This window comes from Choloepus didactylus, chromosome 3 (assembly GCF_015220235.1).
Source record: "Choloepus didactylus isolate mChoDid1 chromosome 3, mChoDid1.pri, whole genome shotgun sequence".
NCBI classification, from domain to species: Eukaryota; Metazoa; Chordata; class Mammalia; order Pilosa; family Megalonychidae; genus Choloepus; species Choloepus didactylus.
Genome location: NC_051309.1, coordinates 94,773,257 through 94,845,345, shown reverse-complemented (window position 1 = coordinate 94,845,345; position 72,089 = coordinate 94,773,257). Strand labels below are relative to the sequence as shown.

Below are 72,089 nucleotides of genomic sequence, written 5' to 3'. Positions count from 1 at the left end.
ATTAACATCCCCCATTCAACCATCTTTAAAGCAGGCTGGGAATGCCCCTGCATGGCCTGGCAGCCCAGGGCTTCCCTGGAGGCCAGTGTGCACTTGCGACATGGCACAACCTTCCCTCAGCAGAGGTCCTGGAAGAGCACAGCTGAGAAGTGTGGCCCACTCAGAAATCCCAGGGACCCTACACCACAAACCTGGGGAGGTTTGACTATTAAAGCTGCCCTGCCTCCCTAACCACCCAGACACATGCCCTGCATTCAGGGTGGACAGCACTAACAACACACCCAAACTTAGTGAACCAATTGAACCCCAGAAGAATCAGATCCCCACACACCACAAAGACAAAGTTGGGGAGAACTGACTTGAGGGGAATATGTGACTCGTGGACGCTATCTGTTGGTTAGTTAGAGAAAGTGTACACCACCAAGCTGTAGATCTGACAAACTAGAGATTGGTATTTTTTATATCCTGAAAGAGACCTATAAGTAAAGCAAATGCCAAGAGGCCAAAAACAACAGAAAATCTTAAAGCATATGATAAAACCAGATGATATGGAGAACACAAACCCAAACACCCAAATCAAAAGATCAGAAGAGACACAGTACTTGGAGCAATTCATCAAAGAACTACAGACAAACAACCAGAGCATGGCACAGGATATAAAGGACATGAAGAAGACCCTAGAAGAGCATAAAGAAGAAATTGCAAGAGTAAATAAAAAAATAGAAGATCTTATGGAAATAAAAGAAACTGTTGGCCAAATTAAAGACTCTGGATACTCATAATACAAGATTAGAGGAAGATGAACAAAGACTCAGTGTACTCGAGGACCAAAGAATGGAAAATGAAAGAACAAAAGAAAGAATGGGGAAAAAATTGAAATAATTGAAATGGATCCCAGGGATATGATAAATAAAATAAAATGCCCAAATTTATGACTCATTGGTGTCCCAGAAGGGGAAGAGAAGGGTAAAGGTCTAGAAAGAGTATTCAAAGAAATTGTTGGGGAAAACTTCCCAAATCTTCTACACAATATAAATACACAAAGCATAAATGCCCAGCGAACTACAACTAGAATAAATCCAAATAAACCTACTCCAAGACATTCTGATCAGACTATCAAACAATGAAGAGAAGGGGCAAGTTCTGAAAGCAGCAAGAGAAAAGCAATTCACCACATACAAAGGAAACAACGTAAGACTAAGTAGTGACTACTCAGTGGCCATCATGGAGGTGAGAAGGCAGTGGCATGATATATTTAAAATTCTGAGAGAGAAAAATTTCCAACCAAGAATACTTTATCCAGCAAAGCTCTCCTTCAAATTTGAGGGAGAGCTTAAATTTTTCACAGACAAATGCTGAGAGATTTTGCTAATAAAAGACTTGCCTTACTTGAGATACTAAAGAGAGCCCTACTGACAGAGAAACAAAGAAAGGAAAGAGAGATAGAGAGAAATTTAACAGACATATACAGAACATTACATCCCAAACCACCAGGACACACATTCTTCTCTAGTGATCACGGATCTTTCTCCAGAATAGACCATAAGCTGGGACATAAAACAAGCCTCAATAAATTAAAAGAAGAAAAAAATTGAATTTATTCAAAGCACATTCCCTGACCACAATGGAATACAAATAGAAGTCAATAACCGTCAGAGACTTAGAAAATTCACAAACAACTGGAGGGTAAAAATGAGGAGGAGATGAAAACATTCCCAGATAATCAAAAGCTGAGGGACTTCATCACCAGTAGATCAGTCCTATGAGAAAGGCTAAAGGGAATTGAGCAGGCGGAAAGGAAGGGACAGTAAACAATTGACTGAAACCACAAGAAGAAATAAAGATTTCCAGTAAAGATCACTAGGTAAATATAAATACCAATACTACTGTATTTTTGTTTTGTAACTCCACTATTTACTTCCTACAGGATCTAAAATACATAAACGGTAATGATAAATCAGTGGTTTTGAACTCAATGTAAATATGTAATTTTTGACAAGAACTACATAAAGGTGGGGGAATGGAGGAGATAGGAACATGGTTTATGTGTCCTATTGAAGTTAATTTGGTATCAAAGAAAAACAAGATTGTTATAGATTTAAGAGGCTTAATTTAAGCCCCACAGTAAACACAAAGAAAGCATCAGAGAATATGACCATAGAGATGAAAAGTAGAGTATGGGTTACAAGAAGTGGTGGAAGGGGCAATGGGGAGTTAAGAAATGAGTGTAGGGTTTCTGTTTGGGGCAAAGGGAAATTTCTAGTAATGGATGGTGGGAAGGTGATAGCATTGCAACATTCTAAATGTGATTAATCCCACTAATGGAATGCTAGGGAATGGTTGGAATGGGAAGATTTAGGCTGTATATATGTTTCCACAAATGAAAAAAAAAAAAGAGAAAAAGACAGTCTAAATAGATAATGACAATTAAATGCCAAGATGATCCTGGATGGAATCTGAGGATGGAGGAGAGGAGGCTCAAAGGGACACAGCTGGGACATAAGGAAAAAAAAAAGGAAATATAGAATATAAGCTTTGTATCAATGTTTTATTTCTTGAACTTCTTAGCTGCACTTAATGTGATTGCATAAAAGAATGTTCTTGTTCATGGGAATTGTATATGTGAATTATAGTGTTTTTCAAGGATGTGTGTAGCTTGCTCTCATATGTTCAGAAGACAGAGCGATAGATGATGGATGATAGGGAGGGAGGGAGGGAAAGAAAGAAATGGTGGTGTGACAGGATGTTCAAGTTGGTGGACCGGGATATTGGGGGAGGGGGATTGGGGTATGCTGGGGTTCTGTGTATGGGTTTTGTATTGTTTTTGCAACTGTTCCTGTAAGTTTGAATTTATTTAAAAAAAAAATAAAAAAAAAAAGAAATATCCAGCACTACTTCAAAGTTTTAGATTACCTGTTTGGTAGATAGTACTAATTGGAAATTCATGGTCAGCATGATGTGGTACCCTCTGCTCTGCCATACTGCTGTTTCAAAGCAGCAAATATATGCAAAGCAGTCCTGGAGACAAAATGAGAATATTCAAGCACAAGTCACTTCATAAAAATCAAACTTGCTTGTTTTGAAAATTTTACTTATACATGTAATTCTGAGGAACCTGGAGTATTCACATCAGGGATTTTTGTTTTAATAAAATACAATTACTTTATTGATTTCTTACAATCAAATAGTGTCAACTAGCATTATTTCCACTAATGCATCATTAAAAACAGAAGGATATTTCCTTGGTATTTTCAGATGTTGTGTTATATAATAAAAAAGTTAGAACTTGAAATGCACCCTGATTAATTATATAAACTGATAATTTTTTAAAAAAGCATTAAGTAAGAATTTGGTTCCTCTCTTCATAAAATGGAAATTTATTTCTCCTGATAGTCTTGAGGTCATCATTATGTTAGGAGTAGGGCAAAGTGTGGCACATGTAGTGTGCCTCACACACCTTTCTTATTTTATTTTATTCTTTTTAATTTTATTTTTAAATAAATTCAAACTAAAAGTGTAACCAGAAATATAGCAGTTATATATAGGAGTTAGGATAGAGGCCAACTCCAATCACTTGGCAATCCATGAAAAAAGACAAAATATTTCTTTTCCACCCAGATTTCTTCTTCAGGCTACAGAAGACACTAATTACAGGAAAATGGAACAGAGGAATCTCTTTCAAAGCATGTCAATACTTGCTCATACAGGTATACAAAGTTCATTTGTAATAAAAACAGTAGGTACACATGATGAATCTGGTGCAACATGTGTTTACTGCATTTTCCAGTAGATATGTCCACTTTCACTCTGGAGTAGCATTCTAGTTTGCTAATGCTGCCAGAATGGAAAATACCAGAAATGGACTGGCTTTTAAAAAGGGGGTTTCTTTGGTTACACAGTTACAGTCTTAAGGCCATAAAGTGCCTAAGGTAACACATCAACAATCGGGTACGTTCACTGGAGGATGGCCAATGGGTCTGGAAAACCTCTGTTAGCTGGGAAGGCATGTGGCTGGTGTCTGCTCCAAGTTCGGGTTTCAAAATGGCTTTCTCCCAGGATGCTCCTCCCTAGGCTACAGTTCCTCAAAAAAATGTCACTCTCAGTTGCTCTTGGGGTATCTGTCCTCTCTTAGCTTCTCTGGAGCAAGAGTCTGCTTTCAATAGCTGTCTTCAAACTCTCTCATCTGCAGCTACTCTCTCAGATTCTGTGCATACTTCAAAGTGTCCCTCTTGGCTGTAGCAAGCTCGCTCCTTCTGTCTGAGCTTATATAATGCTCCAGTAAACTAATCAAGGCCCAGGCTGAATGGGCGGGGCCACACCGCCATGGAAATGATCCAATGAAAGATCTCGCCCACAGTTGAGTGATCACATCTCCATGGAAAGATCCAATCAAAAGTCTCCAACCCAATCAACATCAATATGTTTCCTGCCCACATGAGACTGCATCAAAGATAATGGTGTTTTGGGGGACATAATACATCCAAACCAGCACAGTGGCCATTTGGGAAGTCTAGTTGGAGCTTGCATAAGAGAAACCTCCAGGATAGCCTCTCGATTCTATTTTGGATCTCTCAGCCACTGTGACCTCAGCTTGTTACTTTTCTCTTCCCCCCCTCCCCCCGCCCCTTTTGGTCGTGTAGGCATTTTCAATCCCTTGCTGCCAGGGCCTGGCTCATTCATGGGCATCATGTCCCACGTCACCAGGGAGAGTCATTCCCCTGGGAGTCATGTCTCTTGTGGAGGGGAGGTTAATGAATTTATTTGCTGAGTTGGGATTAGAGAGAGAAAGTCCACATCTGCACAATGGAAGAGGTTCCCTGGAGCTGCCTCTTAGGCATAATTATAGGAGGGCTCAGCCTGCCATTTACAACCCTAAGTTTCACAAGAGCAAGCCTCAAGTTGAGGGCTTGATGTATTAAGTAGTGGGTCCCTAAATTACCTTAATGTATATTCTATCCCAAACTAAATGTTCAGTTTCTTACATTATCTTCACTTAGTTGTACAATCCTCATCACTTTCAACTTTAAACAATTATAATACAACCCAGAGCTCTTATCAGCTGCTAATTATTCATCCTTAGTATTAGTGTAGTGTTGTCACCCTCATTATCATATCTGAACATATTAGATTATCATTCTCCCTTCATTAGCTTCTATCTCTAGGTCCCCTATATTCTACCTTATAAGACACTTATTTTACATTTTTCATGGAGTTCACATTAGTGGTAGCATATAATATTTTTCCTTTTGTGTCTGGCTTATTTCACTCAGCATTTTGTCTTCAAGGTTCATCCATGTTGTCATGTTTCATGACCTCATTCCTTCTTACTGCTGTATAGTATTCCATGGTATGTATATACCACATTTTGTTTATCCACTGATCTGTTGAAGGACATTTGCATTGTTTCCATCTCTTGGCAATTTTGATCACTGCTGAATTCAGCATGGCCCATCCCTGGATGTTTTGAGGCTGGAGAATGGGTGACTTCATTAGAGAATGTTTCAATATTAACACTTAATCCCCTCTCCCTCCACTGCCCATGTCAAGAATAAGGAGGAAGGTGATGTATGGGGGAAAGTCAGCTACTGGAGCTGTTGTTAAAGCCAAGCCTACCACCTTTTCTTATCATCTTCAAGCAGTTGGTTGAATCACTTTCATGCAAGATTTTCATGCTTTTACTCAATAGTAACTAAATAATAATGTCAAAATATAACCTCAATATGTTGTAAACGATGCTGCCAATACTAAAGGCACTTTCAGGACCCTACTTTTGAGTCTTTCTTTAGATCAGCCCCACATTCTTTTGGTAGATCCTCAGAGGAAACCAATTTTTTGTCTTTTTGGTTGCCGACTTATGCTTCTTTCAATATGACTAGATGGATAAATTTAGCCACAGGGGTCTCTGTGATTTATTGGTTTAAACTTTGAAAGATATGTTACTGAGGATTTTGTACCTAATATGTAATATCCAGCAGAACATTGGATTAAAATAATCATATTGTATTGGTCAGACATGAGTCATTGTGGGTACTTGGAATAAAATAGGTACGTCAAAGAGACCGCAAAGGAAAAATACTGAAGTTGAATTTGCAGTCTTTTGGAGGATACATGCTTTGGGACTGGATGTTTCAAGCAGAGAACATAATTATGTTTCACTATGTGAGTTCTCTAAATTGACAAAGTATTTAAAAAATGCCTTATGAATTGTGAGGTAGAAAATAGTTTTTTTCCTCAAATCCATTAACAGTTTTTTTTTTCCTTTGGTCTTTTTTGTTGCTTAGTAGAGATCAATATTAGAATTGTTAATTGTAGTTAATTGCTTCTGCCCTTCTCCACAGGCAAGTCTGAATCCATGGAGACTTGGCTGTTACAGTTATAATTGCAATCAGACAGTCTATGGAGCCACTGTTACTAAAAACTTGAAAACTTGGGGATGGAAGCAAGGAGACAGCAATGCTGGGAACCAGGAAAAAAAGACTTTGAATCCTAGATTGGTCATGCTACTGTCGTGGTGGAAGGAAGTAAAAGTTCTCAGACTAAAGAAGGTCTGAATCAAAGTGAGCGTCAGCAGGATTGTTAGTGGATACATACGTTGTAGGACATTGGTTTAAATTTTTTTCATTGATTTATAAAAATTTATGAATGCTGTTTTCCATGATGTTATCAGAGGTGGGCTATGAAGGGATTACCCTGGGACTGTTATGTCAATGTATGAGGCACTGTCTTATGGATGTCAGGCATTCCATATTTTTCTATTCTGCCTGTTCTTTCTGCCTGCACCCAATTTTTTGAACGTTTTAAAACCTCAAGAAAAGTTGAAAAATGATACATTTTGCCGCATTAGTTCTTTCTGTCTGTATATCTTTTTTTCTGAAACATTGGAAGTAAATTATAAACATCATGACACTTTACCTCTAAATACTTCATTATACATCTCTTAAGAATAAGAGCATTTGCTTTCATAAGCGTAAGGCAATGATCACATCTAAAAAAATTAACAGCTCTATAACGTCACCTAATCCACTGAAATAGCCACAATTGTTCCCTAAATATCTTTTATAGCTTTATGGTTTTTTTTTTTTTTTTCAATCTAGGAGTCAGTCAAGTTTCATAGTTTGCACTTTGCTATGCCCCTTTAGGCTTTTAATCTAGAATAATATCCCCTCCTCCCTTTTGCTCTCATGACATTCACTTTTTTGTAGGATTGCCAGATTTAGCAGCAAATGCAGGATGCCCAGTTAAATTTGAATTTCAGATAGACAACAAATAATTTTTAAGTATAATACATCCCATGCAAAATTTAGGATATACTTTTACTAAAAGATGATTTGTCATTAATTTGGAATTCAAATTTAACTGAGTGTTCTGTATTTTAATTGGAACCAAACATTTTGGAAAGTTCATACCAGTTTATTTTAGAATACTTCAAATTTTATATTTATTTGTTTTCTGATGATTTGATTATTCAAATCATTTTTTATAAAAATTATTTTATAGGTGACATTGCATTCTTCTTATTGCATACCTAGTAGTTCAACAATTAGTGAAGATAATTTTGATTACTGGATGAAGATGTTGACCACCAAATCTTTCTAGTTAAAAGCAGCTTCTTCTCTTTGGACTTTAGTAAGTAATTTGTGGAGTGATATTCTGAGACTGGGCACATATCCTCTTCCCAATAACCTTTTGTGCCATGACTTTAACATTGATTATGTTAATCATTAATGATCATTTCATGAACCAATTATTACATTGTGACTTGCAAAATGATAATTTCATAATTTTATTGTTTCTTTTACATTTATTATTAGCCGGCATTTATCTGTAAAGAAGAGCTTTCCTTCTTTTATACTCTCTTTTAACACCACTGTGTACTAATGGAATTTTAAAAAATCAATTTGCTACAATCTGTTTCTGCCATTATTCTTTTATTGCCTAGTTTTAACCAATGGTAGCCCCTTTGAGTCAGCTCTTTCGTCCCTTGGATATGACCCCATTTTGTCCTTGAGTTCACACTTGCATTCTATCATAAACAATGTCCCAGGCTCATTTTGTACTCTTCTTGTCCAAGAACAGGAATCAGCTATTTTTCCAAAAAGCCTGTGCCAGTTATCAATTTACTGCCTCTCTGCTTCAAATCCATTATCTTTGCCCTTGGAGTTGGATCCTGAAGCCAGCTGGCACATAGCAAGCTTTGTCAGTAGAGGGCACTGGAGGGACACTCAGGAGGAAGGGGCTTCTCCTGGTCTCCTTGTGCGTCCTCTCTTCTTGCTTCTGTGGTGTAGTTACCAGTGATTTATTTGCAGAACATCCAGTGGCACTAACTCTCCAGCAAGTTTTGCTGACACCCCGGTGGGCAGCTTCTTGCTCTACAATCCTGTCCCACAGCTTCCTGCTTGCCAACCTTGGTCTGCTGGCACCCCCACAGGAAATTTCCTGCTTGCCAGCTTCAGCCCACCAGCTGTGGAGCAGCTCTGGCCAAGGACAATGAAGCAAACTTCCCTGCCATGCCCTGGGTTGCAGCTACACCCACTCCAGTGAAGTCTGAATCTCAGCTTTGGGGAGAATATCTCCTGCTACTAGTTAATAATTCTTTATATTTAGTTTTCCCCATTTAAATTACTGGTGTGGTTTTAGTCTTTTGACTGAATCCAGACTGATAGAGAAGTGGTACAGGGAACAGTCTGAGGACATAGACCTTCAGTGATAGGATTTCAGGACTATTTGGTCATGCCCTTGGATTTGAGTACAGTGCTAAGCCTCTTGCCAATGGGAGATGACAAGCTGGTAATCCATGGCATGTAGCAACATCAGAATGAATCAATCACCTACCACTTGTGGTTGATTGTCATCAATGCCAAATTAAGCAAGTATATTGGGAGCCCAAGGGCCATTGCACTTGACCATGATGACTACAAGGATTGTGATATGGAACTGAGTCTCCTGAGTACACTGGAGTGCTTACTGAAAGAAAACATCTCTCTCTTTCTCTCTTTCTCTCTCTGTGGCTACAGGGAAAATTTAACTTTTAGATTAAAAATTCTGTAATAAAAAACATGGAAAGAACAGGGGGAAATATTTGTCAAATATAATTTCCTCAATTCCAAGATGCAGTTTCCTTTCCAGCCCCCCCGCCCCAAACCCTGTGATTTGTATCACAATTGAGGAAATAGATATTAGAGAAAAGAGCTTGGAATCTTAAACATATAAAGAGGTCTTACAAACCCAATAAAAATGGGCACAGGACATTTATAGGGAATTCACTCGTCAAAAGGTCAAGAAACACAAATTAAAACAAACTGCCATTTTTCATGATTAATGAAATGAGTTTGCACATCAATACCTAAATCTAATCACTGAAGATGGAACAACAAGATATGCTTGAGACAGCACAGGATTGAGAAGTTTTCCCATGTCCTCCTCACAAAGATCCAGCATCATCGCTGACCTGAAAAGAATGCATCATGCAGCCATTACGTAGTTTTGATCCCTACCCCCTTTCCTTTACCTATAAAAACCCTAACACACATCCTCACTTTGAACTGGTTTGGGGAAGATTTCCCCCAGTTCCTTGCTGTGCACTTGCAATGAAATCACCTTCTTACTGAGAGACATGTTTCTCCTTTGCGGCACTGGATCAGGTGGGCCCTTCTATTGGAAAAATCCATGCTTCTGGTATCAGAAGCACCCACTCTGGTACCCTTGACCTGTGAAGCCCACTTCCAATCCCAAGGAAATCACCACGGATACATGCCAAAGTTGAACATGCATTGTCCACAGTGGTGTCAACCACAAATAAAATGGTAGACATACAGGAGATTGGTATCTGATCATAAGGTATAAATTTCTGAACAAAACATAACCATGATTCTGCAAAATAACTATCTATACAGAATATATTTTATTTCAGAATTATTTTACAGAATCGAGGTTGTTTTTCATTAGAAAGAAAGAGACTAAGAAAATACACCCAAATATCATCAGCAGCTATCTCCAGAGAATGGGATAAAGGGAATTTTTATGTTTCTTCCTTAGAAATTTCTTCATTTTATAAATGCTTCACAAGAATTTTCTACTTAGGGGTAGATACGCATTAACTTAAAAGTAAAATTCTGCAGCTTCAGCCCACCAGCTGAAGGCAGCTTGCTTTCTGGTGCAAGTTTCACAGCAAACTTGAGCTGCAGTAGAATCTTTCCATGTTTCTGGGCTGCCAGAGAGGGGGTGTCCTGATGGTAAGGAGAGGAGGGGTTGCCAAGACTTCCTGGCCTATCAGTGGGCCCTCAGGGAGCTTCTCCTCAAACCCTTTGGGGAGTGAGTCTTCCTCATCACCCACATTTCAGATGCCTCATGGCATGCTGGGCTGAGCTCACAGAACACTGGATGCTCAGATCCCTTCCTAGTACAGAGCAAGGAGATCTGGGGGCAGATGGGGAGGGTCTGCCACATGGGGAAGCTTGTTCCCAGTAAGCACCTACTGCTCACAGGCCCAGAGCCACCTCGTTCTGGGTGAGTCCAGGTTCCTGCGGGCCATTCCCCTGCCCCGAGGGCTCCTGCAGTGCTGTACTGCTTAGCCAGGGCACAGGGAGCTTAGGCACACTTGGTGCCAACATCCGCCACCACCAGCCCACCTGGCCTGGCTCATTTACAAACGCCACAAGCCCCTGTGACTCCCTACCTCCCACACGCATCACCGTGGAGGGGCTGTGGGATTCTTCTATCCTTGTGTCCCCCACCCTACCCCTGGGGAGCTGAACTCAAAATGGTTTGTCACTTCTGTTTCTCTCCCCTTTCAGACAAGTCTGGTCTTCTTGGCCAGTCTTAAAAACAAAGAAATGAAGGAAGAACAACAACAAAACATTCCAAGTCAATATTTGGAAAAACAGGTGAGTGTGAAGAAGACAACAAAACCCATGCTCAGCAGGCCCCCACTGGTGTATTTGGAGCCTATGTGTGTGCACCTCCAGGGTGGCTTAGTTGGGTTTGGAAACATTGTGCGTCCTGGCTCATCTTTGCTCCTTCTCCCCCTTGGGCTTGGGATGGAGATGGGCTCTGGACTCAGCCCGTCACAGCATCCTTCCCTCAGGCCACATGACCACTGCCATCAACCACAGGGAGACCCTCCTGGGCCACACCCCCAGGCTTCCATACAGGGTGAATCCCCACTCTGCATTCTGGGGCCTCCCCAAGTGGGGTGGGCTCTCCTGTGGGTTCTTTGCCTGGTTAACATGTCAATGGGGAGACCAGTGGGCAGCCCTCCTGCACTTCCCTGCTGTGTACTTCCTGGTGTTGGATGAGGGCAGACAGCTGGCAGCAGGCTTCTCCCTACCGTGGAGCCACTAGCGCTCACTGAGGGTGTAATGCCAATGAAAAGCCTTGCCATGCTCTGTGCATTCAAAGGGCTTCTCCTTGGTGTGGATTCTCTGGTGCAGAGTGAGGTTGGACTTGCAACTGAAGGCTTTACCACATTCCGGACATGAGAATGGCTTCTCATCCATGTGCAGCCTCTGGTATAGCAAGAGCAGGCATTTGTGTTTGAAAGGTTTCCAACCCACGGTGCACTTGTAGAACTTGTCCCCTGTGGGGATCTTCTGGACTGGCCCAAGTGGTGGGCTCTGGCACTCACTGTTTCCCTGTGGGTGCTCCTTGGCGTGCAGCTTGTGATGCTTCACCAGCGAGGACCCGCGGACGAAGCACTGCCCGCGCTGCAGGCACTTGTAGGGCTTCTTGCCGCTGTGGCAGGTGGCAGTGCTCATTGAGGGTGAACCTGCGGCAAAAAGCCTTCCAGCACTCACTGCACTCATAGGCCTTCTCACCGGCGTGGGATTTCTGGTGCTGCAGCAGCCGGGAGCTTCGGCTGAAGGCCTTCCCACAGGCACCACACTCGAAGGGCCCCTCTTGGGTGTGGGTCCTATGGTGTGCGATCAACTGTGTTCTGCCGGAATGTCTTCTGGCACTCGCTGCACTAGAAGGGCTTCTGCTCGGTGTGGATCAGCTGGTGCCTCAGGAAGGATCGAGCTCTGCTTGAAGGCTTTCCCACACTTGGTGTCCTGGTAGGGCTTGGCCCCGGTGTGAATGATCTGCTGCCTTTGGGTAACTCCCAGCCACCCCAGGGGAGGTGCTGCAAAACCATGCCTGATGATCCCGCTGGCTTAGAGCATTCCCTCCTCAGAGAAGACTCCTGGAGCCCAACCTCCACTCTGGAATCTAGGCAGGTGCTGGTTTTGGTCCCTCTCTCCTCTGCCCCCTGCAGAATCAAGGCTCCTCCTCTTGCTCCAAGAGGGAGATCAGGGCCGGTTTGGCAATGAGAAAGCTCAGTGAGGCCACATTCCCGTAGTTCTCCAGCATCACGTCTCAGTAGAGTGCCTCTGGGCAGGAACCAGGCAATTCCACTCTATCCTCGTGAAGTACACAGCCACAAGTTCAAACACGGCGGCTTCCTGGGGTCCGGGCGTCCGGCACTCTACCGCCATTCCAGGGTGCCGGTCCTGGGGGATAAGAACAGTTAGGTCAGCCCTTAGGTCTGCATTATTTACGGCTGCATCCTCAGGACTGAGGGTGTGCTCAATGGGTTTGTGAAATGAGTGAACAGATCTGAAGCAGGCTACCCTGTGGGCCGCCCCCCTCGCCCGGCACCGCAGCGGGAGGAGGGCCGAGTGCAGAGAGAAGAAAACGTCTCAACTCTCAGTTCAAGTCACAGAAATCTGAGAACCAGAGAAGTTCTGTGACAACCCTAAAGTAATCTCTTTTTTTCTTGTAACCGCAGGACTGATATTGCTTAAAATCAAATGCAAAATTTAATTGTGCAGGTTGCTGAATTGAAATGTCTGTTGAATTCACAGACTCACCAAGTTTCTCATGTGAAATTTAGGGCATTGAATGGGAAAGAAATGGACCCTGAAATTTGGAAAGGGGACATGTGGTTGGGGATGACGCTGATAAACTTGAACACTGAAGTCACGGTGGGCCTTCCTTGCTAGGTGAAGTGGCTTGCTCTCCAGTGCCCAAGGAGATGAGCTTTCCTTCTCTTGGAAAGCCTGTGATAACTTCACTTCGGGCAGAAGCATTGAAAGAGGATGTTCATGCTCCTCAAGAACAACCACTTCCTGTTGTCACTAGATGCACAACTGGGGAGGAAGGTACACACTATGGTGCAGGGGGAAATAATTTGTACAACAAAGTAATTGCAAGATTTTGTGAACATATATCAGAAGAAACCCAGAGAACATATGTGGGAGAGGATTCTAAGGGTGCTAGCCCAAGGAGGGTGGAATATAACACTAGATTGGGCTGAATTAATTGATATGGGTGTACGTACTTGAGATTCTGGATTTAACGTGTTACCTTGTGCAGCTGTATGTTGCTCCAGCAGCTTATGTGGTTGGTTAACAGAAGCTTGGACTCAGCGGTGGGCAATGTTTAATGATGTTAAGATCTTAGAGTTTCCCTGGCATAATGTGGAGGGGACACTGCAGAGGCTTAGGGAGATAGCTGATTTTGAAGTAGATTTATGTGATCTGCTCACACTCCATGTACCACTATGTTCAATAAGAAGGCCCAGAAGACCCTCCCTTTATTAAGGCCTTGAGAAATATATTAGGGAAGAGAGCAACTGCATGCTTGAAAGGCTCTGTGGTTGCCCTCTTTTGTAGGCCAGGTATGAATGTATGAGAGCAGCTCACTGATTTCAATGGGGGTGATGAGATCCTTGAAGAGCAGTGGCCAAGTGGCAGCACTGAATTGCTCAAGACAAGGTGGGTGTGTTTACTGTAAAGGGCGGCAGGTGATAAGAATGTCTTGGTTCCCCAGGATCTTTGACAGTGGCTAATTGATCATGGTGTTTCTATGAATGAAATAGGATCTATAAATAGTAAAAAAACTTTAGGTCTGGGGGCCAAAGATCTGTCTAGAGTCGCTACAATAAAGGATCATGGCCTTTGACCAAGTTTCCAGACCTCAGTCAATTCACAGACCCAGAGACAGGTGATGAAGGGGAGGCTGGGTTCTCTTGTGGAAGAACCCTGCAGCACTGCTGCAAATACCTATTGGAAATATTCCACTAACTCTTCTTCAAAGGGACCTGTGGCTATTTACTAGTGTGACTGTATACTGGAGAGAAAATATGCCCAGATCGTTTGAGGATTATGGCTCCAAATGGACACTTATTGCTGGGGACCCAAATTGCAACTGAGGTCCACCAATCAAAGGGAGCTTACATGGTCAGATGATAGATGGAATCTAAGCTCTAGGATGGCTCACGGTGGGTCCAGTTGGTCCACAGCCCTATCCTGTGGTTATTTCCCCAGCTCCTGTATCTATTGTTGGTACAGGCATATTTGTCAACAGGCAGAAATATCACATTAACTCTTTGATTATAGGGTTAGGGCTGTTATAGTAGAAGGGCTAATTTTTATTTAGTCAAATAATTTTTTTATGGCTTCAGGACTTTTGGTTCATAGTTAGGAAAGCCAGAAATTGTACAATTGAACCCCTCACACTTGATTTCTCTCTACTAAGTCCAGCCCATTCGTTAATGGTTACACTTTATTAATTGCTGAATAACTGTGGGAAACCAAATAAGAAGAGTGACTGGCGTCATCAAACTCTCATTAAATCCAAGATATGAGATTTATTCACACAAACAAAAATAATCACAACAAAATATACACTAATTTAAAAAACAAGATTATAGTGACATAATACTCTCTAAGTGTGTAAAAGTATTTTGTTTGCTTCAACATAAATTTCTATTCATAAAAGAATAACAAATATTAAAATGCAGTGATAGTTTACATTTCTTGTATGGAAAGGACATAGACCAAGCTCTGAAGACTTTAGTTTACAAGGGTGTTACCATTAAGCCACAAAATAAACGAATAATAAAAAATGTTATCTATTTCCAGATCCACATACATATACATTCACCCACTAAGCCAAGTAATAAGCATTTCATATTTTCTTTCACCCCACTATACTATATTTTTTCCTTTTTAGTCAAAGCAAAGTTAGAAATTACACATTTTTTTTCTTTTTTTAGTTGACCTCAGAAGATGCACTATCTAATTCATGGGAAATGTGAAATTTCAGGTGTTTATTTTCTTCCTTACTATTAGGGTCTAGGACTAGCTTGCCTTCATGGCTATGAAATTCTTGGCTGTTGAATTCATGTCTGACTTTGGAATTTTCTCTACTATCAATTACATCAGAATGCTCCCTGCTCTCGTGACTTGCCCTCAGCTTATCTTCTTTGGACTGCTCATGGCTGTGGGTTTCCACACTATGGTCATCCAGTTGTCTGCTTTCATGACTGTCCTTTCCATAGCGATCCCAATCAGCAGCCCTGCTCAGGCGCTTGGCGACAGGGATGGCCTTGTGTGCATTGTGCAGCTCTTTTCTTTCCATATGTGAGGTGAAGTCCTCCTCTGTAGCATCAGAAAACTGAATCACAGTATAAGGGGAAGAAGAATTAAATGAATTAAATATATGGTAATGTTGTAATTCTTTCCTGCTTTCTAATTTTCAAGGCAATTTATACTTAAAATTATCTGAAATAGGTTAAAGTAAAAAAAATACTGTAAATTACTTTGTAATTTACCAAGCCTTTCACATGTCTTTAGTTTATATATGTAATGATCAATTTAATAAGTAAATCAAATAGTATGTAATGAGAACGATGAAGTAGGTCCTGATTTACATAAAGGGAAAGTGAGTTGAAAGTTAAACCATTAAGTGAATAGTAAATTGTAAAGCTATGTGTCAAGTTCATATCTTTCAGTGTAATTTACAACTCTATAATTCCTCTTAGGTATTTAACTTCAAAATATGACCATGATATTCTGAAAATAATTGGTGTTTCCTGTTTTTTTTTTTTTTTTTTTAAATCTAAAAACAACAACAACAAAATGAGTAGAATAAATGCTTTAGAGCCGGGATTCAGAAAAATAGAAAATTAGGGAGAAATTATGTGGACTTAAACATAAAAAACATCCAGTGGAAAATAGTTTTGTGTTCCATGATCATAAAGAACATTATTAGTAAATGCTTATTTGCTGAATGAATGAATGAATATGCAGACTCTGGTTTCCTCAAGTGACCTTTAGCCATAGCCATCCAATGTGTCTGTTAAAGGATTTACCTGGATTTTAGGTCTGTAGAGGGTCTTAGATTTTGACTTCAGCCCATAAGCCACACTATCACCTCGGCCATCATAAGTGTCCCTTGTGGCAGCAGGTGTAGTGAAAACTGGAGTTGCTGGATCTTCAGTAGGAAAGTCAGTGACTACTTCATCAGATTCATCAGATTCATTGGAATGGTCAGAGTCATCAGTGTGATCGGCATCACTCGAGTCGTCTGAGTCAACCTGGTCCCCATCATCTTCGTCATCCACATCATCCGTGTGGTCTTGGCTTTCATTGGACTTACTTGGGAGGGTCTAAACATCAAGATGACCAGAAAAATTAGTGTATAGGCTTTTATTTTCCTTTAGCTTTTACACTGCTTTAGACTTTTACTATTTTTCTTGTGTTTAGTTTCAGAATTTCTGCCTTTACAATAATTCATTCACTGGCTTTTAAAAGCTAAAGTGAACATCCTACAATTTATTTTTTAACTTCACCCACAAGGAAAAATGGAATAATATTCTGAAGTATTTTCCTTGCTTTTCCATCATAAATTATTTATATATATATATATCTTCAAGTCCAATATATTGAGTATAAGACTCATATTGCTAATACTCTTTTTCCTTGCACATACCAGACATTATTTAATTGACTAAATTCAATGATGCAATAGATACAATACATAATTTTGAAATTGATTTTTCTATCTGAAGAGTTGGGAATTCTCAGAACATCCATATTTTAAAATATATACCAATACCTAAAACATTTCTCTATTTATATGGATAATCAAAACGTGACTCTGCTATGAATGTGTGTATAAATTGCATCTCAATTCTGTTACTTGACTAAACCAGCTAATGTCTATTGAACTCCAAACTGACCATATGCTGGATCATTGAACTTTCCTATTGGGGATTCTTAGTCTATTCAAATAGAATCTTAAGGAAAGCAAACTGAATTTATTTCTTTGCTCAGCAAATATATTAGTCATCCTAATGAATAGAATAGTTATCGAATAAACCATTATCTTAGGAACAGAAACATCCCTAAAGGCAAAATCTTGGCTTTGGTAGGCATTGATTAGATGCTTATCAGATATTAGATAAGACATCTACAAAACACCTTAAATAAATTTTGAGACTTAATATTTCAAGTAACAGGTATTAGCAAATATTCCCCGCAACAGTAAATGTATATGAAGAAACCTGGTATTCCTGACATTTAGTAAATTCATGTTTTCTTTCTGAGCAAGCTTTCGACAGGCAATTTGCTGGAAAATTTGCTAATGGAATCTCATCAGAAGAGAGCCCATGCAATGCCATTAAGAGAAAGAATGGCTTCTATCTTCTCTCCAAGGTGTGGTGGACCTCCTATTGACAATGAGAACTCACCTCTTGTTTAAAGTCATCAGTTTCTTCAGAGGATGCAGCCTTCTGAACAGGAAAGAAGGGCGCATATTAGTATACATCATGTATGTTTAAATTCTTGATTCAAAAGTTAGCTTTTCAACCCAACTCAAGTCTTATTTTTCAGGCTGATTGATGGATGGCTTAAAGTGGGAAGGGGCCAACTGGTGGATCAGTCACTGTCATAAGCACGGGAAGAAAATAATGGACCCATTTAATCAGCCCAAATGGTCTGCTTAATAGCTATATTTTTGTTTAATTGCAGGAAGTTTAAAAATACCTGTGGTGCCAGGAGAGTCTGCTTCTGAGATGGGTCAGGCTTTAGCCATGCAGCCATAGGATCTGGGTGTTTGTTGGAAAGCTACAAAAAAGAAGCATATCTGTCATTATTTAAGAAGGACATATCTTTAAGTGATAAACTATAAAAATAACTATGCTTTACCAATCTAGATGGATAAACATAATATGCATGCATATAATCAGAGACTTAGGTAACCCTTTTATAATTTATTTTTTCTTGGAGATTCATTTGACTTTTTAAAAATTCGATTTTATTGAGATATATTCACATACCATACAATCATCCAAAGTGTACAATCAATTGTTCATAGTACCATCATATAGTTGTGCATTCATCATCCCAATCTACTTTTTGAACATTTTCCTTATACCAGAAAAAGTGAAAATAAGAATAAAAAATAAAAGTAAAAAAGAACACCCAAATCATCCTCGCCACCCTATTTTTCATTTATTTTTTTTTGTCCCCATTTTTCTACTTATCCATCCATACCCTGGATAAAGGGATTGTGATCCACAAGGCTTTCACAATCACACTGTCACCCCTTGTAAGCTACATTGCTATACAATTGTCTTCAAGTGTCAAAGCTACTGGGTTGCAGTTTGATAGTTTCAGGTATTTACTTCTAGCTATACCAATGTATTAAAACCTAAAAAGGGTTATCTATATAGTGCATAAGAGTCCCCACCTGAGTGACCTCTTGGCTCCATTTGGAATCTCTCAGCCACTGAAACTTTATTTTATTTCATTTCACATCCCGCTTTTGGTCAAGGTGTTCTCAATCCCACGATGTCATTTGACTAACTTTTATGTAACATTTACTATGAGTCAGGCACTCTTTCAAAGTACTTTACAAATATTAATTCATTCAATCCTCTCAACTCACTACGAGTTAGCCATTACTATTATCTTCATTTTACAGATCAGGTAACTCAGCCATAATGAGGTCAAGTGGTAGTAAGAGGCAGAGTCAGGGTTCAAACCCAGGCAAACTGGCTCTTTACACTATACTTTCCTGTTCTACACTTGCTAGCTGAGTTTTCTGCTCAGAAAAGGCACAGCTAGAGCAGAAATGCCCTTAATTACTGTTGATCTTCATTGTTCCCTCTCTATGGAATAAGGAGAAATCTGTAAGGCTCTGTTTCCTAATATGGTATCCAATAGCCACATTCTAATATGGTATTCAAATTTAAATAATTAAAATCAAATAAAATTAAACATCCAGTTCCTCAGTTGCACTAGCCACATTTTGAGTGCTTAGTAGCCACATGTGTCTAGAGGCTATCTTTTATTGGACAGTGCAGATATAGAATAGTAACATCACAGAAAGTTGTATTGTTCTAAGGTGCCAAAGACATGAATGAAATGACATTTCCTGTAGCAAAATTATTTATCTGGAAAATGATTATAATATGTTAATGAAGAGGAGTGGAAATTACTATGAATAAGTGTCATCTGATAGGCTGTATCACCCAGAGTTTCATATCCCTGTCATTTGAGAATCAGAGCCCTGGGGATTCCTCTGAGTCCCTTTAGCAGCCACCTGGGGGTGGGTAGGGTGGTGTATGCATGGGAAAGGGACCAATCAATGGCACTTCGGGTTTCTCACATGGCTGGCTCCAATCAGAGCAGCTTCATATTGGATTTCTCTGAAACTTTTTGTTGAATGAAGGGTTTCCTTGGCTAAAAAAAGATGTGAAAACCACTGGAGTAGGTGAGTTCAAAGTTTACCCTTTTATTTTATATATATATAAAATAAATATATATATATAAAATAAATATATATATATATATATATTTCTTGATGGCACATTAATACATGCTCAGAGAGAAGGTCTTTATAAATTACATTTATAATTTTTACATTATTTACATTTATAATTACATTTATAATTTTTAAAAACTAATGCAAAGGATATATAACTAAGCAAAATGAACAGAGCATCCAGTAATCATAACACTCAAAGATAACCAGTATTTATCTCATGGAGTATATCCTTACAGATTTCTCCATAATTCCTACTAGCTCTAAATTTCTGGGATTCTGGAAGGTTAAGACTTGAGCTTATTCAATTATCTAGTAAATATCATTTAATGATTTATACTGTTACATTTTCATGTACCTTTTAAATATACTTTCTCACTAAATTTTATTCTATTAAAAAGGCACTAATTCTTGCATTAAATAATGTGGCCTCATCTTCTCTGGAAATGCTTATTTTTCTGGTTTATTATTGTGATTCAACACCTGTGTTCTCAAATCATTTGGAAAACAGACACCCACCTGCCCATGGACATACATACATAGGTGCACATGCAAACATATACTGCAATACTTCTCTGAATATCTTCGTTAAGCAATCCAATTGCAGTAATCCCTGGCCACTCTATATTGGCTGTTATTCTGTTCATCTGGAATTGTACTTTGTGTGCCTTTTTGTCTAAGCTCTTTGGGACAATGCCCATTTGTTTGGCTGGCACAGTTTCACATATTGTGGAGGGGGCAGGTACATCTATGGTGCTGGCCAACTAATTATAATAGAGAGTTTGATTTGGTCTTGTGTTTGGTTAGGGAAATGTGATCTAAAGTCAGCTGACAAGCACCACTGATACCAACAGCATAAATAGACTTTCTTTTCACAATGGGCTTCTTAGCAAATATCTTAGGAGATATTGTGAGTATTAATGGTCATAGAAGTCTTGATCAATATCTGAGAAGATTTTTAAATTTAGACTTCCACTAGGTAAAGCAAAAAATGGAATTTTCTACTTCTAGAATATTATGTTGACTCATGGAAAGAAAAAGTCATGCAATTTCATAGAACTCATTTTACATAAGTGATAATAGCCCTAGAGCATTCTTTGCTATATTGAAAAATTTAGCTTGGTTTTAAGATCATACATTTTATTAAAAATTATGGTGTGCTTAGTACTAGTCTAGATTCATAGCAAGCAGTCAGTAAATACTAAAAATTAACAGTCTTGTTTGACAATAAGTAAAATTAGAACAAATGTTTATAAAGCCTCTTAAAATGATTGCATAATTATACTATATGATAAACTTAAAAGATACTTACATATTTTTCCTCAAAGCTGCCAGAATCAGCCTTGTGTTTAACCTTTGAAACAGAAAAGATGAAGAAAGATGACAATATTAATGTATCCCCAACACATGGAAGTGCATAATTCTTTCATTTTCAGGAATTTTACTTCAGATTCAGCTATACTCACTGGAAGGGTGTAGGCGATGCCTAAGAGGCAAAAGCAGATCACTGCAATTCTCATGGTGGTGATTTTTCCTGCAAAATATTTTGTAAGGAACATATGACAACTTTGTAGGCTAAAACAGTGATACCTATTTATGCTTCCACATTACAAAATAATCACTTCTCAGCAAAACCTTTTCTTTTTAATACTATGGTCTTTTGAGTTAATATTTGTAACCCTACCTCTATTCTCCATGTCTCACTATTTGGCAAGGGAGAGGGATATTTTATAAGTCTATATTCATTCAACTTTTATATTTAGAGTTCTAAAGAATATACCAGTTTTCCAGCACACATTTTCAAATGTGATTTTTAACTTAAATTGCTCAGAAGGTGCAATTTAGGTGAATTGAACCTATCTTTAAAGTTAGTTATTTAATTAAGTAAGATATTCTAGAAATTTGAGATAAAAAGAAAACATTGAGAAGAGTCAGCAGCTTTTATATTTTGTGACGAGTCTACGTAGTGTCATGTAAGTATCTTTGTGAAAAAATTAACAAGAAAATACTAATAAAAAATATTCAGAAAGGTATTTTTTCCCTTGAAATTGAACTAAAGTAATAATAGCATTAAATTGAGTTACATTAATACTAAATGTCCTTTCTTTTCCCTTTAAATGTTTCCACAATCATCTATCCATTTAAAATAATGTAGGTAAAATAATTCCAAAGGGCATAGGTTTAGCGCTTTTTTTCCTGATTTGAAGCAGTGGTTTCAGTTGTTTTGGGGGACCTGCTGGAAGTATTTTTAAGTTTTATTTTTGACTGGCTTTCAAAACAGCCAGTCACCTTTCTTCCACAAGATCTGCAATGTATCTGGCATGCTGATCCAAAAGACCAGAATAATTTGTCTGACGTGCAGCGGTACAGTTGAACTATTTAACTATTTTCCTCGTAATTTGAATTTCCCCATGAAATTAAACAGAACGTACAGTATAGCTGCAAAGCAGCACTCTGCAGGCTTACCTCGGTAGATGTCTGGCTGAGAAGCCTGTGACCGGCTGGAGAAGAGTTCAGTCCAGATGATGCTGTACTCTGCTGCCTCCTGTGCCTGCTGCTGACGCCCAGAACCTCCCAGAATTTAAATGCTGCTCCAGACATTCTCCAATGCAGGGAGGCGGAGAAATGTGTCATGAGGTTTTCTGCCACTGCCCAGCCCACAAGCTCCCACACTTCCCTTTCTGGTTTTGTGGTTAAAAACAAAACAAAACAAAACAAACAAGAAACAAACACAGATTCCTCTACAGTTAAAACGTTACTTATGTACAATATCATTAACTAGCTTTTTCATTTATGAGGTTGGCAATAATCATCATGGAAGTGCACCTAGGGGGTCCCATAAAAAGGGGTGAGGGAGTAACTAGTTCTTGTAAAGGTTTTAAGTATAGTTTCTGAATTAGAAGAAAAAATGTTAATATAAATCAACCCTAAGTGACATGAAATAGAATGGATTTTTGTTTCTTTCAGTTTAATAACAGATTAATGCAGTATCTGCAACCAAATTTGCCTCCATGATTATACTTATTGAAGAGCTGAAAGCCATTATTATTCAGGCATATGAACAGTTCAGATAACCTCTCTCCATCTTTTACTACTCAAGCTCAGTTTTGTAATTTCAAGTATGCAGCAGCTCATTCAGTTAGACAAATGGCATTAGTGATATAAAAATTCATGTTCATGCCCCATGAGTTGGATTTACAGTGACCCTTCAAGGACACAGATTTTTGTTGCACTGTTGAAGCTGCTTGAACTGTTAAGAGATGATGAATCTGATAACTTGCTATATATATAAAATAGAAGGATGGTAGTTTACTCTAGATTTGGCTGAAGTAAAGCAGTTTAAGACTGAGAGCATGGTTAATGCTTGAGAGAGCTGGGTCAGGAGCCAGAGTGTGAGCTTTGAATACATGTCTGCCACTAGTTAGCTGTGGACAAACCTTGGACAAAACACTTAACCTAACTTTACCTGTTTCTTCATCTGTGAAATGGAGATACGATACTCAGCTCATAAGGTTTTTGAGACGTTTAAATGAATCGAAAGTGTAAAACTAGCAATGTCTGGTGCATATTGTATGCAAATGCCTGGCACATATATGCAAATGCATGGTATACATTAAGCCTGTGAGAGTGTTAACTATTATTGTAATTTTTAGGAAAGGCAGGTAGTCATGATTTGCAATGTCTTTACGTGGAATAGGTTATTAGAATTAGAAGATTGTTGTTAGATATAAAGTCTTTAAACTGTGTCTGTAAATAGGATATTTTGCCCACCACTAAAAGATGGATGAGATTTCTAAACCATCTTTTTCTAGTTTTTTTTCCCCAGGATATATATAGCTGGCTACTCAACGAAGAAAAAAAACCTTAAAAAAATCTCTATGTTTAAAAAAACTTTACTTGCTACTTAAAGATTTTTAAATGAAAGCAAGTTACAGATGGAGTTTGAATAGGGGAGTGGAAATCAGGGGTAGCAAAGCTCTGAGTCCGTTTTAAATATTTCATATTGTGTGAGATTGCTTAATCTCTTTATCTACCTTTCTCAGTTGTGAAATTGGGATTGCATTATTCATATACCTCACACCTCCATTGTAAAAATTGCAGGTGAAGTGCAATTAAAAGATAAATGGTACTATTTATTATTAGTTCTAAAGTGTCAGCTCCTATTTTCCAAATATTTATTTTAGTATAAATCTAGATTTAAAAAATTTCCTGCTATGTTAGTAGAAAAAAGCAATGACTAGGTTTCATGAACATTTCATGGGGGAAACTTTTAAATTGGATGCATTCAAAATGAATTGGTATTGTTGATTTGTGGGTTATATGCACCCATTTTAATAATTCAGATTGTGCCTCTCTATGACATATAAAAGCACATGGATATAAAGTTGCAAAAAAGATTTCTTATTTCTGCCTTTTACAACTTTTTTCTTAAACACATTACCCACGGGATGTTTGTCATGTTGTCAATTTAGTGGGGAGAAGTTCACAAATTCTAAAAACAACTAGGTGTCCACAGGATCCACTATAGTTTACTTTGCGCCCACGGGAATGATTTAATATGAACTTAGGGAGCTGAGTTATAGGAATAGATTTTGCTGGAACTCAGCCATCTTGAGATGAACCATATGACCCTTTTTAGGACTTTTCCGGTCATAATAGCCCCAATGTGCCACACGATGGCAGTGTTTTGGAAAAGAATCTCAGACCACAATCTGGTTCTATCAGTTTTCTACTTCTGGCAGGATAGAACATCCATGTACTATTTAAGACAGGACTATAAAACAATTTGGATCCTTCCTTTCTTGAATGCCAGGTGAGGAAATATTTCCCAACAATGACCCACTATGCAATAACTGAGAAAACAGAGACCAAGAAAACCAAAGCATTTTTGTTCTGCTCTGGTCTTGCCTTCTGCGGCTCGAGGTTGACGCTATTGTCTCCTTTCCCACTTCCCACACTCTCAAAAGGTTACTGATCCGAGGTCTCACTCAGAGTAAAGCCTTATGAATTCATGATTAAAGAATATGTCTGGGATGCTTCAGAATTGAAAAGGCTCTTCTGTAAAGTATTAAATAGATGGTTGTGTCATTCTGATCGTTGAAGAGGCTCATATTTCTTGTGTTTTGTAATCGAACCTGCTGACACTTAGTGTTTTGTAAGATTTTCCAGCTGTCAGAATTAACACATTAAGTGATCTAAATCAGAGAGACTTGCTCTGCAGTATTTCCACACTATTTCCATTCTTGATTATGCTAATGGTTGTTAGAATCAAAAGGCCGAAATGCCTGGATTCCCTGTAAACCTTTTGCTATGTGGAAAGGGAAAAGTTTAGTTGTTATACCAGAATGCAAAGAGTGGTTTATGATCTTAACATACTGACACTTTAAGGGGAAATATGGAAACAAATCAAGAGCATATTTTTTCCTGTATTGCATGAAGATTCCCATATTAATAGGAAAATTTAAGTAGCCAGATTGCCATTTTTGGTGGACAACTTTATTACACTGGCTTCAAGTTTATTTTGACATGTCTACTTATATTTTACTTAGTAAGGTGTTATCATCTATTTCAACTTTTTCAACTCTGCAAATAATTATTTTTTCCCTGAATGTTTAGATTCAGATAATGAATCTAATTTGGATATTATCCTGGAAGCATCACTAATCCGTCCTAGAGAAATTGGGATTTAGAACTAACATGAACTTAGAATATTTCAGAAATTACAAAGAGAAAGGACACACCATAAAGTCTTTCATCTGTGGCTCAGTAACTTAGACAACAAAATCTAGCTCCCGAAAAGCAGTCTTTTCGTGAACATTAGTTTCACTTAAAGCAAATTATAAAATTTTCTCTATGGATCCATGGAATTGTTACAGAGTAAATGAATACTCAGTAGATTACTGGTTATCAAGCACTCAGCTCTCCATCTGTAAGAACTAATTCTGAACATATAGCTTTTGGTTATGAGTATAATGCAAAGGCATGATTCTTGAGTCCATAGTGTATTTCCATATACTGATATCTAATATTTACCAGTACTCAAGAATCTTGTATATTTTCTTCATAAAGTGTTATCACTAACACTGAGAGCATTCTAGCCCTCTTTAATTTATAGATACTTTAGAGTGGATTTAAATAATTAACTTTTTTTTTCTTAAAATGACAACATCTTTAACCTCATGGAACCCATTTATCATGAAAATTAGCTAAAAAGATGTGATACTTGTATAACCATTGAGGTTAAGGGGTGTGATTAAACAGTGAGTTCTGGGGGACTGTGGACAGAGAAAGAATATGGTGGAGGCTCTGTGTCTATAATGGGATTGAGAAAAATGTGTATTCTGAGATTGGGATCAAACAGAAAATCTGTTTCCACCTAACATCAGTCACAGTGGCTCATTCCTCTGCAGTTGATGTGCCAACAAACATTTATTCATCAAAGGAATAAATCTGTTATAAACCGTACATAATTCTTGTGTAAATTGAGTCATTCCTGATTATTTTCTGCTGTCTTCATAAAGTCCAACATTAAACATCTCCTTTAGATACTATTAGAGATAGTTATCGGGCAGAATGAATTACACTTGAGAACCTCAGTCAAGATTCCTGTGCCCAAAAAGTGTTGACCAGGTAAGTGGTATTTCTTACAGAACTTGAGATCCTCTAAGGGCTGGCACCCTACTGTCTCTCCGTCCTTATTTTTCATCAGCTTCCTTCCTCGTACTCCATGAAATAAGCACACAGAACCACTGGGAGCTTCCTGATGTACCATGTTATTTCATGGTACATGCTGCCCATGATCTAGTATAGCACCTATGGCAATTTATTGCTCTTACATGTCTGTCTCCTTACACTAAAAAGTAAACTTCCTCCAGGGAGGGACTGGGCCTTATTCAGGTTTGTATCCACAGCTCCCTGTTGTGCACTTAAATGTTTGGGGTACAAGTATTAACAGTGTTTAATCCTCTGGGTGCTGCCTGTAGTACTTGCATTCAGTATCAATTCCAAGGAGCTGGAGCTACTGACTGCTCGGTTCTTGGAACAATTTATATATACATTTTGAAACGCCATTGCAGAATTTGAAGAGGCAGGATCTTCTCTGCCTCCCTCCTCCCCCCTTTTTATGGGGTTCTGGGAAGTTCCTTAACTTGTCCAGGTCTCAGGTTATATGACAGATCTAATCTGGATTATTATATATATTTCTGGATTATTTTTAAGGTCAATTTCAGCTCTAAAATTTTGTGGTTTTATGTTTCTTTTTAAAATTCACGAGTAATAAAAATACTGACGTTTCAACAGAAGAGCAAACAGGTTGTAGAAATAGTGATGACATCAAGACCGTAAGAGAAGTTAAAATTAGAAACAAAAAGGGAAAGTTTTGACACCTAAGAACCTCTAATAGATGGATAGAGAGGTGAAAGTTGAAGAGTCTTAAGAAGTTTTCCAGTAAAATTGATTTGTTTTTGGCTATCTTTTAAATCATAGATACAAATTATTGATGAGCACTATCATAATAGAATTAGTGAACATAAAACTTGATTTTTTTTTTTAAAAAGGAGGAAAGTATTCCCCAAATACTAGTCTAAGAAGTCAATTTTTTAATGTTCTGAGAATTTTTTCCCTTAGCTCCCACCATATGGGTTTTCTAGAGGTGTTTTCTCAATATGAGTCATTAATTTCTTTCAGATTCCCTTACACCAAGAGTGGGAGAGTAAGAAGAAACCAACAGAAGAGGTTGTTTTGTTTCTTTCCTGGAAGATGCCTGCTTGTGGTTTTAGGGGGCAGTGTCATTGCCAAACAGATCTGGCATATCAGGCTTCTCCATAATCAAGAGATGTTTTTAGTCTTTTTTTCCTGTACTCACATCCTCTTTGCTTCCACGCATTTGTGGCTGTCAGTCAGTGGTCTAGACAACCTATTAGTTCAAGAGTTACCAAGATTCAAAAAACTTTTGCTATCAAATTCTATCCTTTTTTCACCCTTCATGCTTAATGTGATTTCTACTGCTTATTTTTCTCTAAAAAATATTTCCTTGTAATATTTATGGCCTTCAAAATTGACCTTTTCTATGGTAACAAAAGAGCAAGCCCAGAACTTGTGCCCTTGCTTGTTAAAAGGAGAGATATATATATAAAAAATAGCAATAACAAAAATAACAGTAATCGTATATATTTTTATGGAACACCTACAATGTACTAGATTTTAAAATATACATTATATCTAATATCCCAAATAGTTATATGAGTTCAGTATTATGATCCCAGTTTTCAGATAATTATAATAAAAACCATTTATTGGACCAATTACTTTTATATACATGATATCATGTTTCTTCCTGAAAACCACTTGAGTATATATTTACAGGGTCAGTAGGGGCCCAGAAGAGGGAATGGTTTGTTCTACCTTTTGGGGTCATGAGAGTTTTCCCAGAGGTTTCTGAGATGCAATACAGATGGAGAACTGATGTTTACAGACTTATTTCTAAGATGTGAATCAAAATTATAAGCATCCCAAACCAAAGAAACATACAAAAACTGTACATTACAATGATATTGATGAGAAATTTTGTAGATGAAAAAATATTGCCTTTAATTAATAAAATCTAATAAAAATCCAAAGATTAATCTCTCTGCAAATGTCACTCAGCTAATATCCACGCACCATGACAGAATGTCAGTACATCTCTGTTAATCCCAAACTGCTATGAATCACCAATTCAAAACATGCTTAGTGATTATGGGTAAATACCATCAACTTTATACATAATACATGTAATGAACTTAAGTATTAGTTTTCTTGATTCCCTAAACTTTGAATTATTTACTTATCACAATTTAAAAAGTACTTATTTATAAACAAAGATGCATTTCGTAGTTAGCTTCATGTCTTACTACATTTGATTTCATTCTAGTACCTACCATAGTAATTGTGGCAGGTATGACTGACTGTATACCAGAGATTTATCTTCTTCAGAGTAGTTTCTAGGAAGCAGCTGCCCATCTGAAACTACATTTCCTTGTCTCCCTTGTAGCTAGGTGTGGTCACGTGACCAGTTCTTGCCTTTGGAATGGGAACTAAAGTGATGTGCTTCACTTCCAGGCTAAAGCGTCTAATAATTTAGTGTGCCTTCCCATAGTCTTTTTCTCCCAACCTTTGGCTGAAGAGAGGACTCTGAGGCATTTTTGGAGAGTAGAGCCTCAAGGGGGACGTAACTTGAGCTGGCTGTTGACCAAGACCCCAGACATTGGATGTAACATGAGCAAGAAATATGCTTCTAACATCTTAAATCCCTGGTATATAGGAATTATCTGTTACAACAGCTGGCGTTACCTTTATTAATGCAATCACTTACATGTAATAATGCTCAATCAATCCATGGTTTTTGAAATTTGGCACCTGTAGTCCAGATCGTAAAGCTCATGAGACTGGCTTTAATGGTGCCAGTATGTAGAAAGATAGATAGAGATAGAAATTATTTTCTTTTCATTTTTGCTTCCCCATTCCTAAAACACTGAATAAGTCCATGTGAATGTTTTACCCAATTGATAGAGATTATTAATATGTTAAAATTGGAGTTATTTTAGACAATAAGTATGTGACTCATTCAGTTCCATAGAGAGATGGCGTGTAGTATCAGTAGCTATTGTAAGTGCTATAATTGATATTATAAGTGATATAAGTGATATTATAAGTCATCATGCAAACAGGATCCTCTTAATCCTCTTTTTGTTTTTCCCACTTCTTCTGCCAGGAAAGAATCAGCTTAGGTACAGATTTAGTGGAGAGTATCCTATCCAGTTATATTTGGGTTACATTCTCTGCAGGCTTTGGATGACTTCTGTTCACTGGGAGAAATGTGTTTACTGACTAATTTTAGTCTTAGCTGCCTCTCACTAAATCAAATATTGTGTGGAATAAATTCTAGGAAATTCAAAGAATTTTAAAATACTCTACCATAGTTCCTAATATGGAGGTAACCATAATTACAGGAAACAATAGGTTATGCTAGAAACTGTTTATGGTTCGGTGCTGGAGTTTTGACCCCTTCCTGTATATTTCATTGACCTTTCCCAACCCCTGGTGGTCTTTTGGTCTGTGGATCATGCCCTGGCCAGGAGGTTAGCCAGAGTTCTTAGTAAAGAAGCAAAAGAGGTGGTGCATGGCGTATCAGCAGAGCTTGTACACCCACTTGTCTGGGTCAGGGAGGAAGTGGAAGCTGGGGTCAGGAAAGTGGACTTTTTCTTCTTTTAGGCAGTACCAAAGCATCTCAGACTGGGTTTCAGTTTTATTTTTGTTTATGCTGAGTTGGTTTCTACACAAGTAAAATTGTGCTTCTAGAGATATTTCAAACATATGTCTTGCCTCATCAAGCTTGATCTCTTAAGAATTCAGTTTACATTTTAGAGAAGATGGTATTTGTTGTGAGCAGGGATATGGGTGACAGATTTTCATTTAAATCTCATAATCTTTGATTGTTTGGGGATGTAAATTAATACAAATTGTTTTACTTTTTCTTTTTGAGAAGAAGGGTAGGAATCCTATATACAGCAGATCTGCTTTTCTAAAACATATTTTACTTTCACAGCATTTTTATAAAATTGGACAACTGATTTATTTCTTGTGGTTCTATCTTCTATCCCAAGTATTAACCAGGTGGGTAGGAGGACTAGGATAAGGAAATAAAATCAGTTAAATTTTTCTCCCACTGTACCAGGCATGTGTGAACACATGGATGTCTGTGTGTGGAACTTTCTGTCACTCAAAGGATTTGAGATTTTTAATAAAAATTCATGAAGCATGAAAGTACACAACAAATAGGTGAGGGAATTTGGAGAAGGAAAACTAAGAAATTAACAAAAGGTATGTGTTGGGGAAAATTTAGCAGCTAAAATTATAAAACATCCAATTCTATAAATTGGCTTATAAATATTAATTTTAGTCACTTTGAAACAATATAATTGAGTATCAAATGTTTAAAAACACTAATTTTAGTTGCTAAAATTGTAAAGTGTGCATTGCATGTATCTGTTTGGCTAATTTAAAAGCATCTTTGAAAAAAAAGAGAAGGTGATAGGAATTACAAAAGATAAGGAGGAGACTTCCATTAAAGGTAGCATTTCTTCATCTAGCAACTGTAATTCCAGCCCTAGAATCTTCCAAGCAGCTGAAGGACAGTAGGAAGACAGGGCTTTGAGAAAAGTAGTGGTGGTTCTGGGCTTGTGGCTCCATTTTAGCTGTAAGACAACCCAGGTTCTAGAAGGACAGAAAATCATGAAGGCTGGAGATTAGAGCACAAGCTTTTGATCCAAATAAAAAAGGATGTCCTCAATAATAGTCAAATCAGGGTATTCGGAAAGCAGCACTGGAGTTAACCTTATGAACTAGGGGGCTTCTTCTTGGCATCTGGGTCTTTTCCAATATCTTTTAAACTTTTAAACAGATGTTAAACTGAAAGATTCCAGCTGTATCCATCCTTCATCTTCACCTTTCTAACTCAGAGATCAGCAAGCCGTTGGATCAAATCCAACCACAGCTTTATTTTATAAATAAGATTTGATTGGAACACAGCCATGCTCATTCATTTCTGTATTATCTATGACTACTTTTGTGCTATAATGGCAGAGTTGAGCAGTTGCTACAGAAACCGTATGGTCAGCAAAGCCTAAAGAGAAAAAGTTTGCTTACTCTTGTTCCAGATGAAAGAGCTTTCTGATTTTAGTTTATTGTTTAACTCAAGTATATGAGTCCCTCATTATAGCCTTGGCCTTTCATTTCTAGCTAAAAGTAATTTTTTGTAAGATAGATAATATTCCATATTCTGTGTCAGAGGCAGGGACCTCACTTTGACTCCTGTAATACAGTGTTTTCTGTTTTGTTTTCATAAATTCTGATAATGTCCTGTGTTAAAATAAGTATAGGACATTGAATCAATGTGATGTTAGGGATAAATATTTAATGATCTTTGAATCCCTTCCTGGTCATAAGCAATAGCTCCTAAAATATAATCTTATAAATGTACTTGGAATTTCTGCCAGGTATAAATAATTGTACTTACATGTGCTATCTTACATTTATCTGTCACTTTTTCTGCCTTCTCCTTCTCCCTTGTGAGATAGTTCTGCAATTATTCCTGTTGTTCTCATCTTCCCCTAACTCAAAGATCTTAATGTTAGTTGTAAATTTGGGAATTTTAGTGTTCTTTAATTTTTATATTGTCCTTTAAACATTTAAAGTATTTTCAGATCAACTATCTGAATTGATGTTTTTAACAGTGCTTGTCTCTGAGAAAGAGATCTGATTAGCTATACCCAGGGAGAGGACACAGACAAATTTTCCCAGAAATAACTTTTATAGCCTATGAATTAGGTATTGTGTGTGCATTAGTTAACTTTTCAAAAACCACTATCTGATTTGAATCACCATAGATTTTTTTAAAATTCAATTTTATTGAGATATATTCACATACCATACAATCATCCACAGTGTACAATCAATTGTTGACAGTACCATCATATAGTTGTGCATTTATCACCATGATCAATTTCTAAACATTTTCATTGCTCCAAAAAGAGATAAAAATAAGAATTAAAATAAAGGTATAAAAGAACACCCAAAACATTCTATCCCCCATCGCACCCTATTTTTCATTTGATTTTTATCCCCAATTTTCTATTCATCTGTCCATACATTTCATAAAGGAAGTGTGAGCCACAAGGTTTTTGCAATCACAAAGTCACACCGTGTGAGCTACATAGCTATATGATCATCTTCAAGAATCAAGGTTACTGGTTTGCAGTGCGACAGTTTCAGCTATCCCAGTATACTAAAGAGTAAAAAGGGATATCTATACAGCACATAAGAATACCCTCTAGAGTGACCTCTTGACTCCATTTGAAGTCTCTCAGCCCCTGAAACTTTATTTTGTTTCATTTTGCTTCCCCCTTTTGGTTGAGAAGAGTTTTTTTAATCCCATGATGCCGGGTCCAGGCTCATCCCTGGGAGTCACATCCACATTGCCAGGGAGATTCACACCCCTCGTCCCATGTAGCGGGGAGGGCAGTTGGTTTACATGCTGAGTGGGCTTAGAGAGAGAGTCTACATCTGAGCACAAAAAAGAGGTTCTCTGAGGGAGACTCTTAGGCACAATTATAAGTAGGCTTAGCCTATCCTTTGCAGTAACAAGCTTCATAAGGGCAAGCCCCAAGATTGAGCACTTGGCCTACCAAATTGGTAGTCCTCAATGCTTGCAAGAACATCCATAATAACCCAGGTGGGGAAGTTTAATATTTCTGTATTTTTCCCCAGTTCCTCAGGGGGGCCCTGCAAATACATGTTTATTCTCTGCCCAAATTACTTTGGGATGTATTGGGATTTCACACTGTACAAACCTACCAGATCTCACTTCTATTCAAAGTTCCATGTAATTATGGGGAATCACCACAGATTTTTAAAAAATTACTTTCTAGAAAATTTTTCCGGGCACTCCCTTTTACCCTCTCCTCCTATTCCCTGGTAACCTGTAATGTACTTTCTATCTCTGGGAATTTGCTGTTTCTAATCATTCTTATAAATGATATCATAAATATTTGTCCTTATGTGACTTACTTGTTTCACTGAGCAAAATGTTTTCAAAGTTTTTCCATATTGCAACTTGTCTTATACCTTCATTCTTTCTTCTGGCTGAATAATATTCACGTTGTGCTTGTATACCACATTCTGTTTATCCATTCATCTGTTGATGGATGTAGGTTGTTTCTACCTTTTTGGCTATTGTGAATGATACTGCTATAAACATTGGTGTGCAAATATCTGTTTGAGGCCTGTTTTCACTTTCTTTTGAGTATATACCTAGAAGTAGAATTGCCGGGTCATATGGTAATTCTGTATTTAACTTTTTGAGGAATTACCATATTGCTTTCCACCATGGTTGCACCATTTTGCATTACTAAGTCCTTTGTCTGTTTTTAATTTGTCTGTTTTAAAGACAAACATCTTTTTGTTGCTGCATTGTAAAAGTTCTTTATGAATTGTGTATATTAAGCCTTTATCTGATATGGTTTGCAACTATTTTCTCTCATTCTGTAGGTTGTCCTTTGACTTTGTTGGTATTTTCCTAAAAGTTTTTAATTTTGATGAAGTCAAATTTATCTGTTGTTTCTTTTGTTGCTTGTGCTTTTGGTGTCATATCTAAGAATTCTGCATCTCAGGTCATAAGCATTTACCCCAAGTTATCTTCTAAGAGTTTTATGGTTTGCTTTTATATTTAGGCCCATGGTCCATTTTGAGTTGATTTTTTTAGTTTGAGTTAGGGGTCTAGAGTTATTCTTTTACATGTGGATAGCCAGTTTCCCCAGCACCATTTATTGAAGACCCTAGTCTTCTCCCGTTTCATGTATTTAATACCCTTGTCAAAAATCAATTGGCCATAGATGTGCGGGTCCATTTTTGGACTTTCAATTCTGTTCCGTTGGTCTATTTGTCTATCTTTATGCTAGTACCACGTTGTTTTGATTACTTTAGCTATGCAGAACAATTTGAAATTGGAAAGTATGAGTTCTCCAACTTTGTTCTTCTTTGTTAATATTGTTTTGGCTTCTTAGGGCCCTTGTAGTTACATAAGAATTAGAGGATCAGTTTTTCAATCCTTGCAAAAAAGCTGCTGGAATGTTGATAGAAATTCCATTGAGTCTATAAATCGCTTTGGGTAATATTGGTCATCTTAACAATATTAAGTTTTCTAATCCATGAACATGGGGTGTTTTGCATTTTATTTAGGTCTTTTTAAATTTCTTTCAGTTTTATAGCTTTCAGTGTACAAGTCTTTTGTATTGTTAAATTTATTCCTAAGTATTTTATTCTTTTAGATACTAAATGGTTGACAATGAGATTGTCTTCTTTATTTCCCTTTAGGAGTGTTCATTGCTCATGTATAGGAACACAATTAATATTTTGTATCAACCTTGTACTCCACCACTTTGCTGAACTCGTTCCTTAGTTATCTATTACTGGGTAGCAAATTACCACAAATTAGAGGTTTGAAACAACACTCATGAATTATCTCAGAGTTCCTGTGGATGAGGAATTCAGGCATGCCTTAGCTGGGTCCTCTGTGTCAGGGTCTCTCACAAAGCTGAGATTAAAGTGTTGACTGGGGCTGAGGTCTCATCTGAAGGCTCAACTGAGAAGGACCCATTTCGAAGTTCACAGAGTTATTGGCAGGAATCGGTTCCTTAAGGGATGCTGAACTGAGTTCCTAGTTGGCTGTTGGCTGGAGTCCTCCCTTAGTTCCTCTCCAACATGGTAACTTGCTTCATCAAAGCATATGAGCCAAGAAGGCAGTAAGAGCAGTTTGCTAGCAAGATAAAGTCAAATTTTATGCAACCTAATCACAGAAGTGACATCTCATCCTCTTTGCTGTATTCTACTCATTAGAAGCAAGTTGCTAGATCATCCCACACTCAAGGGGAGGGAATTGCACAAGGGCATGAGTACTAGGAGTTGAGGGCACAGGGGGGTCATCTTAGAGTCTGTCTGCCACAATGTGTATGTATTACAGTGATACCATGGTACTCGACTGCTTTGAAACTTGTCGAATTCGGTGTCAATGCATTTTGACATGAAAATTTTGTCCTGGTACTCGTTGTTTATTTGGTATTTGATGCACAAGCTAGAACTTGTTGGTGTCAGTTGCCTCATGACTCACTACCCTTTCCAACTGTTCTAGTTTGCTAATGCTATGGGAATTCAAAACACCAGAAATGGATTGGATTTTATAAAAGGGGGTTTATTTGGTTAAAAAGTTACAGTCTTCAGGCCATAAAATGTCCATCAACAAGGGGTACCTTCACTGGAGGATGGCCAATGGTGTCCAGAAAATCTCTGTTAGCTGGGAAGGCACATGGCTGGCGTGTGCTCCAAAGTTCTGGTTTCAAAATGGCTTTCTCCCAGGACATTCCTATCTAGGCTGCAGTTCCTCAAAAATGTCACTGTTAGTTGCTCTTGGGGTGTTTTTCCTCTCTTAGCTTCTCCAGAACAAGAGTCTGCTTTTGACAGCCATCTTCAAAATGCCTCTGTAAGCTGAAGCTCCTCTCTCAGTTCCAGTGCATTCTTCAAAGTGTCCCTCTTGGCTGTAGCAAGCTCGCTCCTTCTGTCTGAGCTTATATAGTGCTCCAGTAAACTAATCAAGGCCCATGCTGAATGGGTGGGGCCACACCTCCATGGAAATTATCCAATGAAAGATCTTGCCCACAGTTGGGTGGAGCACATTTCCATGGAAACAACTTAATCCAAATGTTCCAACTTAATCCCCACTAATATGTCTGCCCCCACAAGACTGCATCAAAGAACATGGCTTTTTCTGGGGGACATAATATATACAAACTGGTACAACAACCCAAACAAAGGGTCACACATTAGTCATGTGGTAGCTCTTGCCCTGTGCACATCCCCTTGTGGTCTTATCTTGGCTTCTGTGGTCATTTTGTGTATTTTTGCACTTTTTTTTCTCATAATGGGTCCTAAGAAAATGAGCAGCGACAGTGCCAAGGAGAAAAGAAAATTACTTCATACCACCATTGAGCAACAAAAAAAATAGTAGGCAAATATGACAGCAGTATTCACATTACTGATCCTTCTAGGGAATACGGTATGCCTAGAACAACAGTCTCCACAATCATTACGAATAAAGAAGTGATAAAAAAGGCTGATGTTGTGAAAAGAGTTAAAGCAGTAACAAGGCAGCACTCCCAAATACTTGAGGAAGTTGAAAAACTGTTATAAATTTGGGTAAACGAGAAGCAGTTAGCGGGTGACGTTATATTGGAAGCCATGATATGTGAAAAAGCCACTCTTTTGAAAAGAGTTATAAGAGTGTTGAAGTTTTTAAGGCCAGCCATGGCTGGTTTGAGAATTTTAAAAAGAGGGCTGGCATCCGTAGTGTCATAGGCATGGCAAGATACTGAGCGCTAATGATAAGGTTGCTGATGAATTCATCAGTGAATTTCAAGACTATGTAGAGGCTGAGGGTTTTATTCCCCACCAAGTTTTTGACTGTGTTAAGACCAGACATTTTTGGAAAAAAATGCTGAGTAGAACCTACATCACAAAAGAGGAGAAGGCATTACCAGGCCACAAACCAAAGAAGGACAGGCTCACTCTATTGCTGTGTGGGAATGCTAGTGGGGACTTAAAACTCAAGCCTTCAATGGTCTATCATAGTGACAACCCATGAATTTTCAAAAAGCATAATGTCATAGAAAACAAACTCCATGTAATGTAGAGGGCAAACAGCAAAGTTTGGGTCACGAAGCAATTTTTCACTGAGTGGATAAATGAAGTGTTTGGTCCCTCAGTGAAAAAATATTTGCTGTAGAAAGATTTGCCTCTGAAAGCTGTCCTACTTTTGGACAATGCACCTGCCAACCCTCCAGACTTGGAGGATGACTTACTGGAGGAGTTCAGTTTCATCACTGTAAGGTTCCTGACCCCCAACACTATTCTCTTATCCAGCCCATGGACCAGCAGGTCATTTCAAACTTCAAAAAGTTGTATACCACAAAGGTGCTTTTCCAGAGGTGCTTTGAGATCACCTCTGACACCCAGTTGACCCTTACAGAATTCTGGAAGGAGCATTTCAATATCCTGCACTGCCTTAACCTTATTGATAAAGCCTGGAATGACGTCTCTTACGGGGCAATGAATTCAGCATGGAAGAATCTGTGACTCAGAGAGACTTCAAAGCATTTGAGGCTGACCTTAAGCCTGCAGGTACAGAGGACACAGTTGTGCAGGATATTGTATCTTTGGGCCAATGCATGGGTCTGGAGGTCAATGCTGCTGATGTTGAGGAGTTAGTGGAGGAACATCGTAAAGAACTCAGCACTGAGGAGCCTCAGGAACTACAGAAGGAGCAGCAACAAGACGTGGCTGAAGAGATTTCTTCAGGTGAGAAGGAGATAAGGGAGGATGTCCCCAGTTCCTTGGTAAAAGAAATGTGTATAAAATGGGCAGAAGTTCAAAATTTTGTGGAGAAGTTCCATCCAGACACAGCTCGGATAAGCAGAAATGTGAATTTATTGAATGACCAGTTTCACATTTTCGAGGAATTCTGAAAGGAAGGCAGAAGAGTCCTCACTGGATAAATTTTTAGTGAAGGTGACAAAGAGTGTGTCAGACCCTGTGGTGTAAGTTTAAAAAAAGAAAAAAAAAGGCAGAAAAGAGAAAGAACACCTGAAGTGCAAGTGCCCTATGTTCTATTGGAGGGGACTCTCCTTCCAAGCAACACTCCATGTACCCTCTCCTCCTCACCACCCTCCTCCCACCATCCCATTAGGCCATGGACTCTTCTCAGTACAGGTAAAGTGAAGTTTTTATTTTATTTAATCTAAGTATTTATTAATTTGTAGATTTATTTCTCATGTAAAGAAATTATATTCAACCATATCTTTTTACATATTGCCTTAAAAATGTGCATTGTCTTTGGTTTGGGAAAAAATTAAATTTATTTACATTATTACTTATATGAAAAATTTGTTTGGTACTCATCATTTTTGCTACTCATTGCACCTCCCAGAACCAATTAATGATGAGTACCGAGGTGCCACTGTACTTATTTAGTAAAATTAAATAAATAAAAGTGCTTTTAGGTATCTAAGACATTTAAATGAAAATACAAGTCAGCAGAATATGTAAAATATGATTCCATTTATGTAAATAAAAAGTACCATGTGTGCATATACATATGTATATATATGTATACAAATGCATATAAATGATGGGAATGATACAGATCAGATAGTTGGCAATGATTCTATGGAGGGGAGTGGAGAAGAGTGGGTAAAAAAGAAACTTCCACAGTAAAATTTAGCTCTTTGTTTTCTTCTCAATAACATGAGAAAGAAATTATGACAATTTCATAAAGCTATAGAGGATAAATGACTTTCCAATGCCCTGTAGTCACATAATTGCAGGATCAGGACACAGAATGCAGTTTGCTGGAATGACCAAGATTTGTCTGTTCTATTCATTTATTTGATTTTTTGTTTATTTCTGAACTAAATTGTTTTATTCAGATAAATTGTTAACATTTTAAAAGATTATTATAAGAATGGTAAATTTTCATTCCTCTGCTGATGCCTGGATAACTTCATTGGGGACCAACTCCACTGAATGTGCCTGGTTATTAAGCCATTTTTTTTAAAGCCATGATAAAACAGAAGTTTGTATTTAATCCTATGCTAGGGCTGTCAGATTTAGCAAATTAAAACATATGATGCCCAGTTAAATTTGAATTTCAGATATAAGGATATCCCAAATATTGTGTTTGACATACTTATATTACATTTTGTTTCATCATTTATCCAAAATTCAAATTTAACTATATGCCCTGTATTTTATCAGGCAATCTTATCCTATGGGCAATGATAAAAAAGCTGTGTAAATTTTTTTTTTTTTTTTAGTGGTGTAGGTTCTTGAGCAGAAGGATTACAAAATAACATAGAATTTTACAAAGATCAGTCCCTATTTTTTCACTAGCTTCTGTGATGACCCAAGACTCTCATTCTTCTCTTGCCTTCCAGATCCAAGGATGAATCCATTCAATAAACATTTATGAATGCCTGCTTTGTTTGAGGTACTGCACCAGGTACTGGAGATACAAAATCAAACAAGTCTCCATTCTTGCCCTCAAGAAACTCAAAGCCTTTTTTGTTAGCACTTGTTATAGGCTTTTAGGGAGGTGACTAAAGTAAGAATTTGCCAAATCTACAAAAAACAGATCAAATTGTTGTGAATGTTTCTTAACCCCCAAACTTTAGTATTTTTAAAAACATATCCTAGGGGTTTTAAAATAATAAATAAAATGTAACATATGCTCAAGACAAGGATATTTTTGAAAATTGAGAATTTAAAAAATATTTTTAAAGAGTTTGAACACTACATTATTTTTTTCTGAGCTCTCTGCATCTTTTCTACTTTTCAAAAATAATCATTGAAATATCTCTGTGGATGTGTAAGGAAATAATATAATTTGGTAGCATGTGATTTATCAGTATAAATTTGCCAAAATTGGCTTTATGACTATATTTCAGGAAAGCAGAAAAGCAAAACTGAATAAGGAAATAGTCTGCAATTTAATTTCAATAAATGTCCCAGAGCTTGGAGAATTTGTGTCAGGGTCCTTTGCACATTGATTTAGTAGATTTTCTCTTGCGGTTTTAAACATGCTATTCCTTGAAGCTTATCCAGATGAAGTTAGTAACTGACCAGTTACAGCATGAGTTCTAAAATTTCAGACTTTGAGGTCGAGTAACAGCTCTCTGATGGGGAAAGTATGACTATTCCTAGCTACAGAAAATGGAAGGGAGAATGAGAGTATGCTGCCTAGTACCTGTTGCTTTCACATCCCTTTCTTCCATCCTCCTTTCTTAGCTCTCCATCAGAAGGGATGGCCCAATAAACTGCATTTTCCAAGCCTCCATGTCATCTAGTCTTTCAGTCATCAGATGGTACTGATGGGAAGTCAGTGGACAGGGAGAAGGAAGAAGCCCGATTATTTTTACTTCTCCCTGTCTGCCTTCGGTAGTATCTCTGATCATGCATGCTGCCTGTGTCTTCCTTGTTGCTTCAGCTTTCACCAGGTGACCCCAACCCTGGGCTCTAGTACCACTGCCTGTCCATCTGTCTTCTGGTTTAGGGGTGGCAGTGGCTACCTGGGGTTGTTGCCCTTTGGAGTCTATTTGGCTTCTCAGGTCTTCCCTCTTCTGTATTAAATTCTTACTGTCGTAACAATTTTTGGAATATCAGGAAGTCAGTGATCCAAATTCCTCTCTCCTTGACATCCTCTTCAGGGAATTAAAAAAAAAAAAAATCAACAACTATTCCCCTAGCAGTACTGCTTTCTCTGTTTCAAGGGTCAGAGGCTGTTCAGGGTCCAGAGCAGCTGATTCTCTAAGAATGTTGGCTTTAGAGCATGATCCTGCACTTTGTCTCAAACCACATTTTCCTTCATTGTCTTAGTGAACACAGACAATTTACTTTTTTTATGGAGGGGAGGCACTGTCATTTCTAGATTACTAATTCTTCAAATGAATGTGTGAGGGAAAAGGGAAAAGAGGGAAAAGAGAACAAAAAAAAAAGCAGAAAACAAAAAGGAATTTAGAGATAAGGGGAAAAACAGGAAGATGATGAGAAATTAGAAATATAACTACTCTCTTTGAAAAGGGCATTGACTGATTAAAAGGAGAATAAAAAATCTATTTCCTCAGAAATATTATTCATACCTTAAAGTTTATTAACATATTTTGGATATTTGCATGGAATCTTAAATTATAGTAATTGTAGGGAATAGTGTTTGCTTTCTAAATTGTAAATGTTAATGACCACACAGTCTCAGTGAACTCTTTGTTAACTAACTCAGGAGAGGAAAATATTTCACAATGAAAGCAGTGAGCTTTGACAAATGGGCAGCAATAGCACAAAGCTGATAGAAGGGAGGAGGCAATTCTATGGGCCTTGGTTTAGTTAGGTGTAAAATGCCTTACTCCAGAATATTTTCTTACCATCTTCTGAACTAAGGGACTTGCTAGCTGTCCTGTTAAGCAAGATGAATTAATATTTGCAATAATCAAAGACCTGCTCTCTGCTTTCTAGCATTAAATGTAAAGAAGACAAGGCCTTTCTTGAATGTCTCAAACTGTTACTACTATACAGAATAGCATCAGTGTTCAGTGCAAGGGTTTTGTAGTCAGATTGCTTCAGTTTAAATGTTGCTTAGGTCACTTCCTAACGTCAGCATGTTTAGCAAGTTATTTAACCTCTCTGGGTCTCTTTTGTAAAATAGGGGCAGAAATAGCACCTGTTTCAAAGTGTTGTTGTGAGGATGAAACATGTTCACACATACAAAGCCTACACCAGTACCAGGAACTTAGGAATCACTCAACAGAGGTTAAATATTGTTATCTCTCAGAAATGAAACCTGTTATTCTAGAGCTGGCATTAAATTCAAAGAATTGGAAACACATTTTAGATACTGCATGAAGTTTATATCACATTAAGTGTTGGAAATCATGTTGTTTTATAAGTTGTTCAATATTGTAAGAAAAGGAGAAGAAAGAAAACATGATGACAGCTGGGAGATTTGCCAAATGTGCAGCAATAACAAAACATTGAAAAATGAAATTCTTTTTTTTCAGGCATATTCTGAACTTATGCAATGAAGAGAAATGTGACTGGATAATAGCAAAGGAAGCAGAATAACTTAGCTTGGAAAGCTGCAGAGGAATAGTTACTGCACTTGAATGGATAACAATATATTGGGAAGTATTAGGTCTGACACGATAGCTAACACTCAGCTCGTGTTCACTCTGTTTCCTGAGGGTTTTTAGCTTGCTGAAGTCAAATGACTTTTTTCTTTTCTTTTCTTTTTTTTTTGCAGATGGAAAATAATGAGCTGTTTAAGGAAATAAGCACATGTTCTAATTGGGTGACTCACTTTTTCCATGACAAGTACAAATGAAATCTTTATTAAATAATTTAGATAGAAACCAATTGATAGAGACTTTCTTGTTTCTTTCTTTGTTTCTCTGCCTTTCTTTCTTCCTTCAATCTTTCCTTTCTTCCTTCTTACTTCTGATGGATGGTGGTCCCAGTCTTCATATTAACCAATATCAACCCAGCAATAAAGGCTGCCAGCTACATTTTTGAGTGGACATCCACTCTGTCACTCTCTTTTGTTGGGATACCAATTTTATAGCAGGTTGACTTTGATGACTGGTAGGGTCCATCTAGATTTCCAATATGAGAACTCTGGAAACAAAACACTTAATTGAAAATGGCTGAATTGTACTATTTATAAATGTATTGAAGTTTAGCGAAGTATAAATAACCATGTACATGCTTTCAGGGGACTTATGATGATACCCCCCACCCCAACCCCCAGAGCAAAGTTAACACTCATTGGCTCAAAAATGTTAGCATTCCAATCTCAGCTTGTGCATCTGGCTGGAGAATAAACTTGTAAGCCAGTGGGGGGGGTCACAGTCACATGAGTCTGCAAGGAAAAGATAGAAAGCATGTTGTCTTAGTTTGCTGGGGCTGTTAATAACAAATGCCGTAGACTGGTTGGTTTAAACAACAGAAATTTATTGTCTCACGGTTTTGTAAGCTGGAAGTCCAAAAATCAAGGTGCTGGCAGGATCATGCTTTCTCTGAAGTCTGTAGCATTCTGGTGGTGGCTTGCTGGCAGCCAATAACTCAACCTCTGCCTCTGTCACATGGCCATGTGTCTCCCTGTCTGTTTCCTCTTACTGTGTCCAAATTTCCTCTGCTTATAAGGACTCCAGTCATATTGGATTAAAGCCCACCTTGGTCCAGTTTGGCTTCATCTTAACTAACAGGATCTTCATTTACAGGGCCGAGGTTTAGGACTTGAACATGTCTTTGTGGGGGACATGATTCAATCGATAATATATGTCATTGTGATTTTGAGCTAATAAGCATTGAGCAGGGGTGTGTTTTATTTCTTCTTGGTGAATCCATTGATCTATCTGTGACACTTTAGACCAAACACATTGCATATTTATAGACACAGGCTTTGTTTGGACCAATCCCTCCTCCATAGAATTTGGAAACAACTCTGACCTTTGGCCTAATCAAGTGTGCACTGGGTAGCACAGAACATTTATTAAAGATATTTATTCTGTGCCTCCCGCTGCTGCTGCTGCCCTGAGTCACTGCCTGCACAGCTCTGGCCACGTGGCTCCCCATACTAGCTGCTGATATTTGGAGTTCTTCAACATGGCATACATTGTCAACAAAGAACAGTCTGAACTTGATCAAAATTTGGATGAAGTTGAAGAAGTAGTAGAAGAAACTGATGAAGAAACAAAAATCAAAGCACATCAGCTGACTATTCAAATGATGCAAAATCCTCAGATTCTTGTAGCCTTTCAAGAAAGAGTTGATAGTCTGGCAGAAACACCGACAGGAAACACTGAAGGCTTGCCTAGGGTAGTTAAAAGATGAGTGAATGCCCTCAAAATCTTTCAGGTTAAATGGGCACAGATAAAAGCCAAATTCTATGAGGAAATTCATGATCTTGAAAGAAAGTAATCTGTTCTCTATCAGCCTCTATTTGGTAAGTGATTTGAGATCATCAGTGCAGTTTAAGAACCTATGGAAGAAGAATATAAATGGAAACCAGATGAGGAAGATGAAATTTTGAGGAGCTGAAAGTCAAGACCAATATTGAAGATGACAAAAAGAAGACCCCAAAGGAATTCCTGAATTTTGGTTGACTGTTTTAAAGAATGTTGACTTGCTCAGTGATATGGTTCAGGAACATGATGAACCTATTCTGAAGCACTTGAAGGATGTTAAAGTGAAGTTTTCAGATGCTGGTCATTCTATGGGTGTTGTATGAGAATTTCACTTTGAACCCAATGAGTATTTCACAAATGAAATGTCGACAAAGACATACAGGATGAAGTCAGAACCAGGTGATTCCGATCCCTTTTCTTTTGATGGACCAGAAGTTATGGGTTGTATAGAGTGTCACAAAGGCTGGATAAAAGGAAAGAATGTCACTTTGAAAACTATTAAGAAGAAGTAGAAACACAAGGGATGTAGGACAGTTTGTAGTGTAACTAAAACCTTTTCCAATGATCGTTCTTTAATGGTTTTGCTCCTCCTGAAGTTCCTGATAGTGGAGATCTGAATGCTGCTGCTGAAGCTATCCTTGCTGCAGTCTTTCATACTGGTCACTTTTTATGTGAGCATATAATCCCAAGATAAGTGTTACACTTTAGTTGAGAAGTTATTGAAGATGATGATGATGATGATGATGAAGGTGAAGAAGCAGATGAGGAAGGGGAAAGAAGAAGAAGATACCGAAAATCATCCAGACTATGACCCCAAGAAGGAACAAAAGCCAGCAGAATGGAAAATGTCTGTGAAGCAGGATGTTTTACCTTCTGCTTCCCTGGAAAGGATATATTTATATCATTTGATGGGCCTATTTCAAGTTTTTTGTCATTGCTTTTTGTTTTCTTGTTTTTGTTTTTGCAACCTAAAATAAAAATGTCAAGTACAAACAAAACAAAATAAAACAAAAAAGATGATTATAGAACATTTACAGAATTAAAAATAAAAGCACAAGGTTGAGAGTAAGAGCAATGATAGTCAACAGTCATTATGTGCCTCGGCCTGAAGGTAATGCAATTAATGTACAACCTCTCAGTGAATTCACTGGTTTATGAGGAGAGGGAAAAATGAACACAGCGAAAGCAGTGAGGCTTGACAAAAGGGCTGCAATAGCACAAAGCTGATAGAGGAGAGGAAGCTAGACTCAAATGGGCAATTATCCCCTTACACCTGAACATTCACACTGGTTATATGAAATATCCTAGATGAGAAGGAATGATAAATCTTCCATTGTGCTGGGATGGGAACAGGACCTCTCCTGCAAAACCTTCCTGGAGATTCCAAAAGAACTATTATCTCCTCTAAATTACCATAGTACTTGAAATATCCTACTTTTCATGGAAATTAACATCTGATCTCCCTCAGTTGGGGGTGGGGGGTGGACTGGGAGGAAAGGGTAAAAACAATACAAAAACAAATCCAAGTTCAATAATTACAAATAAATTCTTTAAACCAGCACGACCAAGGAAGACTTCTCTGAGGAGGTGGCATATTAGCTGAAACCTAAAGAATAAGGAGGAACTTCCTGTAAAAGCAGGGAAAAGAATGTTTCATAGAGAGGGAACTCCAAGAGAAGAAAGAACTTGGGATGTGGACTGAGGAACAGACCACAGACCAGGCTGGAATTCAGTGAAGATTCCACAGAAAAAGAGAACCCAAGTACTATTTCTAATTTCATTGGTCAAGTGTTTTAAAAGGAAATAATTGTTTCCTGGAATAGCTTGCTTGACTATGCACAATAGGGTTACCTTTATCATTTTGCAAACATTGTCCAAAGCAAAAGAAAATGTTCTATACTTAACTTGCTAACCATGGGGAAGCTTAAATTTTAAAAGGTAACTGCCATATAAAGTTATTTTTGATTGAACTTTTGTATTGGTTGTTGACTGAGAAATAACAAACTGAGCTGAAAGGAAATAAAAGCATTAGAATTGCAAATTGGGGCGCACAGATTCAGGTAGCAACCCAAATCGTGACCTGTCTTGGGGCTTGCAGGCAAGGGATTTTAAAAGAAAAGATTATATAAGTTGTGTATGATTGGTGGATATTTGGTGCTCCAAACGTCCTTCAGGTTAGATAGTGTACTGATTTCTGTATTTTGCAGTTTGTTTATGGTGTCCACACGTCCTCAGAATTTTGAGAAACATTTGTTGCTTGTGGTTACGCATACTTTGGCAGCTTGTGATATTTGGCTGAGATGTACAGAAGAGTAACTTCCCATATGACCCCCTGACTCCATTTTAAATTCCTTAGCCATAGTAACTCTATTTTGTTTTATTTCTTTTCACATATTCATAATACATATGAAAGTTTGTGAACACATTTCCATTTAGAAACATACATAAAATCCAAGATATTCACTTATTTTCAAAAAATACATCCTTTTGTCATCCTGTCACCTTGGCAGAATTATGATCTTACCAAGTAGCTTCTTTTTTTTTTACCATTTCTTCTATTTTTTTTTTTTTTGCCTTTGTATTTAAGAACAATAGAAATGCAAAGTAGAGAGAAAAGCAATAAGTAGGTAATGTACTACCTAAAGTAGTCTGAAACTTTTTTGCAAATTAATTTTTCTGTTAAGGTTTACAGGCATGAAGTAGCAGAAACATTTTATTTTGTATCTTAATATTATAATGCAATTAATTTAATTATTTTTCTAGAATAAAAGAAATATGATACATAAGCATGTGCTGGTAACTCTAAGGAATTCATTCAGTTAACAAAATTTGCAGCAAATCAAGCAAAGCCCCTGTCTTCAGGAATTTTAGTTCTAAGGGAGAAGGCTGATTGTCAAAAAACTAACAAATATATACATGATATAACATCATATAATGATAAATACATTAAAATAGTGAATTGAAATAGTATATTAGTAGTATTAACTGTCAAAAATATTTATAATAAAATTTGAACATCTTGAAAATTTTATTTGTTACCTATTTCAGAAAATCATGGATTGCATGCTCCTTTGTAAAACATAATCAACATAGTTTGCTTTCTGAAGTAAGGTATAATTTGGAAAGTAACTTGGAGCTAAAGAAGAAAATATCAGGCCGTTTTTTTTTTTTTTTTTTTGGTTTTGGTTTAAGCAGGGTTTTTTCTTCAAATCTGTGAAGTTAGGTTTGTGAAGAAAGAACTTGTCACTTTAACTTCCTGTTCAAGTAGTAAAAAAGAAGTCTAGGAAGGTCTACAATGACTGATGGATAATAACAGTTTATTTGCTGAAGAACCTTGTTTTTCCCCTGCCCATAAGCATAGCCTTAGTAAGAGGAAACCCTCATCATAACATGTGTGTACATTTTGCTGAATTGACAAAAATTGCATAATCTAAACCCCAATCTTGAGAATTTGTGAATTATACTGAGAAACCTAGCTGAAATGGAAAAAAAAAGAGGCAATTTTTAAAAATTTGGTATTTGAGTCTCAAAAGTCAGCTGTAATCTAGTGATTACTAGAGGCAAAATACAATAATATTATTTTAAAAATTCATTCTTTAAAAACTGGTCACAAAATGGAAAATTTTATTCTTGCTAAGTAGAAATCCTTCTTTAGCCAACTGAAAAAAGTAATATATTAAAATGAGTAGCCCTGTTTCATAGCAATTTCTTTTGCATGTTAGGTAAGACAGTTATGAGTAATTTGGAGGAATTGCAGTACTCAAAATGTCAAAGGAGGAATCTTTTCAGTTCATTTTTCATCCTTTCCAACATCTTTCACATTAATATACCAGGGTCTTTATCACTGATTATAGGGCAATCTAATAAGGCAAAGAAGGGTATTGAGACACTAGTCTAATGTGGATTACCTCCTGTTTAATACAGGAGTACAGATGTAAACATAATATCTAAGCTTCTATTCTGCTACTGTTAAATCAGGACACTATTGACTGTCTACTTCTCTGAGCCTTTTCAGAAGGAAGTTAGACTCTATTACAGAGGATCCATCTAACTGTCTTGCATTAATATGAGATTCAGTGTAAAGTAATGCACCAAATAATAACCCTCTACTAAACATTTTCCTTTCTTCATATCCACTCAATATTCACTTTCCAGGTACCCCAAAGTCCCCCTGGGTCCTTATGGGTAGAAACTAACCTTCTTACAGGGCACTTGTATCATCCAGTCATACCAGAGAGCTCAGGGGCAGCTATGAGATATCCTCAAGTCTATATAGTCTCTTCTTGTTCTATCTGTATCTCTTCAGTGTTTAGTTTTTACTTTCCTTCTTCTTTCTTGCATTTGCAATCCTTCTTCTAAAGCACTTTGTTCCACTCAGGATACTGCCCTGATTCCTTTATTGACCAAAATATACACAAAAAATATATACAAATATATAAAAAATATATACAGACAAATATAGGAGACTATTACTGAAGTTTTGGAGTTACACAGTAGCATTACAATATTACTGACACAAGCCAAAAGTTAAAATTAAATAATAGTCGTCATGGTCCCACAGCTCACTTGGCCATCCAACCCATTATTTCTTACTGGTTTTCTTCTCTTAGGCTTGCTGCCTTCCCTTTTGCACATCATCTTGCTCTCTTCCTTTCCTGCCCTATCCCTGTCATCACTCAAGGCCTTTCTCTTCTTTTATTCTATCACCAATCTCTAATATTCAAATTTCAGTTCCATTTATAAAGCAGAGTAACTTTGTTTTACAATAAATACATATCTGTATGTTCAAAAGAAAATGTGTTTACTTTAGGATTTCACTTTTTAGCAATACAAAGCTAAGTTTTGAAATGACAGTTTTTCCTATAATATAATCAGATTTCTTAACTGGACACTTTTACCATCAGTCTCTGAGCATAGGAAGGAAAAATGTAATGATTTATTTTCCTTGTCCTGCAAAATTCCCTCAGGACCTCAGTATGGGTGCCGGTTGGCTGAGAAGGCTGGTGTTCCCTTCTATACACTCATGGATCTTCTCTTGAGTGTTCTCATTTGAAATACAATAGGAACTTGCAAAGGCTGTATTTCAGAGAGAAGGGAAATAGCTTGTTAGCTGGTAATATATCAGTTTCAGGATTTTTTGTTAAACAAAAGGTTATCCAACCATAACTGTTAACCCTATGTCATTAAGCCAAAAGTATGTACCTGGTTCTCCATCCCTCTCATCACCCATCTCTCCCATTCTGACAGGCCCTATTTCAATTCTTCCCTTTTGGGAACTTCTTTTTCAATTCAAGGTCACTCTCAACACTCATACACTCAAGAAATCTTTATTGAACATTCAGTCTATGTTGTCTTTAATCTTCACAACATTCCTTCAAGGTAGGCATTATTAAACATATTCTAGGTTAAATGACTTGGTCAAGGTCTCAGTCTCATGCTATTTAGTGATAGAAACTGAATTTGATGCTATGTCTGCCAGGTCCTAATGTCCCTGCTCTTTTGATTGCATAAGAATAGCAAGTATAAGAGACTTCTGCTTTTCAAACTCTCGGAAGAGTTTAGAATTCTCAAAATTCTCCATTGTGTCTTCAAATATTTGGATACGATAAGGTCAACCCATAAATATTCACTTATGTTATTTCTCCCTCTTTACAGTAAAGAATATTTGAGGAAAATTATTCCTAGTTTCACAATCCCATAGATTACTTTTATTAATTTTGCATTCTACCTTCCCATCCTGGTTGACATAGGTTTACATGTTTGCTGTCTCCTTAGCCAGCTCTTCCTGGTTTAGGCAGAGAGCTGTGAGTCAGGCCAGTCAGGGCTGTACGTGGCAGGAGGAAGTACACAGGGGTTGGTAAGGGTCACTGACGGGAAGGATTCCTGACCAGTGCCAAAGGGGAGCAAATTATTGAGAAATAAGTTCCTGTTCCAGGAAGCAGCATGCTAGCAAATGTTTTGGCAAAGAAATAGAATGTTTATGAACCAAGAAAATTGTTCAAAAGGTGAATCAAGATGAAAAGCCCAGTAAGTAGGATAGACCAGAGAATGAAATATGATGATCAGGGGCCCAAGGAAAGAAGCACAGATGGGTTGAAAGGTGGTTCAGGAACAGAATTTTGATTATGATAATATTGCCCTTCATGTGTAACTTAGCAGGTTTCATTAAGCCCAATTAAAATGTCACTGGAACTAGAAATTTTGGATCCACCTTCCTATAATAAGAAATGATTGCAATACAGGTGTGGTGTTTAAGTTAACATCTTGGAAATATTGATTAAGGTTCTTCTCAATTCCTTTATTCCTGGTGGGGAAGAAAGACATAAGCCTTTAATTTTTATTAATCCGTACTTGTATCTTTATGAGATCATATATTGTTATTCCTATTTTACAAATGAAAAAATGGAGGCACAGAAATGTTAAGTAACATCCCCATGGTTGCACAATGGGTAAGTGGCATAGCAAGGATTTGAGCTAAATGTTATGCAAATGTGTTAGATAAACTAATGATACAGTATAAACAAATGAGGATCAAATGAATTCTGCTTGGCTGAGTTCAGGGAGAGTATTGGTGATGTATTATTAATAATATACCTCCTTGCAGGTAATTCCACAACTTGATATATCCAGGTAAATATCACTCCTGATGGTACTTTCATGTGAATATTGCCATTGATAATTCTCTCATTACCCAGACACTGAAAGTAATACATGAATAAGGGTTCTTCCTGATTTTTCTGTTACTAAAAATACGTAAATCTTAAAGACATCCCCACACCACAGACTGTGCTTTTTCATTCAAGTTCATATTTGTTTGAGAAATTCTAGATTTCAAGTGCTATAATGATACATTGTTTGCACTGAAATTTTTATAAGAATGAGCAATCAAATTTTATATCTCAGGCAGATTGGATAAGAGAAGAGGCTAATTTCTGTTCATGAATGTTTTCCTGTGACTAGTCTGTCTTCTGTACATATTATCCTAAGTGTAAGAGTAGACTGGGCCAGAAGCATTAGTTAAATTTCCTTTTCATTGGCATGGTTCTTAAACAGAACTTCCCATAAGAAAAGTTCAGTAGAATAAGCAAATTTGATTCATTCTCTTCCCAAACCATTTATCAGTTCATATGAAAGGTCTAGTTTCTCTATATTTTCAGTTTATTTATTTATTTTTTGTCATGTAATCATAGGTGTAAAAAACAAGAGTATCTATCTACTCCAAATGAAGTTAGGGGAAAACCATGCCTAATCACAGTGCTCGCGGGATGGGGGGGTTCTAGCTAATGGAGGGTTTCTCACAATGTGACCTTGTCTTGCCTACCATCAAAGGAGGGGACCAAGTCTTTTCTCCCTAAAGCCAGGGGGCCTCTGTGACTCCGTTTACCAGAGATTATGGTGGGAGTGATGCTATATGCCTTATGAGACTGGGTCGTAAACATTCCACCCACTTCTGTCATCTTCTCTTGGAACACTTGCTCTCAAGGAAATCTGTTGCCAGGTGAGCAGGCCGTTGCCCTGAGGCTGCCATATTTAAGGAAGGCCAAACTAGCCCATGAAGAGATAACCCATGGAGAGGCTCTGAAACCAAATGAAGGGAGAGGAGGACAGCGCGCGAGAGAGATGCCAGGCTATCACCCAGCTGCCCCGGTTCCCATTATACAGGCTCCAGCCTCTTTGAAACTACATGAGAGACCCGCAGCCAGAACTGCCTCACTGAGCTGTTCCTGAATTCATAACCTAGAGAGTCCATGAGTATAAAAATGATTGCTATTGTTTTAACAGCAATAATTTCTTTTACAGTAATAGTAATAGAGCATTCTTGTGTCTTCCTAATGAAAGGAAAGCGTTCTCTGTAAAGTATGAAAAATAGAATAAATAACTACATACTGAACAAATCTTGTTTGCTCACAGAAGAACACTAAAATATGAAATGTTTTTAGTTTTGAAAGAGGTTAGGGGTCTCAAAAACTGGGGCCTATGTTTAACACCTATGTCACCCATAAATCAGAATATAATTACTGTGTTTTTGTACTGTTCTTTGGGTAAATTTTCTCCTCAGGAGGGTATAAATACTTGCTACATTTCAGTTACATGGAAAGGTTTGAAGTCTATATGCTAACTACTGCTGAACATGTTAAAATTTTCAAAAATTAACAACTGTTAAACTAAAGAAAAATTTAAAATACATGTCTGAGCATATCACCAGTCCCCTCAACATCCGTCTCAGGTATTCCACACATTTTTACCTCTCATGGTTAGTGATAGATGAGTGTTTCCGTGTCTTCTTCCCCAAAGTTTCATACTCAAGTAGTATGTTGCAATGAAAGCAAGTCACAGACTGATATCCATCATATCTAAAAACAATTATTAGCAAGCAGGCATAAAACAGTTATTCAGTCTGGCTCACTCTCCAGGATTCACTCTAAGGCAGCCATATAAACATTTCAATCATCTAGTAGGATTAGGTGACAGGGTCTTTTATTAAGTGTAAGTGTGAACATGTATGCGAATGCTTGAGAGTGGGGGACTGGGGAGACACAGGACTTGATGGAACCCCAGATCAAGAGCCCTGCCCTGTAGATGTTAGACTGTTCAGCTTGCCAAATTTTTACACTTTATTCATGCAAGGACAGTGGTGCTTATACGGACTTTCTAGTCAACTACATTTTTTTTTTTTGTCTCAAATCCTTTTCTCTTTATTTAATCATATTTTTTATTGTAGGATATAACATATATACATAGAAGTGATAACTTTCCAAGTGCAATTTAGCAAGTAGTTAGCAATTTTCAAAGAATGTTATAGGTTACAACTGCGTTTTGATTTCTAATGTCTCTAACGTTATTTTATAAACTCTTTGGTGGAGATTCAGATAATGATATTTAAAGCATTTGCTGGAAACAACTCTGGAATGTGGACCCCTGATTGCTTTGGTTCTCAGAAGTCTTGAAACTCCCAGACTGAATTACTGTTCAGACTATTATAAATATTAGCTAACTGCCCACAGGGTGTTGATTAAAGTTAACACATCCACCCACACCCACGCCCACACACTATTCTGCTTAGGTGAGGTATTTTAAACTTTATTCCTGACAATTTAACACTATACACACAATATAATACCGAATCCTTTCCTTTGCCTTTGAGTCACTACATGATCTGCCTCCAAATTACCTCCCTTATCTCACTCTCCTTAAGTCACCTCACTCCTGTCAAATTCACTTCTTTGCTATTTCTCCAACACACCCTGCCTAATCTTGCTACAGCAACTTTGCATCTGTGATTCAGACTTCCTGGAACATCCCCTTAGACATTTACATGGCTAGCTCCTTCACTTCACTCAAGTATCTTACAGATGTCACCTCTCAAGAGGGCTTTCCCGACCACTCCAGAAAGACTAGCATGTCTCACCCTTTACCCACCACATCATCATTCTACCTACGTGAGCCTTCTTGCTTCAGGTTACCCTCTCCGGAATCTTAATGTGATTCTAAGTCAAAATCAGGTGTACAATGGGTGGTCAAGAGAAGCCCACTGTGTGGTTACAGGAAGAGGACTATCTCTTATATCCATATTCTTAGTTCCTTTCTCTCTCCCCTTGCTGGCTCTATCTGTGTCCGTCTTTGCTACTGGAGTATCTTCTAAAATATTTGCTTCCTTTAATGAGTTAGTGATTTGCTACCTGATTAACACTGCCTGCTTTTAAGCAAGCTAGTCTGCGCAGCTCAAATGTAGATCAGGTAGGACGGTCTTGGACAGTTAAATATGGGTTGAGGTTGACAGCTTAGACCACAGAATCCTTGAAAAGCAGCAGATGTGTCTCTTATGGGTTGTTTTGTCTCTGAATACAGTCTTTTATCTGAAAACTGATGCTTGGTGTTGATGGGAGATAATGGAGTGAGGAAAACATACTTTAGTTAAGTGAAAAAAGGAAAGTGTGGTAAATTAGGGAGATATCTGGATGAAGCTTCCTGTGTGCTGGGTTTAGCCTGGGAGGGGTGACTGGAGGTCAGGAGAGGGACACTGGTGCAATCACTCAGGGTCCTGTGCTTAGAAGGGAGCCACACTTGGTTCAAGTCTCTGCTCTCACTATCTTGACATTCCTAGTAATCTTTGAACAAGGTGATGTGCATTGAGTTGTGTACTGAAGTTTGGACATGATCTTGGTCTTGTTCAGCTTTCTGGTGAGTGTGGATCCATTGTAAATAAGATCTCTTCAAAATGTTATTTCAGTTGGGGTGTGGCCCAACTGAATCAGATTGGGCTTTAATCTGGATTACTAGGTTCCTTTATAAGCAGAGTGAATGTCATACATAAAGAAAAGTTACAGGGAGCAGGCAGAAACTACAAGTCAACAGAACCTGGAAGAGAAACGAGAAGACATTGCCATATGCACTGTCATGTGACTGAAAAGACAAGGGCCGGGGACTTCCAGCAGCCAGCTTCAGGACACGACAGCTTTCAGAGAGAAAGCTCGCCTTGCTGATGCCTTCATTTTGGACTTCTCTTAGCTTAAAACTGTGGGCCAACAAATTCCTGTTGTCTAAGCCAACCCATTGTATGCCATTTGCTGTAGTATCTGGGAAAAGAAAACCATGGGTACCTGCATTTTCATTCCGCACTGGGCCCCAGTCCTGCTTGGAGGCACATTTCAAACAGAGACGGCAGATGGGTTTCAAATAAAAACAAAATCCTCAAGAACAACTTGGTGTGTCAAGTGTGTATAGACAAAATATAATTTCTTTAAAAACCTGAATGAATGTACAATTTAGTCATGAGTTATAATAAAATTAATTTGATGAAAGAACCATTAACAAGGCTTGAAAAATTTCACATTGAAAGTTTTATTTTTTGAGGTTAACAAGGCTATACCCATTTCAACATATTTCATCATTTTGCTACAATGCAAGATGTGTGATTTTCTTCTGACAAGGAAGACATTGGCAATATTAGCTTGATAAAAACAAAATGGTCAAAGGAGAAACTGCAATCTTTTTCAACCACAAAAATATTTCTGGCCACAATTGCTAAACTTGTAGATGACACAATGTCAGTATGTATCATCAAGATAAATGGCAAAGGAATCATGTATGATGGTGTCACTCTGTAACTGACTAGTAATATCTTGGATTATTTTCAAAATTGTATTTTAACCAAATTCTTATCACTTTAGAATTATATTGTATATGTTCCTTTGCTTTCAATTTTTGAAATAGAGAACTTCTAACATGATTCAAAAAAATTTAACTGATTTTTTCTTATTTGTGTGACTCATATATTTATGTTAATATGGTGGACTGAGCTAATAGACACATAAAAATGCTAGATAAAATATAACAACAACAACAAAATCAGAGCTATACTTGAAACAAAAGAAAGGAAAATCTGTGGTAACTGCAGACCAAGAAGGAACTTACATACAGAGTGGTAAATGGGGGACAAGGCAAATTGTCTCTTTAGGCCTTTCCCAGGTGTTCCAATAGTTGTCCAAAATTAGATCATAACAAAAATTTACAAATCATATGGGGAATTGAACCACATAAAGTCTAAAGATGCAACAAACAGGAGAATTAACATCCTCCAAAACCAAGGTAATAAAAACTGAGATAATAAAATATATAATAAAAAACATAAGAGATGATTAAATACATGCTTTAAATGAGTGAAGAGATAAATGAAAGGATATTAGACTGTAGTGGATGCAGTAGTGTGCCACCCAGAATCCCCCCTCCCTCCACGTGTCCTTGATTAAAATCCCCACAAAAACTATTCAGCCGTCACCGCTGACAAAGTCTTGTTCATTTGCTAAGGAAAGATTGTCCAAAAACCTGCAACTTACTGCATTTGTTAGCAAATGTACTTCAGAGAAGATAAATACTGGAAAAAAAAAAAAAAAAAGGATTATATATCCATCTGCTGAAGGTTGTGAGCACCAAAGTAAACACTGAGGATCTCATTTCTTGGTCAATAAATCAGAAGTGATGGTGTCGGTGCTGAATCCAATATTTTTCTTTAATTCAAGGTTCACTTTGGACAATATTTAATTAAAGCAATCATGGCAGAGCCCTAACAGGTCATATTTTACGTCTGTTCACACAGCTGCCTTACTGGTAGTATATTCAAAAGCTATTCTATTAATGCTTTCCATTGAGTGTTTTTTTTTTTTTTTTCATTTTTTATTAGAGAAATTGTGGGTTTACAGAAAAATCATGCATAAAATATAGGATTCCCATATACTACCTTACACCAACACCTTGCTTTGGTGTGGAACATTTGTTACAATTGATGACAGCACATTTTTATAATTGTACTGTTAATTAAAGTCCATGGTTTAACTTAGGGTTTGCTGTTTATGTTTTGCAGTTCCATGGATTTTTAAAAAGTTTTGTTTTGGTACCATGTATAAACTAAAATTTCCCCTTTTAACCATATTCAAGTTTATAATTCAGTGCTGTTAATTGTGTTCACAATGTTGTGCTACCATTGCTACCATGAATTACCAAAGCTTTTCCATTGTCTCAAATGGAAACTCTGTACACTTTAAGCCAAAGCTCCTTATTTTCTAGCCCCACCTCATCTCCTGGAACTTATATTTTAGATTCTGACTCATTAGTTTTCTTATTCTAATTTATTTCATATCAGGGTGTTTGTACAATATTTGTCCTTTTGTATCTGACTTATTTCACTTAACATGATATCTTCAAGGTTCATCCATGTTGCTGTATGTATCAGAATTTCATTCCTTTTAATGACTGAATAATATTCCATTGTATGTATACACCACATTTTGTTTATCCATTCATAAGTTGATGGACACTTGGGTTGCTTCCATCTTTTGACAATTGTAAATAATGCTGCTATGAACATCAGTGTACAAATATCTATTCAAGTCCCTGCTTTTAATTCTTTGGGGTATATACCTAGAATTGAGCTTGCCAGGCCATATGGGGTAATTCTATACTTAACTTTCTGAGGAACCACAAAATTGTCTTCCACAGTGGCTGCAACATTTTACATTCCCACTAGCAGTGAATGAGTGTTCCTATTTCTCTGCGCCCTCTCCAACACTTGTAATTTTCCATATTTTTTAATAGTAGCCATTTTGAGTGGGTGTGAAATGGTATCTCACTGGGGTTTTGATATGCATTTTCCTGATGGCTAATGATGAGCATCTTTTCATGTGCTTTCTGGCCATTTGTATATCTTCTTTTCATAAATGTCTATCCAAGTCTTTTGCCCATTTTTAAATTGGGTTGGTTGTCTTTTTGTTGTTTAATTGAAGGATTTCTTTATATAATCTGGATATTAAACCCTTATTGGATATGTGCTTTCCAAATATTTTTCCCATTGTGTCAACTGTCATTTTGTTTTTTTTGTTCCTTTAAGGAACAAAAGTTTTAAATTTTGATGAGGTCCCATTTAACTATTTTTTTTCTTTTGTTACTTGTGCTTTGTATGTAAAGCATAAGAAACCATTACATAACACAAGATCCTAAAGCTGCTTCCCTATGTTTTTCTCTAGGAGTTTTATAGTTCTGGCTCTTCTATTTAGGTCTTTGGTTCATTTTGAGCTGATTTTTATATATGGTATGAAGTAGGAGTCCATCTTCATTCTTTTGCATATGTTTCCAACATTTGTTGAAGAGACTGTTCTTTCCCAGTTCAACAGTCTTTGCCCTCCTGCCAAAAAATCAGTTGACTACAGACGTGAGGGTTGATTTCTGAACTCTCAATTTGATTCCTTTGGTCTATATATCTGTCTTTCTGCTAGTACCAAGCAGTTTTGATTATTGTGGCTTTGTAATAAGTTTTAAGATCAGGAAGTGTGAGTCCTCCAACTTAACTTTTCTCTTTCAATATGGCTTTGACTGTTCAGGACCCTTTGCCCTTCCATATAAATTTGGTGGTCGACTTTTCAATTTCTGCAGAGAAGGCTGTTGGAATTTTTATGAGGATTGCATTGAATCTGTTAACTGCTTTGGGTAGAATTGACATCTTAACAATATTTAGCCTTCTGATACATGAATACAGAATATTCCTCTCTTTGTTTAGGTCTTCTTTGATTTCTTTTAGTAATGTTTGTAGTTTCCTGTGTACAAGTCCTTTACATTCTTTGTTAGAGTAATTTTAGATATTTGATTATTTTAGTTGCTGTTGTAAATGAATTTTTTCTCTTGATTTCTTCTTCTAATGTTAATTACTAGTATATAGAAATACTACTGTTTTTGGGTGTTGATCTTGCCCTCTGCCATTTGGCTGGATTCATTTATTAGGTCCAGTAGATTTTTTGTGGATTTTTCCAGGTTTTCTGTATATAAGTTCATGTCATCTGCAGATAGGGAAAGTATTTCTTCTTCCTTTCCAAATTGGATGCTTTTTTTTTCCTTGTGTAATTGCTCTGGCTAGAACTTTCAGTACAATGTTGAATAACAGCAGTGACAGAGGGCATCCTTGTCCTTTTCCTGATCTTAGAGGGAAAGCTGTCAGTCTTTCACACTGAGTATGATATTAGATGTGTGTTTTCATAGATTCCCTTTATCATGTTTGGGAAGTTTCCTTCTTTCCCAGTTTTCTAAGTGTTTTTATCAAGAAGATGCTGGATTTTGTCAAATGCCTTTTCTGCATAAGTTGAGATGACTAAGTTTTTTGCCCTTTAATTTTGTTAAGGTAATATATTACATTTATTGCTATGTCTTATGTTGACCGACCCTTGCATATCTTCTACGAATTCCACTTGATCATGATGCATAATTTTTTTAATGTGCTTTTGAATTTGGTTTGTTTGTATTTGTTGAGGATTTTTGCATCTATATGCATAAGAGATATTGGTTTGTAGTTTTCTTTTCTTATGCTATCTTTATTGGGCATTGATATAAGGGTGATATTGGCCTCACAGAATGAATAGGGAGTGTTCTGTCCTCTTCAGTTTTTTGGAAGTGTTTGAGCTGAATTGGTGTTAAATTTTCTTGTAATGTATGGTAAAAGTCTTGTGAAGCCATCTGGTCCTGGGCTTTTCTTTGTTGGGAGGTTTTTGATTATTAATTCAATCTCTTTACTAGTTAGATCTATTTCTTCTTTTGTCAGTGTATGTAGTTTGTGTGTATCTTGGAATTTGTCCATTTCATCTAGGTTATATAAAATTTTGGCATACAGTTGTTCATAGAATTCTCTTATAGTCCTTTCATTTTCTTGGAGTTAGTAGTAATGTACCTCTTTTCATTTCTGATTTTAGTTATTTGATTCCTCATTTTTTTTTTTTCTATTAGTCTAGCTAAAGGTTTGGCAATTTTATTGATCTTTTCATAGAAGCATCTTTGGTTTTGCTGATTTTCTTTTTTTATTCTCTATTTCATTTACTTCTACTCTACTCTTCATTATTTCCTTCCTTCTGTTCACTTTGGGTTTAGTTTGCTTTTTTTTCCTTAGTTCTTCTGATTTTAGTTTAGATCTCTGATTTAAAATCCTTCTTCTTTTTCTAATGTAAGAATTTGGTGCTATAAATTTCCCTCCTCAACACTACCTTTGCTGCATTCCATAAGTTTTAGCATTTTGTATTTTCATTTTCATTGGCCTGAAGATACTTCCTAATTTCCCTTGTGATTTCCTCTTTAACTAATTTGTTGCTTAAGAGTATGTTGTTTAATTTCCATATATTTGTGAATTTTCCATTTCTCTCTCTGTTGTTGATTTTTAGCTTCATTCTGTTGTGGTCAGAGAAGATTTATTGTATGATTTCAGTATTTTTGAAATAAGTGACATATGTTTTGTGACCTAACATATGGTCTATCCTGGAGTATGATCCATGTGCACTCAAAAAGAATGTGCATTCTGTTGTGGTTGGGTGAAGTGTTCTATATATGTCTACATACAAGGGTCTAGTTGGTTTAGTCTTCTATTTCCTTATTGATCTTCTGTCTAGATGTTCTCTCTATTATTGAAATTGTTGTATTAAAGTCTTCTACTATTAATGTAGAACCATCAATTTCTTTCTTCAAATCTTTCAGCATTTGCTTCATATATATTGGGACTCTACTGTTAGGTGCATATATATTTATAATTGTTATGTCTTCTTGTTGAATTGACCCTTTTATCAGTATGTAATGACTGCCTTTGTCCCTTGTAACAGTTTTGACTTAAAGTCTATTTTATCTGACGTAAGTATAGCTACCCCAGCTCTGTTTTGGTTACTCCTTGTATGGTAAATTTTTTCCACTGTTTCAAATGTCTTTGAATTTAAGGTGAGTCTCTTGTAGACAGCATATAGTTGGGTCATGCTTTTTTTTTTAATCCATTCTGCCAATCTCTGACTTTTGACTGTAGAGTTTACTCTATCTATATTTAAAGTCACTATTGTTAATACAGGACTTTCTTTTGTCATTGTCCTATTTGGACTTTGTATGTGTTGTACCTTTTTTGTCCCTCACTTCTTCCTATTTTCATATTTATTGATTTTTCTATTGTACCATATTAGTCCCTTGCCATTTCTATCCAAATATAGTTTTCATACACTTTTCTTGTGGTTACCTTGGGGTTAAAATTTAACATCCTCAATATATAAAAATCATATTTTATTTAATACCAACTGACCTTCAATAGAATAAACACCCAATGTTCCTTTACTACACCACACTCCTACCTTTTTTCTACTTGTTACAAAGTATATCTCTGTACATTGAATGTTCAGTATCAAAACCATACATTTATCATTCCTTTTTATGATTTACATATGCCAAATATACAATACCAATACAATAGTACTGGAATTTATAATTACCAAAATGGTTACCTTACTGGAGGTATTTACTTCTTTATGCTATTTTGATAGACTGTCTAATGTCCTTTCCTTTAGTCTGAAGAACTCCCTTTGGCATTGCTTTTAGGATAGGTCCAGTGGTGATGAACTTCCTCAGCTCTTGTTTATCTGGAAATGTCTTAATCTCTCACTCATTTTTGAAAGAAAGCCTTGCCAGATATAATCTTTTTCATTGGCAATTGCTTTCTTTCAGCGCTTTAAGTATTTCAACCCATTGCTGTCTTCCCTCCATGGTTTTTTTTTTATGGGAAACTGGCACCTCATATAATTGGAACTCCCTTGTACGTAGCTCATTTCTTTTCTCTTGCAGCTTTCAGAATCTCTCTCATCCTCTGCATTCAGCAGTTTGATCAGTATGTGATGAGGCATAATTTTCTTCTAGTTTATTCTCTTTGGTGTTCTCTGGATTTCTTTGATGTGCATTGTGCTGGTTTGTATATATTATGTCCCCCAGGAAAAGCCATATTCTCTAATGCAATCTTGTGGGGGGAGATGTATTAGTATTGATTAAGTTGGAACCTTTGGATTAGGTTGTTTCCATAGAGATGTTAGCCATCCAACTGTAGATGATAACTCTGATTAGATAATTTCCATGGAGGCATGGGCCTTGATTAGCTTACTTGAGCCTTATATAAGAGCTCAGACAGAAGGAGCTTGGAGCTGAAGCTGAAACAGACACTTTGAAGATGGCTGTTGAAAGGTGACATTTTGGAGAAAGCCATTTTGAGATGCAATCTGGGAGCAAGCAGATGCCAGCCATGTGCCTTCCCAGCTAACAGAGGTTTTCTGGGCACCACTGGCCATCCTTCAGTGAAGGTATCCTGTAGTTGATGACTTACCTTGGACACTTAATGGCCTTAAGACTGTAATTTTGTAACCAAATAAACCTCTTTATAAAAGCCAATCCATTTCTGGTACTTTGCAAAATGGCAGCATTGCAAACTGGAACATGCATATTCTTGTCTTTTACTAAGTTTGGGAAGATTTTTGGTCTCTATGTCTTTGTATATTACTTCTTCTCTCTTTTTTCTCCTTTGTGACACATGTAATGCATATATTGGTATGCTTGATGGTGTCCCAGGGATCTTATAGGCTATTTTTTTTTGCTTTTTATAATTCCTTTTTTCTTTCTGCTATTCAGCCTGACTCATTTCAATTGTCTTGTCTTTGAGTTCACTGATTCTTTCTTCTGCCAGCTCAAAGTTGCTGTTGAAATGTTCCTGGGAATTTTTATTTCAGTTATTGCGGTCTTCAATTCCAGTATTTCTGTTTGGTTTCTTTTTAAAATATCTATCTCTTTACTAAGATCCTCATATTGTTCATTCATTGTTTTTCTGATATCTTTTAGTTCTTTCATCTCCTTGAACATATTAAAATTCATTTTTAAAAAAAGTCTTTGTCTAGTATGTCCAGCCTGGTCTTCTTCTTCATTGGTGTTTTGGATTTTCGTCCTATTCCTTTGGATGGGCCATTATTTTCCATTTCTTTGTTTTTCTTGTAATCTTTTGTTGCATAGTGTGTATTTCAATATTTAAAAGTGTTAAGTCTGGGATTTATTCCCTGAGATATCTTTTCTTGAGTTTATATCCATCTGGTGATAATACAGATATTTTCTTGAGTGCCAGTTGCTAACAAAACCAAGTAAACCAAAGCAAAAATTACCTTTTGATGCCTTTGAAAATTGGTTTTGCAATGGCTGGTACTCTCCTTCAGGGTTCAGCCCTCCTATCAAGAATGTAAGTCCAAGGCAAATGAAAAGTACAGGGTTCACATGTCTTTTCTGAGCCCATGCCTTATCCTGAGCTTGTGCTTTCTAGGGGCCTTAGGAAATCCTCTGTTGACAGAAGTTTGAATGCCCTCTCCTTTATCAAGAAACAGACCTTCTCCCTCTTCTGGATTTTCCACTGCAGAACTTAGAGCAGGTAAACCTGTGCCCCAGGTCACCTAATTCAATTATTCCTACACTGCTTTTGCTGTCTCAAGCTGCTTTTGCTTTCAAGCATTCTGGGTGGTGGGCAAGCCTAAGACGAGCTCCCTGAGTCAATCTTTTCCAGCTGGAACAAGGCCGGGGACCCACAAAAAGAGAGCCAGCTGACTCCAAACTACCCTGGGGTGGAGCTAAGGGAGTGACTAATAGGAGTGCCAGGAGCTTCTTCCACAGCTCCCCAAGGCTGCACTTTCTTGACTCGGCACCTGCCTAGCAAATGCAGCCCTTCAACTGCTCTCTGCAGCTCTGAGGAAGCACACCACCTCACATTCTTGATTGGAGGGCTGAACCCTGAAGGAGAGCACCAGCCATTGCAAAACCAATTTGCAAAGGTAGCAAAAGTTAATTTTTTGCTTATGTTTGCTTGTTTTTATTAGCCCCTGACACTCAAGAAAATCTCTGTCATATCAACAGCTGGATATAAACTCAAGAAAAAGATACCTCAAGGAATAATCAGCAATCTCAGGGAATGCTGCCTTTGTCCTGGGTGGGTTGGAATAATGGCCACATCAGTGCTGGGCCCCCAGTGTTCTGAAGTAGATAATTAAAATCAGTGATCTGTGATTGAACAGTGCCCATCTCCCCAATCCCCATCTTTTGAAAGTTTATTTTTATGTCCCCTTCTGGCCTCAGCAAACTTTTACTCTAGGGGCTGGACTCTCTTACTGACTGCTGCAAGAGTGGGGGATGGGTGACAGTAACTGCTGGGCAGAGAGAGCAATTTACTGGTATTTACCATAATTTACCAGCTTCTTCCTCCTGCTCTTTCCTTAATGCTTGTGCCAGTTTGTATATATTATGTCCCCCAGAAAAAGCCATATTCTTTAATACAATCTTGTGGGGTCAGACATATTAGTGTTGATTAGATTGGAACCTATTGATTGAGTCTTTCTATAGAGATGTGACTCAATCAACTGTGGGAGAGAACTTTGATTGGATAATTTCCCCGGAGGTGTTACCCCACCCATTCAGGGTGGGTCTTAATTGAATCACTGGAGTCCTATAAAAGTGTTCACAGACAGAAGGAAGTGCTATAGCCAAGAGGGACAGTTTTAAGCATGTACAGGAGCTGAGAGACGAGCTGGAACACAACCTGGGATCAGCAGATGCCAGACACATGCCTTCCCAGTTAACAGATGTTTTCTGGAAGCAATTGGCCTTCCTTTGGTGAAAGTATACTTATTGATGCCATAGCTTGGACACTTTTATGGCCTTAAGACTGTAAATTTGTAACCAAATAAACCCCCTTTATAAAAGCCAATCCATTTCTGGTGTTTTGCAAAAGGGCAGCATTAGCAAACTGAAACAATGATATACAGTGTTCTACTGGACTCTGGAGTTTAAAAATAGTTGAGTCATAAAGTTGAGAGTGATGATTGTGCAACTAAGTGCAGATAATGTAAGAAACTGTTTTTCCTGGGATATAATATATATTAAGTGAAATTAGGAACCCACTAATTAATAAAGCAGGCCCTCTACTTAGGTTTGCTCTTGTGAAACTTAGGGTTGTAAATAATTATGCCTAAGAGGCACTCCAGAGAACCTCTTTTGTTGCTCAGATGTGGACTTTCTCTCTCTAAGCCCAACTCAGCAAATAAAATCATTAACCTCCCCCCTCCCCTGCACCAAGGGACATGACTCCCAGGGGAATGAATCTCCTGGCGATGTGGGACATGACACCCAGGAATGAGCCTGGCCCTGGAAGTGAGGGATTGAAAATGCCTACTTGACCAAAAGGGGGAAAAAGTTAACAAGATGAGGTTAGAGTCACTGAAAGATCCCAAATAGAGTCAAGAGGCTCTCCTGGAGGTTTCTCTTATGCAAGCTCTAGCTAGACATCCCAATGGCCGCAGTATGCTATGCCCTTACCAAATGTAGTCCCCAAATAACTAGGTCCCTACCTGAGAGTCACTCACTAAGTTTATCTCTTAGAAACTTAAATCCATCAGAATGTTCCTATGCCAGACAAGTCCTAAAACCCAGAGACAAGAGCCTCTTTAAGAACAACAATCAGATTCAGCCCCCTTCCCCATACTGTTGACACCCCTTTCAATATGAACAAGTTAGGGTGCTCACTGCCTAGACACCCCTGAATATGAAGAAAGAGATTAAGTGAGAGGAAGGGGTGGCAACAAACAAGATAAGAGTTAACAAAGGTCTGTGAATACTGAAACTTAAATACACAAATATTTTTAGACATTGGGGTGTTGGAATAGCTGGAAGGAGGTGAATGGCATGGTGGAACTGTAGCCTACAACATCTTTGAAATTTGTTCTATAGCTACTTGTTGAATTGTGCTTTCAAAGTCTTCACCTTTCTGTATATACTCTATATTTCATAATAAGGAAAGAACTGAAACTGTGGAATTGTAACCCATAACAATTTTTGAAATTACCTATATTACTGCTTGTTGAGCTGTACATCAAAAGTTAACACCTTTCTATATGCATGTTATATTTTACCATAATTGAAATAGCTGAAGTTGTGGAACTGTGACCCATGATATTCTTTGAAATTTGCTCTCTAACAACTTGTTAAATCATACTTTGAAAGTTATCACTGTTATGTATATATGTTAAAGTGCACAATAAAAAATGCACGAAAAATAGTTCATTCAGAAATTCCTACCTGCTTAATAGTTGTTCTTGTGGAGAAACTGATTCCTGGATCTTCCTACTTTGCTATCTTCCCATAATTCCATCATGTTTTGAGTTGTACTTTTCCTTTGACAACATTAAAGAGTTATTTTTAGCTGAAACAAAGAAAGACCATTTGTAAACATTGACTTACATGGATCTTGAGAGAAATCACATTCTTTACACCTATAGACACTTTGGTGTCCCAGAGTGCAAGACCAGGCTATTGAATCCTTGCAAAAGCTGTAAGCAGCAAAAGCTATAAAAGCTGAAAAAGAGAAACAAATCCTCTTTGAGGTGTTCAGGAGTGGAATTCTAGCTTTTCTGGCAAATACCTCAGTGAACACTATTTCTAGGTTCCTTGAATACTCAAGATCTACTGAAGTCACCAATGTATAATGTTGTAAAAGTATTTCTTTTTTCAAATTTTGAATACCATAGACCTAGAAAGTGGTGTGAGTTCCTGCTGAGCTTTTGTTGATGGAAAAACCTTTACCTGTCATTTTGGTGAATGGTATATTCAGATCCTCTTACCTCATCATTAGACCACAAGTGGAAAACTGAAAACAAATGGGAGTAAATGAGAAAAATTCTGTTTACAGAGGCATTTTCAGCATTTCCAGTCATACTTTTTCCTTTCAAATTTGTCTGACCACCCAGCATGTTCCACACAGTAACATTAGTGCCAGATTTTCATTTTTAAAGGAAGATGTGTTTTTTGAATAATATGTGGCCATGACTTAAATGTTCTTGGATTCCCATGAGCACCTGGCAGTGCAATTTTAAAAATATATTTTACAGTTACTTTTGGACTATTCTGCATTTTTTATATGTTTATGCTAAGTATCCAGTAATCTAGAACAACAACAACAACAAAAAACCCTTCAGGGATTTGCATCATTATCCACCCTTAAGAGAGTGTGGACAGACAGATTTTTAAGACTAACATCTATTCAGTTAAATAAAGTGGTATCTGCTTTGCTAACTAGAGAGGAGCTATTAAACTTGTCAAAAAAAATGTAATGCCTGGTATGTTGAAAAAAAATCCAATATAAGTGTCACTTCTAATCCAGGCTGAAAAAAATTCTCCTGATAGTTTTTTAGCCATTACAGAACTGAGAAAAAGCAAACAGAGAATTCTTTCTTTGTGCCAGGGCTAGAATAAAGTAGGTAGCCACAGACCTTGGGCAAATTACTTTACTTCTTTAAATGTGTTGAGAAGTCTACATTTGATTAAAAACCAATGAAAAAAAAAAAAAGCCAAAACAAGAACAAGAACAACAACAACATAAACAAATGAAGAGAGCAGCATTATTTTTATGGTAAGGGTGATTTTAAAAATATTACTTGTGAAAACATGACAAAGAATCTTAGTTTTAGTTCTTGTTAAAATAAGATTTTATTGACTTTCTATCACAAGTATGGGAGGAATAGGGCAGTGATTTCTTTTTTAATGCATTCTCCAAAAAGTAGTACCTTTTAGATAATATTTAAAAGGTTATATGTTGATATGACTGTTAAGACAGTTTTGAAAAGACTTTAGAAGAAGCAGTGTGAAAACAAGACCAACATACTTACAGGGGATAATAAAGAGTAGTCCCTTTGTTACAAGCTCATTCTCCAAAGGTCTCTCCTGCACCGTCGTCCAGTGGTTTGCACCTACTGTTGGAATGATTAGACTTCTGCTTTCTGTGTTCTTGTATGTCAAGGCCTCAAGGGTTCCAAGTTTGGAGTGGAGCTTAGAGCAAAAAAAAGCAACAAAAGGGTCTTCAGCAATGTGGGCTGCTTTGCACTCATGACCTGATAGACCCAAGGGTTTAAGCATTTGTTTCAGACAAAGAAGTTGTAGGGAGCTTCTGGTAAGCCTCACAGTGCAGACCCTGCTGTTTATGGAGTAAGACTTAGCTCTTCTGTTGACAGCTGTTCTCCATTTGAAAAACACCTTTTAGCTTGCTCCTGGGCCTGATAAAGACTGAACACCTGACTTACAATTTAAGTGAATATATGACCCAAACTGCCTGTTATGAATGGGGTATTATCTCATCCTTTGAACTGTAACTTTAATGCACATGCCATTCCAATGTAAAATGAAAATGGTATTTATGAGACAGTGCTAGGAAAAGTCAGAGGGCACAAATAAACTGTAGAAGCAAGTGGCTGAGATTTCCATGGTAATTGCTCTCACTGCTTTCCGGTCTTCCCCTCAGAGTAGACCTATGGGTCTCATGGGAATTCCTTATGGTCAGCTGAAGGAGGAGGAAAAAGAATGGGCCTGATTCATGAATGCATGCACGCTGGCACCACACAGAAATGGATAACTGCTGCATTACAGCCATACTCAGGTGTGGCACTGCAAGAAAATTTCCCCAGCAGACAGAACTTTGGGCAGTCATCCATTTGTCCACCTGCTGTGGAATAGAGATAGGCCAAAGTATGAATTGGCCAGCTGATTAGGGATTTGGAAGGAACAAAATAGGAAGATGGGGTATACTGGTTCACAAGAATCTGGGAATGGCTCTCTGCTATTACTAGCCTGTGGGTACTGTACTATGTCTGCTTGGTTTTCTAGAACCTGCCCTTGGTAAATCGCCTCTTAAAAATTCTCCTCAAGTTATCTGATCTGAGTGTGTGTACTGCTGGAACCCTGGTTGATATATATACAATACCTCATTTGACGTTTACTACCACTCTATTACATAGAGTGGGCAGATCTTGTCATTTCCATAACTGGAATCTTCCAGTAGTTTTTTGTTGTACTTGAAATAAAATCCGAATGGCATGGTTTGCAAAGCCATGCTCACTCTGGTTTCTGCCTCCTTCTCCAAACTGACCTCATGTCACTGTCTCTCACCCCTGCTGCACTCAGCCATTTAAAACCTTTAGCTGCTGCTTCCGAGATTCTCATCCCTGAGATCTTAAGTTGACTCCCTGCCTATAATTCTGATTTCAGCTTAAATGTCACCTCCTCAGAGGTAAAAGAAACTCAGAAGTTTTAAATTCCTCAAGGCTTTACAACTATCTGGTAAAATCAGGACCTGTGACTTCTGTTAGCCATGTACCATGGCTGATTCTCCATCTGATTTCCTGAGAATAAAAATACTATGAGAGACCGAATGCCATGAGAACACACACTGAACTGACGTCAGACCCAAAACTCCTGGAAAAATAACTCTGGCTCTCCTATCTCTGTAGTGCATTCCAGGTTTAGAAATGATTTTTTTTCCTTATATTAATTTAACATTTACCAAAAAAGTATTCTGCTGAGCAATTTAGTAAGATGTTAGAAGGTGTCCATGATTTAGTGGCCAAATTAACTTTGTTAAATGCTGAGTTAAGCATGTGTCTTTAGAATCCTTAGAGCTTTTAATATGTGCATTATGAATTTCCAGGAGGCAGATGTATTATGTGAAGTTACCCAAACTGATTAGAATGGAAGACATTTTTATGAGAATCCTATTAACATCTCACAGAACACTCATTTCCTGGAATACAGTTTGGTAAACACTGAATTAAATCTTTACTGATAGACATGATCTTGGTAGAACCATTTTATTACAAATATAAATATAATAATGAATGATTTTGTGTGTGGAGAAGGAAGAGGGAGTATGTTTATATTGGCATCTTCTGAATTTTGCTCTTATGTATGGCTTATTCAGTTTTGTAAAAGTCTTACTCTTTTTTTCAAGGACTTTGCTGCCACTTTTTTATTTATGCATGCCACTTGCGTAATTGTTTGTATTTGAAACCCCATTGCCATCCAGAGGTCTCCGTAGCCTTCGACATTTAAGAAAGAATGCCCTGAGGATTTCTAAATCTCTCCCCAAGACTTCTGTGAATTTTCAGGGCCTCTTCCTTTTCCTGAGCTCTGGTTTCCTCATGCATGCTTCTGCTTTTCAGCAAAATGATCCAGATGTGATTTAGTCCCTTTGCCAATTTTGCAGTTTACCTTCCTCCACAACCACCCATACCCACACCTCTTCTCATACCATTCGTGAGTATCAGACTTCACCACCAAAATGGGAGAGGGGAAATCATATAATCCTCCAAATAATAAATAACTTATACTTGCACATTAGGCATTAAAAGCATTTTTTTTTTCTTTTTTTTTTTTTTTTTTTAATTTGAGGGACTTTTACTTCTGGAGATAGCAGAATAGTCAGTTTGAGTCAACTCATCCACAAAGAAAAAGTAGAAAATCTGGAGAAAATAATTTTAAGAAATCTATTTGAAGGCATTGGGGAGCTAAAACGGCAATGAAGAATTATGGGGCTAAATTTGGGAGGAGAAAAAAACCCAGACACGTGAGCTCAACGTTTAGGGCTGCTTCCTCTTGGTAGATCTGCTGACTCCTGGAGAGGCAATTGAGAGGAAGATTCTGAGCGGCACTTTTTGCAGGGGCTGGGGGACCAAGCTTAAATCTAGGGCCTGCTAACAAGGGGAAGGGGACATTGCTAAAACTCCCAAACTTTTTGTTGGGACTCAATTAAAATATACCAAAATCTTTGGTATTTAAGAAATTAACTTTGAAATTATTTATAGGTCAGAGAATGAATCACAATTGAAATTAGAAATTATCTTGAACTGAATGACAATGAAAAAACTACATATCAAAACTTGTGGGATATAGCTAAAGCCATGTTTAAAGAGAAATTTACAGCCTTAAATGCATATATTATGAATTAGAAAGACTGAAAGTTAATGAACTCAGCATTTATCTCAAGAAATTAGAAAAAGGAAACAAAAGAGAAAACAAAAGAGAAAACAAAATAAGACAAAGACAACAAAAACAAAACCCCGAATAAAATAAAAGAAAGTAAATGATGATAAAATCAGAAATTAATCAAATTGAAAATAAACATGAAGCGGAGAAAAAAACTAAAGATTTTTGAACAGATTAATAAAGTTAATAAATCCTTAGAAATATTGATTAAGGAAAAAGAAAGATGATATAAATAACTAATATGAAGAATAAAAAAGGAAACCACTATAGATCTTGCAGATGCTCATAAGAGTATCTTATTATTATTAAAGAGCAACATATTATGAACAATTTTATGCAAATAGATTTGAAAATGTAGATAAAATGGACAAATTCTTTCAAAAATACAATACATGAAAACAAACTCAAGAAGAAAGAAAATCTGAATAGTCTTATAGCTATTAAAGTACTGGATTCATACATAGAAATTGTTGGGAGGCAATTCTCCATGGTGTTTCTACAAGTCTTATGACTATCATTTCAAGGATGTTTGCCCCACAAACAGCTTTGGAAGCTAGAGATGTTTGTTGTCTCTCTCTTGGTCAGAAGGCAGATTTGTTTCCTGACCAGGATAATAAAGATAGTATCTCCTGCTAGACAAAGGTTGAGCAGGTTTGTTGTGGTCCCTTTAAAAGAGTGGGATTTCCCTAAGCTCGATTCTTCCTCAACTAAGACACAAACCATTGCATGTGCAGTGTCCACTTGAGCCTGCTTCTGCAATGCCCTGTTGGGATTTGGGGGCAAGGGGCTCATACTGCCTGCCTTCAAAAATAATCTGTTTATATTCATTTGGGCTTGTTTGTGAATCCAGAGAAGCATGGCAAGTAGTCCCTGTCATTTAGGGACTAATTGACTGTTTGACTGGACAGAAATGCAGGTCCAGTTAGTTTTACAAGTGTATTTAAGCAAGAAGTAAAGCCAGTATCACCCAAAATCTCTTCCAAGGACTACGCATGCAGCAAACAGTCTGCACCTCATTTAATAAGGATATCATTGCCTTGATACCAAAGCCTGGCAAGAATATCACAGAACAGGAAAAGCATAGGGCAATCATGCTCATGAACATAGATGAAAAATACTAGACAAAATATTAGCAAACTAAATCCAGTAATATATACTACTGATAATAAACACAACCAATTTGGGTTTAATCCAGAAATGTCAGTTGCTTAACATTTGCAAATCAATCAATATGATTCACCACAATAACAGATCAAAAGAGAAAAACAATATGGTCATTTCACCAGATGTAGAAAAATAATTTGATTAAATTCAAAATCCATTTTAAATTAAAGCACTTAATAAACTGAGAAAGGAAAGGAACTTCCTTAATCTGATGACAACTGTCCTCAAAGATCCTGTAGCCAACGTTACATGGTCTTTAAATATGGACCATTTAAAACATAACTACGATGGTATTTTCACACCTAAAAAATTAACAGCTTTTCCTTATACAATCAAATATACTATCAGTGTTCAAATTTCTCAGATGTCTCATGAATTATTATTCTTCTTATGGGATCCAAATCAAGAAATCAGGTTCATCCATTTAAGTCAGTTGATATTGTTAAGAATTGTGAAGTGTCTGAGACTTCACCCTATTTTGCAAGCTAATCAATTAGTCTCCCATAGTTTTAAGAATTCTGGCAGAAGACACAACTCCTGAGTTAGAGACAAAAAACTTTATTACTCAAGACACAGTGATCAAGATAAGCTTCATGTTAGTGTTGCTTTCTTTTGCCCCCCAAGTCTCACAGGGACAGAGTGGAGTGGCCCGGTGGATGGCAGGGTGAGTTTGTATCACCGAGGAACACCAAGCATGGGAAACTCTATTCTTTTAGAATGGGTTGAAAGCAAACCTGCAAGACTTTTGCCATAGAGGGAAACATTATCTTTATTTTAATGGACAGAAAAAATCTTGTCCTCTGCTCTGGTAGCAAACATATACCTCTTTTTCCAAATCTGTTTGCTGAAAAAACATCCTTGAAAAGATAGTCTAGAATGAAAAGGCTGTTAGTGCCTCTGCTCGCAAGACATGCAGAAACATGATAGACCCATGGAGAATTGTCTCCCTATAAAGATGTCTGTTAAGTCCCTTTCAATACATGAGTTCCCCTTTTATCTCTTTTGCTACCCCCACCCATCCCACTTTATTTGTTGGAAACACTGGCCAGTAGAAATTTTATAACCTGGATTTTGATGATTAAA

At 37.4% G+C, this 72,089-nt stretch overlaps 1 protein-coding gene and 2 pseudogenes across 1 annotated transcript; 1 reads left to right on the top strand and 2 right to left on the bottom strand.

Annotated features, from left to right (window-relative positions):
- Positions 1-11,336: 11,336 nt before the first annotated feature.
- LOC119530356 lies at positions 11,337-12,470 on the bottom strand (annotated as a pseudogene).
- A 2,131-nt stretch (positions 12,471-14,601) lies between these two features.
- Positions 14,602-22,178, bottom strand: SPP1 (secreted phosphoprotein 1). The gene is made up of 7 exons (XM_037829004.1): positions 22,057-22,178; positions 21,057-21,124; positions 20,903-20,944; positions 17,808-17,888; positions 17,513-17,554; positions 16,133-16,429; positions 14,602-15,435 (listed from the first exon to the last, which is right to left on the bottom strand). The coding sequence occupies exons 2-7, from the start codon at positions 21,108-21,110 to the stop codon at positions 15,031-15,033; spliced, it is 921 nt and encodes a 306-aa protein (XP_037684932.1). The 5' UTR covers positions 21,111-21,124; positions 22,057-22,178; the 3' UTR covers positions 14,602-15,030.
- Positions 22,179-43,383: 21,205 nt separating this feature from the next.
- On the top strand, positions 43,384-67,395 carry LOC119530355 (annotated as a pseudogene).
- Positions 67,396-72,089: the final 4,694 nt, after the last annotated feature.

What these genes read in the sequence shown, in the direction of transcription:
- SPP1 (XM_037829004.1), bottom strand. Translation starts at nt 21,110, where the DNA reads ATGAGAATTGCAGTGATCTGCTTTTGCCTCTTAGGCATCGCCTACACC. An exon ending in GCATCGCCTACACCCTTCCA is followed by an intron (nt 20,945 to 21,056) that starts GTGAGTATAGCT and finishes TCTGTTTCAAAG; the next exon opens with GTTAAACACAAGGCTGATTC. An exon ending in GCAGCTTTGAGGAAAAATAT is followed by an intron (nt 17,889 to 20,902) that starts GTAAGTATCTTT and finishes TCTTTTTTGTAG; the next exon opens with CTTTCCAACAAACACCCAGA.